This window comes from Pseudocercospora fijiensis, assembly GCF_000340215.1.
Source record: "Pseudocercospora fijiensis CIRAD86 unplaced genomic scaffold MYCFIscaffold_1, whole genome shotgun sequence".
Taxonomy (NCBI): domain Eukaryota; kingdom Fungi; phylum Ascomycota; class Dothideomycetes; order Mycosphaerellales; family Mycosphaerellaceae; genus Pseudocercospora; species Pseudocercospora fijiensis.
Window position 1 is genome coordinate 2,884,394 of NW_006921532.1, and position 69,629 is coordinate 2,954,022.

A 69,629-nucleotide genomic window follows, 5' to 3' on the forward strand; every position below is an offset into this window, starting at 1 on the left:
CTAATACCTTTATAGCGTCTCGAATATCTCTATTTATATCGACGCTATCTAGGATTAGGTATTATAGTCGCTTACCGTCGTTCTAATCGCTATACTATAAGTCGTCGCTATCGTTAGCATTTTAGTATACTAGAGAGTCGCTATCGTTATAAGCGTCGTCGTATACTAGAGAGTTGTCGCCGCCGTTAGGGTTCTCGTATACTAGGGAGTTATAGTCGATAGGGGCTAGGGCATCGTTATACTCGGTCTCCTCGTTATACGTTTGCGCGAGCGTTTCTGCCTTAGGGTCGTTCGCTACGACGTACTATTCTAGATTATACTCGTTATTAAAGTAGGTAGTTTCTATTACGCGAATTCTCGCCTCTAACCTACCTTTCGAGGTTAGAATAAACGCGTCGCCTACCTTAGTAAGGCTTATACCGACGTTAGCTTCTAGTAACTCCTACGCGCGGATGCGCGTAATAAAGGCGCGATAGGAGCTGTGCTTATATAGGAAAAAATCGGCGATCGTAATTAGGTAGATCTTAGTAGCGCGTCTACGAAGGAGAACTCGTAGAATCGGCGTATTATAGATTCGCGTCTAGATCTTAGCGCTTATAAACTCGCCGACGTAGTCGCATAGCGGCTAGTCTAGTTTGCGGTATACTAGTACTAGCACCTACTCTACTAGAATACTATAATTAAGTCTCTACGCTGCTTCTATTAGCGTAGTAGCGTAGTCGTTATATAGCTCGAATTTAGGCTCTTAGAAGGCGAAGAATAGTAGGGACTTATAGCAGCGTTTCTTTAGCTAGGTCTAGCTAGGGTCGGACAATTCGTCCTAGTAGTATACGTATAAGGCGACAGGCGGCGGGCTGTAGTCGTTATTCTAAGGGCGGTAGCGTACTATCGTAGTAATATTGCCGGGCGTACTAGCGTCGCTCGATATAATAGAGTTGCCGACGGGGTAGCGGTATATTACTAGAGGGCGTACGTAGTCGTAGGTTCGCTAGAGTAGGGGGAGGTTAGTATTGTATTAAGTTTGTTATATATATAGCAGCTAAAAATTTTTAGGGCGTTACTAGGGCGTTCTACTTTATTATAACGCAAACTTTACCTCGTCTACGCTACGCCGTTTACCTATATAGTACGGCCCGTCGGATTAGAGTAACAATAGGGGAAAAACAATAAAGTAAACTATTTGCGTTTCAAAAATAAAGTAAAGTAAGGTGCGATTTAAAATAAGGTAAAGTAGGGTGCGATTTAATTATAGATAATAATGCTATAACGTAGCGTGCCGCGATAGAGATGCCTATTATTGCGTATAGTGCTGCTTAGTTAACCTTCTAAGTAGCTATTCTTTAGGAGTTACGTAAGCTAGGCCTCCGAGAAGGCTAAGCCTGCAGTTCTCCTACTATTAACTATAGCGCGCTTAGGGACGGCGCTATCGGTATCTACTATTATAGCGCTTACTAACGTAACGCTTGCTATCGTAACGCTTATTATAGGTAGAGGCGGTCGTACTCCTAGACAAGTTCTGCTAAGTCGCGGAGGTTATCGACATCGTACTAAACGTTATATGCGTAACTATAGCTACGCTACTTAACTAGGTACTATGTTTTGCCTCTTAAGATCCTACGTCCGAGGAGCTTTTCGACCTCGTAATATAGCGCTTTTAGGTATAGATAGTCGTTATCGAAGGGTGCTTCGTCTACTAGGCCTAGCTCTAGTATCTCTTAGTCGTATAGGTTACGGCCCTTAGGGTATAGTTCTAGCTACGAAACTGAGATTATAGGATAGATACGCATTACTAGGGGGAGGTCGAGCTCGTACGCGAGGTTGCTAACTAGGCGTAGCACCTTAAATAGTCTAGTACGCTATACGGAGAGCTTGCGATTAGGGTTCCCTAATAGGCGGTATCCCTTATATAATTTAAGTAGTACCTTTTAGCCTATCTTAAAGGAAATAGGGCGATGCTTATAGTCGTATCGGTCCTTTATTATCGCTACCGCCTACGTAAGAGAGTCTACTACCTAGTCGCGTGCCTTCTGTCTTAATACTAAGTAGTCCTTAGTAGGGAGCTCGGTAAGAGGGTTTAGCGCGTCTAGGTTCGTCTTAAATCCTTAAATTAGAACATTAGGTACCTCTCCCGTCGAGGCATTTCTAGCGTTATTAAGCTTAGCCTAGATATACGGAAGTACGCCCGTTTAATTAGCGTCCGGATAATTAGAGGTAAAGAATCGTAGTGCGATTTCTACGGTCTAATTAGTTCGCTTAGACTAGCCGTTCGACTAAGGGTAGTACGCCGTCGTTACGAAGAACCTCGTACCTAACTTCTTAAAGGCTGCTTTTATAAAGTTACTAAGCTAAATAGGGTCCTAGTCGCCGATTATAATAGCCGGAAGGTTGCGCTCTATTTCGATATATCCTTAGATCTAATCGCTGCCGTACTGCTGCGCCGTCTATGTTAATTTACACTTACGTAGTATAACGCGCTTAGAGTACTTACACGTCTTAGTAAGGAAACTATCGTAGCCGTCTTTATTAGGTAGCAGGCCGTAAACCTAGTCCGTAGTAATAGCGTACTATAGAATAGGCTAGTATTTAATCGGTTGCAATTTACTATATAGAGGATAGCGTAGTATCTAGTTTAGGATGCACTCGGAGTAATAAGCGATATACTTAGAGACCTCGCGCCCGAGCCGGCGTATATAGAAGCTAGCGTATAGGCGAGCGTAAGTGCGGTAGTAACCTATATAGTAATAGTAATTATAGGCTATTTAGAAGACTTCCTTATATAGGGAGTAGGGGATATATAGCCTCTCTCTACCGTCGGTATCGTCCTTAAAATAGATAAGGTCGTCGCGTAGGAAAAAACAAAGTCCTAATAGGCTCGACTCGGCCTCGCCTATAATGTCCGCTTCCTCTTAATTAGGGTTGTCGTTAGCGTCTAGGGTCCTCTTAGCGGCGGCTCGTAGGCGGCGTTCTTCTATAGCGTTTAGCTAAGCTAGGATTGCGGACTAATGCGGGTCCTTAGTATATCCTGCCTTTAAGTCGTCCTTAAATTCGGTAGCGAGTTCTACGAGTACGGAGTAGAAAACTATAGGCTCGTTAGAGGTATACGTTCGGCCGGAGTGCTCGTCGATTATAGTAGTATAAAAGCAAATCGTACCCTCGCTTTCGTATAGGTATATATAGTACGCGTCGATTATATTATTCGCGGGCGCCGGATCGTCGTACGCTAGGGGATCTAGTATGTCGTATACTTAATCTACTGCTCGGTCGAGATCCGCTACGAGTCTACTTAAGGCGTCCGGTATTCTATAAAGGCGTCCTAGGCGGTAGTGTACCTTAAGCTTAGGGTACTAAGAGAGGTACTAACTAGCCTGTACTAGACGGAGGTTAAGCTTGTCTATAGACGTAGTCGTCGCTAGGCTCGCTACCGTAGTAATACCTAGGGCCGTAATATAGTCGGAAAAAACATATACCGGCTTGCGTGCCGCCTATAGGATTATTCGTGCCTTCTACGCTATCTAGACTAGTCCGCTAACCTTAAGCTCGGTAGCTAGGTACCGCTTTTCGACGTCCGTAAGGGCTTTGCTAAGGTATATAATAACTTGTACCTAATCTGCCGGGAAGCGTACGGCCTTGCTATTCTCGATAGTCGGCTCTAGATCTCCCTTAACGTAGTACACTACTGCTACGAATCCTCCTATATAGGCATCTAGGTCGATATATATAGGGCGATTAGGGTCCGCGTAATAGGAGAACTTAATATTACGGTACATCTGTCTAAGGATGTCGAAGGCCTTATACTCGGTTTCTAGCGATTTATCGGAGTCGAAAGCTAGGGTCCTTATAGCGTAGCGTTTGCGCTTATTTCCTTTATTAGCTAGGCTAAAGCGTAAGAGCTCCTTCTTGCGATTCTCGAATAGTATCGTAATCGTAGAGTAGTATAGAATATGCTAGCGTTGCTAGCTAGTTAGTCCTAAATAAAATTCGATGTCCTTTAGTATCGTAGGGAATTTCAAGTCTAGGATAGCCTAGACCTTTTCCTTATAAGTAGTATATCCTAGTCCTAATACTCGTTAGCCTAAAAGCTTCGTAGATAGATACGCGAGGAATAACTTATACGGTGCGATACTAATGTTCTTGCCTACTAGGTACTCGAATACGGCGTTTAGATACTATAGGTGCTCGTCGAAGGTACGGGAGTAGATAACAATATCGTCGATATAAGCATAGTAGTAGGATTTGTGTCGCTTAAGGATCTTATTAAGCTAGCGCTAGACATATTATACGCTATTCGAGAAACCTATAATAGCTATATATATCTGTTCCTAGCCGCGGTAGCTATTAATCGCGAATTTACTATAGTCCTTTTCGGCTACTACCTATTAATAGAAAAACGCGACGGCGTCTACTATTATAATATAGGTAGAGCCGCTGTTATGCATCGTGTATTATAAAGTAGATAATTATTCTAAGTCTATCTAGGCTTAGAGAAGTATATACTATAGGAGGCTAGGGCCTCCTACCTAGCCTATGCCTGTGCCTGCCTTCGTAATAGAATCCCCCGGTCCCGAAATGTCCGCGACTACGCGGACGGTAGACTTAGTATCTATATATATAATAAAAGAGATTTTAGGCTATACGCCCCTATTTTTCGTCTCGCCTAATACTTAATATCCTATTTCCTCTAGCTAGGTCGTTAACGCGCGAGAGTGTAAGAAGCACTACTATTCGCTAACTACGGGGTCTCTAGGATGCTCGTTATCGGGTTCTCCTTACTATAGAGGGCGCAGTTCTAGAAAGCGGAGGCCCTTTTTCTTATTAGTAGGATATAGACTATTAAAAGTCTCTACGGTAAGTTTTCCGAGCGCCTTATATAGGCCCTTATCGCCGCTCGGTTATGCTAATCTATAGAGCGCGGTAAGCAGTTTAAAAAGGTCGCTTTCCTCTTATCTAAGGTACTATAGTAGCGGTAGGTCTTTTATAGCCTTAATCGCATTCGTAGCGGAGTTAGGTTCTTTAGATATACGCTAGATAGAATCGATAATTAGGGGTAGACTTAGGGTCGGCTCGTCTTCGTTATCGTATTTAATAGTGCCGTCTTCTAACTAGAAATCGGCGAGTGTATTTATAAACTCTATAATGTTCTCGAGGTTAGTAGGGTCGAATTTGCCGTCCTATTTGGTACCTTCCTAGTCGAATTGGTTGCCGTAGTCTATAACCTCTCTCTAATTCTCTTCTAGTAGTTAGGCAAACGCAGTGCCGAACTTCTAATATAGCGCGATATATCTCTCGTACTATAACCTCTCGTCGGCGTCTAGTTAGGCGAGGTCTTCGTCGTCTATTACTTAATCGTAGCCGCTATCTTTAAGCGCGTCGCCGACGGCTCTTATAAGGAGGCCGACGCATTGCTTAAATTCTTATAGGTCGGTGTTCTCCTACTAATTTCCTTATAACGTAGCTAATGCCTTCTAAAAGCTATCGTCGTTCTATCTATAGTCGCGTATTGCCTCGATTAGTAAGGTACGGCTATCGTCGATAGACGTAGGCTCCGGCGGAATTTGCTAGACTGTCTTTACGGGGCGGGTATATATTAGCTCCGCGAAATATAGCTGTTTTACGGCCTCGAGCTTATCGAGAATATCCTCCCTAGGGGGCCGAAACGCGTTGTCTATAGTAGACCTAGAGTACCCGGTATCCTTAGTCGCGATTTGCTATAGCGGCCGTCCGCCGCTTCGGTCGTCGAGTTCCCGCGCAAAGTGCTTAAGCAGCTATCTAACGTCGTTATCTCCCTTATAGTAAACGATAGTCGCCTAGGGTATAGGCTAGATCTTGTTATTTCCGTCTATTAGGACGAGCGCCTTTATCTAGTGTCGAAGGACGGCGGCTTTTAATAGCAAGGGTACCGCCGATATAAGGAGCTTGCTTATTAGGTAAAGCATTAAGCAGTCGCCGTTTTATTAAATAACGTTTATTATTTACTTAGGGGCGTAACTTAGTATCTAGTTCGTCTAGTTATAGAAAGCGTTTATATCTATGTCTCTGTCGTCTCTAGATATACTAGTAACGAAATCTCGATTCGGGAAAGGGTTAGCTTTATTAATTTTCTCGATCTTATTCTAAGCGGATACTAGCATTTAGGAGACCTAGAAGTAAATGTTTCCGCACTCGTAGTTGAAATTTAATGCGACTAGTATTAGATAGTAGAGGTAGGCTTTCTATTCTTCGTCTAGGAACATTACGAGGATAAGCTAGCTAGTATCGATATTAAGTTCGTAAAAGGCTATAGAGCGGCAGATAAAATCCTTCTCCTACTCCCTTAATAGACGTAGCTTGTTACTAGGCAGCACCCGCTCTAAGTCTGCGTTACGGAAGGCTATTATAAGTCTCGGGAAGTCGAAACAGCTTATAAGGAGGCGGATCGTCGAATCTATAAGGAGTCCTTAGAGAGCTAGTCCTACGTAGATAGCGGCGTCTACGATCTCCTTATCTACGCGAGTTATAGGTTTACTTAAGTCTAAATTGCCCTTATTAGTTGCTTTCTCCGGTGCCGCGGTTTGCGCTTTAGTAGACTTAGCCTTTCCTACTATTACGGCCTTCCCGGCGGGCGCCTTTATAGATTTGCCTTTCCTAGCACCTAGGTCGGCTTTGCTATCGTCGGCTTTAGTAGACTTAGCCTTTTTAGTAGCGGTTAGTAGGTCGGCTTTAGTCGACTTAGTCTTTTTAGTAGTAGTTAGCGGGTCGGCTCTACTATTATCGGCTTTAGTAGACTTAGCCTTTTTAGTAGCAGTTAGGGCCGACGTAGGCGTATCCTTACGCTTTCTAGCTATCGAGGTAGAGGCGGCCTTCTATACTTTCGCGGCTTTCTAGGCTGCTTTCTAAGCCTTTGCGTCGGCCTGCTTCTAGGCCTTCTATTCTTAGAGTTTAGCCTTAAATTTCTTAGTCTATATAGATATCCTCTAGTCGATTACTTTCTTCTACTTTATATAGTCGGGATATAGTAGTATCGCCGGGCGTTAGTATCTGTCTTTCGTTATCGCCTTAGCCTTCTTTTCGTAGTAGGCTAAAGGAATATCCTAAAAGACTATACCTTAGGTAGCCGGTATAAGACTTAATATTAGGTCTATTAGTAGGACGCGTAGGCCTAGCGGGAAACGGCCTAATTATATCTAAAAGTTGCGGACTACGCGCTCGAAGTCCTTAGTAATATCGCTATATTCTAATTACTACTTCTCGTTGTCTATAAGTGCTACGATTAGCTATATATATATCGAGCGCTATATTTTTAGCTACTCGCCCTAAAGTACTAGCGCTAGGAAAGGTTCGGGGAAGATATCGAGGATAGACTTAAGGTCGGCGGCTATTTTCTGTCTTAGATCTGTTTTATAGCGCTCGACTACGTCGGCGATTAGTCCGGCGAAGCAACTCGCTACCTCTAGGTAACTTGCGAGGCAATACGCTCCCTTTATAACCTAGTATACTAACGCGTAGTAGGCGATAGCAATAGTCGTTATCTCGCCTTAGTAAGTTCTCTGGCGCCGTTACGTAAGTAAAACTGTCGCGCTCGTATCTCGGAATAGCGAAGTCTAGTATAGTAAAGTCCTCTAGAACCTTAGGGGCGTATATAATTAAGTTATCCGTAGAGAAGCCGTTTTCGTTAATATCGTATAGAAGCTTGTTACCGGCTGTCGCCTACTCGAGTAAGTATACGTTAGTACTATAGCGAGGGTTTCTCGGTCCGCTTTAGCCTTTCCTTATCTATCTAGGGGGGTAGATCTTGCCGGTACTCTTCTAGATCGCCTTAGGCTATTCGCCGGAGGGGGCGTATTACTAATTTGTATGCTTTTCGGAACCGTATATAGAATCCGGGTTAATAAGCGCCGTCTTGTATTCGTTAAGGCTAAAATATAATAGCTAGACCGATACGAGGTATGCTACTAGTCCGTTAGGCAAAATGCCGATAAGCTAATCTGCCTATAGTGCTACGCGCGCGCCGAGAATAGCCTTCTTTCTAGCCTAGGTAGGCTTCTCGTCGTTAGCGTCGAAATCGTACTTGTCCTTAAAAGAGGCGAGGTCTAGCTAGAGGTAGTTACTATATACGTCGCGGCCCTTATTATCCTTTTTCCTAAACTTTCTCTTATGCTAGTCGGCCTTAGCCTTTAAGGCCTTCTTAATATCGGCGAGACGCGTAGCGCGCTCGCTCTCTATCTCTAATTCGATCTATAGGGCCTTATAGTTATCGTCCCTAAGGCCCTCTTCCTTCGATTCCTTACGATAGACCTAGTGTCTAGCCTTAGTCTCTATACTATCGCGAAGCTTCTATTCGTAGAGGTCGAGGCGTTCGCGACCCTACTAATCGTAGGTATTGTAATAGTGCGGCGCGTCGGCGTTATAGCTAGTCTCTAAGGTATAATATAGGCGATTGCCTAAGGCGCTAATCGTCTTATAGACCTAAGGTGTAAGCGTATACTCGATTCGAGGAGTGCCGAAAGCTATATACCGCTCGGCGTAGATAGGAGCTGCGGGTAACTATAGTACTAAAGCCTTCTCCGGCCTACTATTCGTTATAATTTTGTATAGGAGTTTGTGTTCGCGCCGTATTATACCGTTAATAGAACGTACTAGTATGCCTAGCACGTCCGAGACGGCGTTAGCCTTATACCTAGCCCTATCGATATACGAGAGTATATTAGAAAACCTCGGTACCTTATCTAGGTACGGTATACGTAGGATTTCGCCCGGCTTAGGTAGCGCGATAATAAGACGCTTCGTCTTAGGCGCCTATCTCTTAGTAGCCTACTAACCCTACTCTTCTTCTCCGCCGTTATCGGAAACCTCTTTCTTAGCCTCGTCGTTATCCTATTCTTACTCTTCCCTATTAGTAGGTATAGCCTACCTTGCTGCTGCTCCCCTATTATTTAGAGTAGTAGATTAACTATTCTCGGGATTTCCCCTATTTCTAGTAGTATTCCTATTCTTAGTTCTAGGAATAGGCTCCCCTTCCTTATTATTAGTTTTTTTATTTTTATTTTCTTCGTTTTTATTCTCTTTATTCTTATTCTCTTTATTCTCGGGAATAGGCTCCTATCCTCTATTTCCCTTATAGTTATTATTGCTATCTTCTCTATCTATTTCTATTACCTTAGAATTCTCTCTATTCTCTACTTCGTTGCCTTATTCTATTCCCTTAGGGTCTTCGCCGCCCTATAGCGACATTATTACCTAGCTAGACGGAGGCGTTTCGGGGGTGCCGCCTAGTAGAGGCGTATACTCTAGTAGAGGCGTATCCTTCTAACCGAACATTATCGCGCCGCGCTTCTACTAAAGCTTTAACCCTTCGGCTATATCGGTAGTAGTACTTCTTTATAATGCTTGTTTAATATTGCTATAATATAGACAGCTATAGTTGTGCGCCTCGTATACTTATTACGCCTCGTAGCTATATATATTATTGCTATTATTAATTCGAGCGATAGTTAAAATGTTACTTCGGCGATATAGTCCGAGCTTCTACGTACCGCGTTTAATAACGGTCGCGCGGGTACGTAAACCTTATTCTAGCCGCGTATATCTAATAGATAGAAGGCGCTAGAATAGCTAGAAAGTAAGAGTACGGGAGAAGGATAGAGTAGCGTCTTAGGCCCGATGTCTAGGTCTATAATATATACAAGATCTGTTTAAGTAATTCTCCTAGAAACTTCTTAGATTTCTTCTAACAAGGGAAAAACCTATAGCTATAGGTCGAGGTACTAATTCGCGGTAATTAGAGGGAAACGCAGTATAGTAAAAAAAAACGGTAAGGTATCGTTACGAAGGATTCTGCGATGCGCCCCTACTTATATATTTAGTAGGGTAGGAGTATCTCTCTATCGCTAGATTTCCTCCTTAGTAAGGCGCCTTACTATTAGGATAAGCGCCCTAGCCTTTAGTTTACGCGATCTAGCGTTAGATACGGTTAGTAGACCTAAGGTCTTAGCCTGTTTCCGGGCGTCGCTGTTCTCGTCGTCGCGGGAGCGATATACGTCGGAGCTAATCAATTCGCTTAACGTAGCATTTTTACTTGCTAGCGAAGTTAGCTAGTTCGGATCTATATCGGTAGCCGACTAACCTATCTACGCTTCCCCGGCGGCGGGTTAGGTAACTGCCTTAATAGACTTAGGGTCGCTATCTTCCGCGTAGTTCGGCCTTCTACCTCCTCTTAGCGGCTAGCGTCTTATAGGCTACGTATCTCGTCGTAGTTAATCCCCTTTAGTGCCGTTAGACTAGAGTCGCTTTGCTATCGGCGCGACCTGCGTAGGCTTTCGTAATATTAGGGATAGTTTTATCTAGTTAATCTATCTATCCGTAAATTAGGAGTCCTCGAACTAGTCGATTAGGTAAGCGTTACTCTCTAGAAGGTCGTCTGCTCGGATCTATTTATTTATTATCGGCTACTCGTCCTTCTACTTAACTAGATATTCCGTTCTTCCTCTAGAACTACGCTTCTCTAAAATGCGTTCTAGAGTTATTACTAGTTACTTAGACTATAGGTCTATCGGTACGGGAATGCGGTCGTATAGCCTTACGAACGGGTCCTTTACTAGGTTTAGGGCTAGCTCTAACTGCGCTATAGATACGATTAGATAGAACTTAACTAATTGTAGTAGCTTAAGCTCGTAGGCTAATTTGCCTATTCTCCTCTTAATCTTAAAGGGACCTATAGCTTAGTTGCTATACTTGCGATAAGCCTAACCGTATACGCGATATCCGTAATATAGCCTAAGCATAGCGTAGTCTCCTAGCTCGAAGAACATATACTAATGCTTAGCGTCGTAGCGGTGTTTTATATCTACCGCTACGAAGGCTATCGATTCTTTAGCTACGTTACGAAATTGCTATCGTAGCGTTACGTAGTCCTTTAGCTACAATTCTCGAAGCCTAATAAAAGCGTCTATATTTAAATCGAATCCGAAAAGTATCTCGTCGGGCGAGATGCTAGTACTCGCGTTTTTAACGCTCCTAAGGTAGGATATAAGGGAGGGTAGGACGTCTGTCTACTACGCGTCCGGATTAGCTATAACGAAATACCGTATAGCGATTTCTACGGTCTAATTTGTGCGTTTAGACTAGCCGTCGGTCTATAGGTAGTATACTATAGAGGCGAGGATCGATGTACCTAGTAGCTTTATTATCGTAGTAAAAAATTTGGATAGCTATTTAGGGTCCCGGTCGCAAATAAACACCTTAGTAACCTGCTAAGATCGTTCTTAGATAGACGTAAGGTATTAGGCTACCTACGTTTCTATAGTCTACTAGTATTTGCCCGGGAGGAGTAAAACCCGTTTAGACTTCTTATAGGTTACTATAAGAAGCGTATTAAAACCTTCGTTAGTAGGTAGGAGCCCTATAATCTAATCCGCTATTTAGACGTCTATAGGAAGTCGATACTTCGAGTCTATTAGGTTAAGCTAGCCGTAGGGCTTATACCGAGTCGATTAGTTCGCCTTATATATATTATACTAATCGATATATCGTTCTAAATGTCGACGGCAGTTCCTAATATAGAAACTAGCGTTAACTCGATCGAGCGTACGCTAGAACCCCGCGTAGTGCCTTAGGTTATATACTATCTTAAAGATCTCGTAAGTAAGGGCGAAAGGAATATATAATCGAGAGTAATATAAAATTAGGTCGACGTAGTAGATAAGGCCGTCTTCCCGAAAGAATCTAATGCTATATAAGGACTTTAAGTCTATAGGAACGTCGTCTGGCTTTTTAAGCGCGTTCTATATACTACGAGCGGCTATATCCTCCGAAAAGCGGAGAGAAGGCGGTTTTAGGAGGTAGCTAGGCGTTACCTCTAGATAGACCTATAGTGTTTAGCTATTATCTTTCCGCTAGGCAGCTTCGAGGTACGCGGACCTTCGCTTAAGCTCTCTATCTCGCTCGCGCTTTTGCCTCCTCCTCGCTTAGCGGTTTAATATTCGATCTAGCTAAGGCTACTATTCCTATATATATACTATCTTAATAGACTAGAGGACGGAGAGTAAACGTCTCTACGGGCGGTCTTCCTAATAAGCCTATCTTAGCTAAGTCTTAAAGTCGTCGGATAGCGATATAACCGTTTTAATATAATAGCTAGGCTGCCCCCGGAGACTATAGAAAAATACGGGGATCTTATCGTAGGCCTAGTATTTATATCTATCGAGTCGCGAAAGAAAACACTTAGTATAGTCGATCCTAGATAGGGATGCTATATTAACTAACGCTATAGTAGGAAGAATAGGAACGCTTAGATAGAAGTTAGGAAGGGCTAAGGATCGCGACCTAGGATCTAGGTAAGGGGGTATAGTACCGGTCTTTAGCGTAGGCCGATTCTAGGTATCGTTCGTATCTCGTCTAGATCTTTCTATAATATATATCTTTTCTACGCTACTCCCGACATCGTCGATAGACGTAGGGTTTCGTAGCATTTCTAATATCGGCGCCCTTACTAATATTACGGGAATCTCGTCGAGGCCGCTTATATTAAGATTATATCGATTAGGAGAGCTCGCGCCTTATAATCGGGAGAGTATATCGGAAGCGATATAATTCCTACCTAGCCTATAAATAATGTCGAGGTTTGTAAACTAGGAAATATATACCGCGGCTTAGATAATTCGGCGGTTAAGGCCGGCCGTAGATACCGTCGTTGCGATCTATATCTTTTTCGCTATCGTAGTAACTATACTATAGTCGGTAACTACGATAGTCTTTAGCGTAGAATCTACTATATAAGAGGCCCTCTTAATTGCCTATACTACCCCGAACAATTCGAGTTCTATAGGCTAGTAGCGGGCTTCGGCCCCGGTAAGTATATAGCTAGCAAATCCTAAGACCTTAAGTCTATTACGCGGGAATTGCTTAGATCTCCGTAACTAGGTAGTGCTATTAACGAAATCCGAAACTATATCGTCTCTACGAGTTACTAGTTCGGGCTCCTCGTATTCTATATCTAAGTCTCCGTAGACTTAGTAGTATATTACCCCGATTCCGAATTCCTTAGATATATTAACGTTAATATAGAGGGTAGACTTAGGGTTAAAATACTAAAGAAACCCTCGGTACTCTTCCGACTATATCGACTATATAATTTCCTAAGCGGTGTTTATTTCGTTAGTCTATTAGAGGCGCGCGCCCCGTATTTAAGCGCGTCGCTTGCCTCCTTTCGTTTAGGTAGCCTAATAATCCTTTATAGCCGCGACTTTCGCCTATTATAGCGGTAGGGTAATTCTTCCGTAGTATAGCACTATAGACCTAAGGTAGCCTACTAGTCCGAGATATTACTTAAGTTGTTCGGCGTTAGTAGGTTTTTCTAATTCTCGTAGTACTACGAGTCGATCCGCCTACGTTACGAAGCCTTTTCCGTCTACTTCTCTACCTAGGATTTTTATAGAGAGGAAACCTAAGAACGCCTTTCCTAGTTCTAAACTAAACCGTATCTTATCTATTTTTTTAAATGCGCGATTAAGCAAATCTCGGTAGGACTCTAGGTCTACCGAGCCGAGAACTATATCGTTAATATACCTATTCGCTACGTCGCCGAATTCCCGTAGGGTGCGGTCGAGTAGTCTTTATACATACTATACGCTATTATAGTAACCTATAGTAGCGACTTTTAGATATTCCTATCCCCGCGTAGTATTAACGGTAAATTTCTAGCGATCCTTTTCTACGACTACGAACTAGTAGAATATAGATCTTATATCTATAATAGAAATATACTTATAGCCGCGTAATTTCGCGATAATATCGTCCTAGAGTAGTAGCGGGTAGGTGTCCTTCTAGGATATACTATTAAGGCCTCGGATATCGATTACTACGCGCGGCTTCCTATACGTAGTACTATCGTCGCGGAAAAGAGTTCTCTAAACTATAAAGACTAGCTATACTAGCGGTAATAGCTTTTTACTATAGGCTATTTTGCCTTAAGTATAAAGCTTATTAAACTGCTTATTTACCTCTATATTATCCTTATCGGATATGCGGTAGACCTTACTACTAAACTTCTCGTTTTCCTAGCCCGATTTAAGTAAGAGCTCTAGCTATCTATCTTTAAGAAGATCGATCGTCGTACTCCGATCTATCTATAGTTAGGGGTATTTCTCTGCGATAGACCTAATGTCTAAGGCTACCGCGGTATCTAGATTCGCTATATAGATCGTTACTCTAGCCGAGGTTGTAACGGTAGCTATCCCCGTATCTACTAAGATCTTCGTAGTATCGGAAGGGTAGTCTAGGTCTATTAAGTCTATCTCGTCGTTTTCGCTAAGTCCGTAAATAGTAGGTTAAGATTTACGGATCCGCCGGAATTATAGGCCTACTCTAGCCTAATCGCGATTTACGGAGTCTTTAGCTAGAGGCGGAATTAACTAAAGCTAGCCTATAGCGTCGCTTTGAAAAACTGCTAGTAACCGTAAGTCTATCGATTCGGATATATAGTAGAGCCTATTTATTAGTCGTAGATCTCGTTTAAGAGGCGCGCCGCTAATCTTACGCTCTATCGACCTAGGGTCGGTATCGAACTCGTCGATCTAGTAGAAGTTATCTAGCTATAGTTCCTATAATTCGCCTATACTTTAATATCGCTAAATAATTAAGTTGTTATCGTAGCTAAGGTTATAGACCTATACCGCTAGCATCTCTAGTCCGGCTATATAGGCGTATACTACCGCTATATTAGGGAGGCCTAGCAGATTTAGCGCGAAGAGGAAGTCCCTATTTACGTCCTTTAGGGCGTCGGCTTTGTCGATTTGTACCTTAGCTATAACGGCTATACGTAGTAGCACTCTTAGTCTATCTATAGACTTAATATTAGCGCGTAGGAAACGATTAGATTTTAGCGAATAGGCGATTAGTATAAGCGCGCCGTCGTTTCCTATTATCTCGATATATCTAGCGCCCGTATAGATAATAAATTCTACGAGCGTTATAATATCTATCCCGAGGAGTATATTATAGGGTAAGTTTAGTATTACCCTTACTAGCTATTTAATATAGGCTAGAGCGGGTAACTAAGAATACCTAGCGAAGATAGGAAAGTATATCGACAAATTAATCTATTACTCGCACTATATGCTTCTAGCTAAACTACGGAATTCTAGAGGTTGCTTAAGATACTAAATATCGTCCTACCCTAGTTATATAGTTAGCTACCCCCGGTCTATTATAGATGCTTTAGTACTAGTATCGAGGCAAATACGCTTAAAATCCCCTTCCGAAGAAAGGGCGTAGTTCGCTTCGACGATATCGTAATATCTAAAGGTATAAGCTAGGTCTCCCGGAGGGAGTTTTGCTAAGTAGGGTATAATTTGCAATTCCTATTAAGGGCGTTCTCGTATATAATAGACCTGTAGTGTAAGGTTATTAATAGTACCGAAGGAGCGCTTCCCTATATAAGCCTTCCTATCGTCGATAGGGAAAGAAATCTTCGAGGTACTCGATAAAATCGTATAGTGCTACGCCTCTCCCGCTAAGGGCGTAGCCTTAGCCGTTTTAGCGATATAGTAGACTTAGGGCTACTCCGTAACTAATGTTATAGTATTCTAAGCATTTAGCGCGTCTAGATTAATCGGGGACCTCCCGATAGTAGTCGCTACGCCTACTAGGATATCTAGTAGCAAATCTAATATATAGATAGAGCTAGGCGTAGTCTACTATAGAGCGATCGTAGCGGAAGAATCTTCTATAGGAAAAGCTATGCCCGCTAGCGTAGGCGTATAATCCGCTATAAGGGGGCGCGATACCGATATAGACTAGAATATTTAGGCTTAGACATCTATTAATAGACTAGAGGTTGCGGGCTATAGTGCTAGAAGTGTAGGTATCGATGTTTAGCTAGGCTATCCTACTATAATCGTTATTGCTAGATATAAAGATGTTTGCTTATCTAGTAGTAAGCGACCCGGCGACTTCGGGAGTTCCGCTACCGCTAGGGATTCTAGAATTTCCGGTAGACTTGCGGTTTTATACTAGCTAGTAGTAACTAGTTTTACTTCTAGCTCGAGGAGTTTCTCGGAGCTAGCTCGTAAAGAATATTCGTACGCTTCCTAGTAGCGTCCTTAGGGTACGTATAATCGAGGTAGCTATTAAAAAACTCGTTAGCCGAGCGGAAAACCTCTCCGTATATATTGTAACGCGTCTACCGACCTTCGGGCCGCGTCTTATCGCGTTAAGGCTAGGCATTTACCTTAGGTCTACGAACCTAGGCTAGGCGTAGTATACTAGAGTTAACTATAGATTTGTAGGAGGAAGAGCTTAGTCCTCTTCTACCTCGATACCGCCGACATCCTCGCCGGCTACGTACTAATCCTCGGCCTACTCTCCGCCCTCGGCTTAGGTAGCATTATCGTATTCTAGTTCTTAATAGTTAGTCTCCTACCCTAGGTCTACTAAATCGTAGAAGAACGTAGCTTCTCTACGAGCCTAGGAATTTACGGGAATGCCTTAGCCTCTTATATTTCCGAAATTCGTCTACTATCTCTAAGGATTCGGATACTACGGGAGACCGCGGGCGTCTACTATTTTCTCGTTTACGCTTACGTTTACGCCCTATAGTCTCTAGCGGCTATAGACCTATAATCTAGGCTAACGGCGTTGCTAGAATGTATTAGGTTGCTACCGATTATAGGGATTGTTGTTTCTAAGAAAAGACGAGCGTCTAGTATTAAAATAAGACCTAGACGCGAACCTAGGGTCTACGAACCTACCCTATACCGAATCGCTACGTCGAAGGTTTAACTTACTATTATAGTAGCCGGCAGTAGTACTACCTAGAGGATATAACTCTACCTATATCGTATAATAGGCTTGTATTATATCGATAAGCGTCTAATGCGTCTATAATAGCGTAGGCGTATTAAGATCGCTACGTAGCTCTAGTGCGATCTTCCGGAAGGTATAGTTAATTTGCCCTACTAGAGACTCCGTACCGCTTTGCTACGCTAAACGTATAACGTTAATAACGAATTCGCTAACGCTCTTTCGGGCCGCGACTTCCTTAATACGATATTGTTCCGATTCTAATTCGCGCGCCGCGACTAAGGAATCTAATCGGAACTACTCGCGTAAGGCCTCCTTCTATCGCTCGATACCCGGGCCGGTTTAAAGGAGCGTACGTCTATCGTTAGTAAGGCCGTAAAGGTACTAAGCTAAGGCGGAGCCCTAAAGGTATCTATATAGTAATAGACGTAGGGTTACTACTAGATACTCGCCTACTTAAATAGCTATATCGAGGCGAGTAATAAAAGCAAAAACGTCTCGATAATAGGCCGTATTACTAATATATATAACTAGGCCTTTGCCCTTACTCTCCGGAAGGTCCTTATTGAAATACCTAACTTACTTAGGCTTAAACTTATAGGGCGCGACCTCCTAGCTAAAGTCCGTAACTAGAGTGTAAGGAGGACTAGCGTATAGTAGAGCATATACGTCGGTAGGCTCGAACCTCGGGTCTATAAAGCCGGCCCTATCTTAGGTAGGCCTAGGATTGCCTTTAGCGCTAAGGCCTCTATAGGCGTAGCGTTCCGAGCTAATCTCTAGTATAATGCTAGCTCGAGCATTCCGATTCTAATTAGCTAGCTACTTAGCTCTAGTCGTACCTTAGCTAGTTCGGCTACGTATCGCGTAAAGATTTCTATATCGCTACTGCCTCGGTAGCCTAGAATAGTTATTATTCGGTCGTAGGGCCGCTAAGACGGCGCTATTAGACTATATTACCTCTACTAGTTTTCCTACTAATGCCTCTAGCTTATCGTATCTAGTATTGTCGTTATTAGCGCTAGCGGAGGTGTTGTTATTCCTATTATTCCTAGTATTAGTATTAGTAGTAGCGTTGTTATTAGCGGTAACCTCGTCGTTAAAGTGCCTAGTAGACTTAGCATTCCTCCTTCGACGTCGCTATTCGTCGGTAAGGAACAATTTAGGGATACTATTCGTATCGATAGTATAGCGCTATTCTAAGGCTATCGGAGGTAGTGCTCTACTAGCTTCTACACCCTTATCTCTACTCTTATTCTTAGCTCTTATAGCCTCCTTATAGCCTTCGTTAAACGCTTATTAGATTTAGGCCTATATCTCGATCTCGTAAGCCTCGCGCTACTTATCTAGTACCCTCTATAGACGTATACGATCCGTAGCTCGATTATTATCTACCTTAGTGCGTTGCTCGGCTAGCTACTAAGCTACCTAGGACTTTATTTGTCTAATTTTATCTCGCTATTTAGCGCCGGCTATACCGTTCGCTGGTACTATAGATCCTAGAGCCTACTTACCTGATATATCTTCTCCCTCTAGCTAGGAATCCGGTAGTAAGCTAAGTATCGAACTGCTAGACACCGAGATTAATAAGCTCTCGCGAGGCTTAGGAGGCGGGTCGTCTTTATAAAAGGCACCGAAATTCTTAAAAACGTTACCTATTAGCGGGTTGATTTTAAAAGACTCCCTACGTCTATTAGGCTTAGCTTAGCCTAAGTTCTCGTCCTTAATTAAGCGACAGACGCCCTACTTCTCTAGTCGTAGAGGGATGTAAACCTTGCGGCGACGTAGCTAATTCTCGCCTACGGCCGGATTCTCGTTAGTAGACTTGAGGTGTTCTACTAGCTACTAAGCGAAGTATAGGCTATCCGACTAGTACGAAGTTAGGCGATGCACTTATCGTATAGCGGAAAGCGATAGGGAGTTGTCGTTAACCTACGAACTAATAATCTTAGCGTATATCTAAGGTTTAGGAGTCGCGTTTTTGTTTGTATCCGGAATACAGGACTATAACCTTAGGCGATATAGAGGTTTAGCCTCCTCCGGATCCTTGTACTACTCGGTAATAGCGATAACTCTATACCTAAGATCCTTCTCGAATAGCTTGTTTAGACACTGCCTTAGTTTCGAGAAGGCTAATAGTATATATACTATATAAACTAGGTAGTATCTATCTTCCTTTAATTCGGGAAGAGTATAATCTTCCTAGGCTATAGGCGGCGGGTCGTTCGGAGATTCCTAGTCCTTTAATACTATAAGCTCCCTTATTAAGGCGTAGATATTGCTACTAAGAGACGGAATAGGGTACCGTCTTAATATTAACCGTAGGTATAGACGTAGTAGCTACTATAAGAGTAATCGGAACCTTCTATATACTTATACCGTAAAGGGAAGTTAGGAGGGTTAGGTGCCCGGCTCTTACTAACTAGAACTAACGCTCCTGCCCTTAGTAAGTAAGGTATTAATAGAGGGAGCGTAAAGCGCGCTATAGCGCTAGGCTAGGTCTATCGTCGATCTCCGAGTCGATTCGCCTATAGATCTCGTATGTTCTATACTAAATTACAGCCTCTTTCTTTATAGCGTAGCTGCGGCGTTCTATAGTGCGGAAAGTAGTATTAGAGTAGTTCGTTAGGATTCTCCTTCGGCGCGGAGGACTTTTCGCCTTAGAGAGGGGAATAGTAAACCGTAGTTCGGATAGTCCGTTTAGAGACGGTTAGTGCGTGTTTTTACGCTAGTGCTCGAAGCGAAGCTACTATTTTATTATACATCGTGTATTATAAAGTGGATAATTATTCTAAGTCTATCTAGGCTTAGAGAAGTATATACTATAGGAGGCTAGGGCCTCCTACCTAGCCTATGCCTGTGCCTGCCTTCGTAATAGCCGCGTAGTGCCTTAATAATATCCTCTTATCTAGGGAGCAGATAAGAATCCTTAACTATGATTTTGTTTAGGCCTCTAATGTCTACGACTATACGTCCTTTACGAACTAGCTTGCCGTCTACTATCGTTATTTTCTAGACTACGAAGACTAGGAACCTAAATTAGGTAGGCTTAGTAGTAAAGGACATCTTTTCTTATACGTATAGCGGGTCGAACGTCTTGTTTACGACTTCTTTATCGGGGGCGTAGAGTAGGTACGCTACTATAGGAACTTTATCGTTCTTATAGCCTAGCTTTAGCGTAACTTCTAGGTAGTTAGACTTAGGAATGTCTACCGTAGTGCCCTTATCCTTCTATAGGTCCTCGTACTTCTTTACTACGGCCTCGATAAGTTGCACCTACTCTTTAGTACTATAGGCTATTACGCTATTAAAAAGCTAGGTCTCTTTTATAGGGTTTAGTAGGTCCGGTAGCGGAAGGCCGGCTACGCCGTAATCTTTAGGCGCGATATAGTAGTAGCCGTAGTAGTTACACTCGCGTATATACCCTATCTTTATATATCGTAGTAGAGTCTATAGCTAATCCGTATTGTTACAAACCTATACGAAATTTACTACAGCGTCTACGACGGCGGCGTAGATAGTTAGGGCTTTGTTCTTAAGCTCCTAGTTTTGCGGGTAGAAGGCTACGTCTCGATCCGTAGGAAGGTCTATTCTAAACTAGATAGGTACCGAAGTTACCGTCTATAGTACTAGAATAACGTTCTTATCGCCGGAGTGTATAACCGTGCGAAACTTAACGTAATCTTTGCGGCTTACTAGTAGGGGAATCTTCGCTTTTTTATAAGAATTAATCGTCGTAGTACAGTATAGCATATCGATTTTAATGCCCTCTAGGCCGATAATATCTATCGCTATAAGGAACTTAGCGCTAAGCTCCTTAACGATATGTACCTTATAACGCATATAGGCGATAACCTTAGAGCCCTTAACAATTCCCGGTACCTAAAAATCGAGATCTACGTACTCGCTAATATCCGTCGAACCTACGCTCTTAACCTTTAATAGAGCTACTAAGCGCTTGCGCTCGATATCCGGGCGTATCTAGCGTAGGAAAGCTTTATTAATAAGTAACACTATCGCGCCTATGTCTAGGTAGACCGCGTATTCGGTACTGTCCTTCTATAGGCGTACGACCGTACGCAAATAATAATAGCCTCGGAACGCATATCCTCCCTTAACCTTTAGCAATATAGCGGACTTAATAAGCCTAGCGTTCTCCTCTACGCTATCCTTCTTAGGCGTTAGCTCCGTAGCGTGCTTAGTACGCCTATAGTCCTATAAGAGATTATTACTATCGAACTTCGCGCTACAATTTAAGTATAAGAACTTTAAAGGCTGTATCGTAGCGAAGGGTTCTATAGCTAGAGGAAGGTGCTTGCCGATATATAGGGAAAAGGGGGATAGTAGCGGCACTTCGCTATAGTATACTAATATAGAGTCCTATAAAGAGGCGTTATTATCTACGTCGTCTAATCTATAGTAGATATCTACCTAGTCGTTAAAGTACGCCGGTACGGAGTGCGGGCTTACTAGCCTCGCTAAGTAGCGTAAGCTAGATCGTAGGCGTAAGTGTAAACGCGGCTATAGGATAGATATAGGCTCTTCGACTAGAGGCTCCGGTGCCTACTTATTAGCGTAATAGTTGCGCGGGGCCTTATTGCCTTAGCGGCCGCGTTCTTACTAACCCTAGGTATCGCGTACGTCGTTTCGCGTACTTCTATCTTGTCGTCGTCTATAATTAGCATTCTTGCTACCGTATACTTCGTAGCCCCGATTATTGTTATATAGCTCTGCCCGATTGTTACAGTTAGAAGCGTACTCTTTTTAGCGTCCCTCCCCCGCTAGGGCTTGCCTATCGTTTCCTTAATCTCGGCGCTAATACTAGTTTTAATTAGTATAGCTACTATTTCTAGGGCGCTTATTGCCGTAGCCGCCGGCGTAACCGCGACCTAAATTGTCGCAATATCCGCGTACTACTACGGCGTACCGATCGTCGAACCTACTAGTATAACCGCGACCTAAAGTATCGCGATACGCGCCCGAAGAATTGGCGTACTAGTCGCTATTGTAAGCGTTTCGGTATTGTAACTTACCGTTATACCTATTGCGGCCTCGTGCTATACTATAGCTATCGGACTGTATATACCTACGGCACTATGCTTTATACTTGTCTTCTACGGCTCGCGTAAAAGTGTAAATCGTATTACTTAGTAAAGGCTTGTCGAGCTTGTCTTATAGGCGAGGCTCGAATCGCAACTATGCCTAGTAGAGAAGAGCGTACGGCCTATTAGGGTCTGTCTCGAGACCTGCCTCGCGTACGTAGCGGATATAGTTTATAATAAACTGCTAGGGTGCTCTACGGTTGCGTACGTCCTATACTATATACGATTCGGTATATAGCTTATCCTAGGCGTCGATAATAGATCTGCTAAACTTGTCCCTTAGGGCTTTATACTAGCGCTCGATACCCTCTCCTCCGCGAATCGTATTACGATTATTGCTTATAAGCTCGTAAATAAACTATTGTTATACGGCTCTACGGAGGCACTTCGTAAGCTAAGTATATACTATACGGGCGTAATTAACCGCCGCGTAGTCGTAAGCTGCGTCTAAGAATAGGTATACTAAGGTAAATATAACCTTGTTACCGTACGTATAGATGTCCTAGCTATCTAAGTCCGCGTATAGGGCGTCGGGGTAGAAGTACCCGATATCTATCGGGTTAAACCTCTCTAAGCGCTAAGAACGCTACGGGCTATAATAGGGTAAGCGGCTAAATTGAAAGTTGTCGATATAGTATAGGTTAAAGTTGTATCCTCGGGGGCTATAGTTCCCGCCCTAGGTACTAGAATTACCTAGGCTTAGGCTCGGAGGCCCTCCGCTAGCCGCACCGCCTTAACTATAGCGGCGCTATCTAGCCTCGGCGTTGCGTTAGACGTTACGGCGTAACTAATGCAGCTAAGCCTTAACTAGGTTAGGCAGTAGGGCTAATAGGACTTGTTCCTATAGGACCTGTTTATTTAAACCTGTACGCGCGAGGCGTTTAGCTCTCCCGGTGTCGAGCCTGTCTTATACTAAGCTTAAAGGGATGCTCTAGCGTAACTAGTCGATCTCGTCTCTAATTTTATCCCTAAGTTACTATATCTAGATAACTTGTTAATTTAATAGTTATCTAAACAGCTAGCGTATCTTATTACGTAGAACGGCTAGGTTAGCGGCGTTTAGGATTTCGCCGTTAGCGTCTTTAGCGGCCGCGTTAGCGCTAGCGGCATTCTAGTTCTCCTGTACTAGAACTTCGCGTAGCGCGCCTTCTCGTAGGCATTAAGGCTAGGGATTGTCGTAAGCTAGCTGCTTACCGTTTTGCTAGTTTTAGGAGGATAGTCCCGCGCTAGTATTACGTATACGCTAGCGGTCCGCGACTAGACGTCTAGCCTCCGTGCCTAGGAAAGCGTCGACTAACCTATTATAGCGCTATGTCTACTATCGAGAAGGTAGGTCTCGCTCGATACTAGGTTCTACGTATACTAAGTCCGTGCGCTAGAATTCTAGGTCTATATTTTAGGACATGTCGGCTATGTCTTTAGTAGAAGCGGGTAGGATTAACGGCTCTTATTGTCGGGGTCCTTACTACTATATCTCGGGACCTCGATACTAAAGCTTAGAATCTAATAGAGAGGACTCTTAGTAAGGCTTAGTACCTAATAAAAGGGACTCTAGACTACTTGTAGCCGGAAGCTCCTACTGCTCGGGCTTAGGGCTCTACTACTCCGGAGCTTACTAATTAGGACTCCGCTACTCCGTATCCTAGTACTCGGGCTTAGGACCGTATTGCTTAGGACCTTGCTATTTAGGACTCTACTGTTTAGGGCCGACTGAAACCGGTAAGGATAGATTAGGACTGCTCGGGACTAATAGCTCTAAGGCACTAAGTTCTCGTAGGCCTAGGGGAAACACAATCGGTAAGGACCTATAACGTATATATATAACTCGTCGTATACTAGCTACTAAAATAGTCCGACGGCGACGTAGCTATAGGCTAGTGTCCGGACTTAGACTTGCAGGCACTACCGTATCTAGTAACGGCGGTGCTAGTTCTAGAGTAGGGGCCGCTAAGTCGTTAGGTCCTATCGTATCTAAAACTACAAGTTCGTTACGGAGAGCAAGCAGCGTCTTCGCTGCTACTGTAACTAAAGAGCGGTTAACTGCCTAATCCTAAGGGAAACCGAGGGTAGTACCGCCTCTAGCATCCGAGAGTTTTCGTAGTATATATTCTTCTAGGGGCTAATAATATATAGTAATTTTCGTAACGACTACTATAAGCGGGTCTCTTTGCTTCTAGTATACTAACTTAGCGTAACCGGCGTTAGCTAAGAACTCTTTAAAGCAAAAAGCGATGTTTAACGAGTAGGCGTCTAAATCGGGGCATACGGAAGCTAGCGTATTTGTAGAATAAGCGTAGGCTCGGTAATCTTGTAAAAATATAGGATAAGTATAGAGTTAAGGAACTAGACTAGAGTCGGGAAACCATTAGGGTGCTTACAGGCTCTTGCCTCGACCGGTGCCCGCTTAGGCAGGTGCTAGCATAGAGTAAACAAACCTAGATAAGGAAGGCGGGCCGCCTAGTCTAGCGATTCGAGGGCTATAGGGCGCCGTCGATTAGAGGGCTATCGGTATATAGCTATATATATGCGGAAGATAATATGCGGAATTTAGAGGACTATCGTAATCGTCTCGGTATCGAGCGTAGGTAGTTGTTATAGTTAGGTAGATAGGTCGGTGCCGCTAGTACGGGACCTCGCGGTCGCGTCTTTTTAGTTTTTTAAGGTGCCCGTTCGTCTAGTACTCGGGTACTATTCGAACGGATCTAGATCTAACTAAAGCGAAGCTACTAATTGTTATATAAGGGACGATTAGTAGGTTAGCTATAGTATAGTATTAGGGTAAGTATCTACGGTTCTACGGAAAGTATATACCGGGCTTAGCTAGCGTACCGTCCCTGCTATAATACTTAGGCTTATAGTATAGGTAAGGTTGTGTCCGTAGGCGTAGTAACAATAGCAAGTAATATTAACAATAGCGGCGCTAGTCGTCTTAGCGCTAACTTTACCTTCTTCTAATTTCCTTCTTTAACTAATAACAACTCGGCAACACTGTTACTAATATAGCCGCGCCGGCCGTATCGCCCTTTAGTATAAGCGTAACGCCGTCGTTACTATTATTATTACTAATACTATTCGCCTACGCGTACGCGCCGCCTCTATCGACCGCCTAGGCCTTAGGCCTTAATAGAATAAGGGAATAAGAGGGGGACCTAAATACTAGGAGAAGGGCCTTATAGGGCGCATTAGTAAAGAGGTAAAGCCCTTAAAAGAGTATGCGATTAATTAATTAACGCGTCGTAGCGCGCCTAGTATAGTCTTATTGTCCTAGTTTGCCGGCCTCTAATTAGTTAGCTAATAGCACCCTAGGGGTAGCATTATTCCTAGGCCTAGATAGTAACATTATAAGCTTTTAGCCTTCTTCTTGTTCTTTACGCTAGTCTAATACTTATCTAATAACTCGGTTATATCTTTAAAGGAACCTTTAGCTTCCTATAAGTCCTATTCTAGTAAATAGCCCTGCTATCTTAGTAGGTACTCCTTCTTGCCCTTCCTAGTCCGATGCTTTAGTATACGCTCTACGGACTACAGCTCTTTACTATTAGCCAAGACTTCTTCTAACTTAGCAGGCGCTTTATCGCCTTTACGCTAGTAGTATAGTTTAAGGAGAGATACGTAGAAGGTATTATAGATAGTATAATAAGGTAGAAGCTACAACTAATAGGCCTATACGGAGGAGCCCTTAACTTCTCGAATACGGAATAGGCTAATATATCTTAGTACGAGCTTAGGCCTTGTTTTACTATTAGGTAATAGGTATTTGCGGATGCGGAGGTTCTTAGTACTTAGCATAACTATGTCGCCTTGTTTAAAGGTTATTAGCGTATAGTGCTTGTCGTAGTAGGTCTTTTAGTACTCTTAAGTCTTTGTTAACTTCTCGGCTATCTTAGTATAGATTTCTCGTATCTTCTAAACCCTCTTAATAGCCGCTAGTGTTTCGGGTACTTAACGCGCTTCCCTTTCCTTGCGCTCGGCCTCGAGCGATAGTAGGTCTTGTAGTATAGCAGCATTCTAGCCTATTATAGCTATATATAGTAACACCTTAGTCGATAAGTAGACACTGTTATTATATACGAATTTAGCTAGTTGTAGGAGGTTAACCTAGTCGTTAGGGTTCTTATTAATATAACTGCGTAGGTACTGCTATAGGATAGCATTCTGCCTCTCTATTTGACCGTTAGTCTATAGATAGAAGGCTATTAATAGCCGATGCTTCAGTCTTAGCTGCAAGCAAATCTCGCTCTAATAGTAAGATGTTAGTGTCGATCTACGATCGGATACGATCCCCTTAGGGGTTCCCTAATAGGTACAGAAGATGTTAGTCTATAGCGCCTCTACTATATTAATAGTAGTCCAATCTTTGCGCGCCGGGATATATCGAGCGCCTTTAGTAAATCGATCTACTATAACAAGGATAGCATTATACACGTCCTTGCTACCCCTACGCCTAGCAGATAGAAGGCCTATAATAAAGTCTATTATTAGCTTAGCAAACAGCTTCTTTAGAATAGGGAGCGAAGACAACTCGCCGAACGGCAAGTACTTCGGTACTTTAACTCGCTAGCATACTATATAGGTCTATATATACTCCTTTATATGCCGCTTACTATTTAGCTAGTAGTATGTACGCGATAGTAACTCGTGCAACCTCTCTATACTATAGTAACTAGCGAGCTTACTATTATAGTGCCTCTTTAAAAGCTCTTGTCTAATCGATTATTTAGCGGGGATATAATATCTACTCTTAAACTTTAAGTAACCTTTATCGTCGATCGACTAATTATTGTTACTCTTACTAGATCGAGTCGCCCGTCTACTTACAAGCCTATTAATACGCTCGACAGCAAAGGCGTCCCTCTGCTAAGTACGTAATAGCTTATCTATAAACGATTAACTATCCCTATTTACAAGGTTATTTAATAGTACCCGTGCTATCGAACGAGGTACGTATTATATGTATCTAATAGCACTAGTAGCCGGAACTACTGCAACCTCTTCTATAGCACTATCGCTATATAGGCTATTACTATAGATAGCAATGTCTTTAATCGAGTTATTATAGCTCGAGCGATCTACGTCCTTTCTTTTAACGTATACTAGAAGAACGATAACTCCGCTATAGTATTTGTTGCCGCCGCAGGGTCCGGAAGTCCGCTTATCCTACGCTTACTTATTAATAATACGGGCTATAGCAATCTTATGCTATAGGGTTAGAAACAAAGAATTAATATATTAGGTCTCGCTATCGTAATTAGGTCGCCTCGATAGGCTATCGGCAGGGTTACTTACGCCTAGCCGGTATAATATATTAAAATCAAACCTAGCGAGGTAGACGGCCTATCTAGCCTATCGACCTATAACCCTAGTAACCTTAGTAATGCTACGGAGGTTGTTATAGTCTATATAGACCTAAATAGTATACTATATACTATCGAGATAGTGCCTCTAATGCTTAAAGGCCTCGATAATAGCTAGGAGCTCTTGCTCGTAGGTCTCGTAGCGACGCTCTATATCGATTATCTTTCGTAAAAAGAAGGCAATTAGGTGCTAGTAATAGTCCTTATCTAATTACTATAATATAATAGCCGATATAGCGAACTATAAAGCGTTAGTCTTAATACGGATCTGCTTACTTAGTACAAAATAGTATAGTAAGGGGACTTTAGTAAATCGCTTCTTTAGACTGTTAAAAGCGGCTTGTATCTTGTTAGTCTATTTGAATTCTCTAGACGGGTTAGCCTTAGTTTTAGTAAGCTTAGTTAGGGGCATTATATGCCGTAAATAGCCCTTAATAAAGCAGCGGTAGAAATTAGCGAAGCCGAGGAACGATTAAAGTTCCTTAATAGACGTAGGAACAGGCTATTTAGTAATAGTTTTAATCCGATTAGGATTAGCCTTAATACCCTTAGTTAATACGAGGAAGCTAAGGAACAATACCTCTTTAGTAGCAAAGGTGCATTTAGAAGGCTTATAATACAAGCTATAGGCTCGTAGGCGATCGAGTACCTTACGGACTATAGCCTAGTACTCCGCAATATTAGGTAAGTATATATAAACTAGGATGTTATCTAGGTAAACTATATAGAGGTAGTCTAGTAGGCCTAATAGGGCCCGATTAATATAGGACTAGAATGTTATAGGGGCATTAGCTAAGCCGAATAGCATAACTAAGTACTCGAAATAGCTATAGCGAGTACGGAAGGCTGTTTTCTATTCGTCGCCCTTACGAATACAGATACGATAGTACGCATCCTTAATGTCTAGTATAGTATAGAAGTAAGCACTAGAAAGGCGATCGAGGGTCTTGTTAATAAGCGGAAGTAGACAGCGGTCTTTAATAGTAATAGCATTAAGTCTACGGTAATTAATATATAAATATAGGCCGCTATCCTTCTTTAGCACAAACAGGATAGGTGCACTAGCAGGGCTGTTACTATACCGAATTCGACTATTAGCTAGGTTTTCCTCTAGGTACTTATATAGTATAGCAAGCTCTCGTTTACTAAGGTTGTAGAGGGGGCTAAAAGGAACCTCCTTACCCTCTATAATATTAATCTTATAATCCGTCTCTTTAAATATAGGCAATGTCGATGCTAGGTAGTGTTTGAATACATTAATATAGGTTTCTCGAATAGGCACTAGTATACGAGAGAGCTAATTAGGGTCTATACTATTAGGGGGTATAGGTTTATCGTTATCTCTACCGAGAAGATTAGCTATCGGATTAGCTAAGGCAGGTATTAGGTTGCTAATAAATAGGACCCTAATATCGTTAGGGCACTCGCTAATATTAATGTGTTTAATGTCCTCTTTCCTAGCGATTCTAAATCGCTACTTCTAGAGGCCTAGGTCTATAGCTATAGCGTAGTACTTAAGAACAGGGTTGCTAATAACAATAGTAGCTCCCCTATATAGGTTGTCTATATCTACTACGTAGGCAGTAAAGTCTAGTAGGCGTTTATTTCCGAGGTCGTCCTTTAGAACTATAGGAATATAGTAGGCCCTATAGGTTAAGTGCCGAGCGTTATTAAACTAAGTAAGGGTTAGTAGGTTAGTCTTCGGCAGTTGTCGAAGGTCTAATTGCTTAGCTAGGCGATAGCCGATAAGGGCACTAACTGAATTTCCTAGATCTAGTATAACCTTGGTTTAATAGGTAGTGCCCTTCGTGTCCTATATAAGGCAGGGGCGTATTATAGCTAGTACAATGTCGATAGTCTTACGCCGTACGAGGCTAATAGTTAGTACGGCGCTTACTCTTTTTTCAAAGGTTAGCCTATAGGGATAGCGTTAGCCGCTAAGAGGTGCTTTCGGTATTTAGCGGAAGCACGATTAATTCGGGCCTAGTCCTTAGGTTTATCGCATTAGCCTAGTAGATAGCTAGTGCTATTACAATTAAAGCACTTCAATCCGGTTAGTAGACTGCCGTAGCTATTGTTGCTGTTGTTAGCTAAGCGGTTAGCATTATAGGGATACGAGCCCCTTCTACGGCCCCTATCGCGGCCTCCTCTATATAGCCGCCGGCTACGGCCTCTTCTACGATCGTTACTATTCCTATTATTAGTATTGTTGTCCTAGTAGGAACCTTAGTTTCCTCCGCGGCTACTACGGTTACTACGGTTAGTACTAGCTAGTCGGATTCTTAATTCTAGTCGCTATTAGAGCTAAACAGCCCGTTCGGCTATTTCTACTTCGACTATAAATTAAATACGTATTAGATTAGCTTGTTCGAACACGCGGCGACGGTCTAATTCGAGGATAAGCTCCTACCTAAGTTTTAGGCGTATCTCGGAGATCTATATAGAATTAGTCTTAAGCAGAAGGTTATCCTCGAGGGTCTTTAAATAGGCCTCGAATAAGCGAGCCGATTAATTAGTCTTCTATTTAGCTCGAAGATATAGGTCCTAAGCATGTTATTGCCTTAGTATAGGGTTTCAAAGGGTATCTAGTATAATAGTTTTATAGGTCTACTACTAAATAGCGGTCTAATCGTTAAGGGAGTCAAAATAGTTATCCTATATACGCTTTAGGTCGCTATTAATGTACTATATAGCGTATACGACTAAGGAATAGTCGTCTAGTAGCGCTCTTAGTGCGTTACGCTAGTTAAGTTTACAGTTACGAATATAGTCGTTATACTGCTTCCGACTAGAGCTATTAAATATAGTATAGTCCTTAAGTTTAGCATCCTTCTTTTAGATAGGTAGTAAAGAAGGTCCTGCTATTAGCTTAGTAGTAGTTGTTAGAGATTCCTAGAGGCGGCGAATCTCGAGAAGATTATCCTTTAGCTATTATTCTTAACGCAAGGTAGTAAGCCTGTTTTAGGTAGCTTCTTAAAGTCTCGCTACTAGTTAGGGACTAAAGGCTAGCTAGCTATATCGACGGTTAATAATATTATTAAGAATGTCGTCGATAGGCAATTCTAGGTCGTTACCTAGAATTGTAGGTTCTTCTTTAGTAGGTCCTATAGTAGGCTCTTTAGTAGGAGGCACTTTATTAGTAGGTGCTTTAGTAGGCACTTTAGTAGTAGGCACTGTGCTACTAGCGTTGTCGTTACTAGCGCTGCTAGCGGTAGTATAGTTGTTGTTGCTTCGTAATAAGCTAGCTATTATAATAGGGGGTAATACTAATAATATATTATTAGCCCCTAAGATACGGATATAGCGGAATTAGTAGATATTAGTCTAGTACGATTAACTTAGTGTAATAGGCCGTATAGAAGGCCTTGCTTAATAATTGGTACGGTTGTTTCGATAGAATAGTACGTATAGGTCCCGTTCTTCGGGCGCAATATAGTTAGATTAGTCTTGTTCGTAGCTATACCGCTAAAAGCTTAAAATAAGAACTATCTAGCTGCTGCCCTTAAAGGGTAGATCGAATACTGTATAAGAAGGGTATATTAGCAGGTAGATAGGGTAGTAGTAGGTATAGGTAGTATTCGATAAGGAGCTAGAAGGAGAGGGAGGAAGGTAGGCAAGTTAGCCTATTACTAAGCGCCAAGCCCTGCCTAAGGCATTAAGACCCTAGCTTTACTCGAGCCCGGTTACATACTAATTACGTATAACCTCTTTAGTCCTAACAATCTATCGCTATAACGGTAATTAGCGGCACCGGTAAGAATATACCTATTTTATCCCTTTTTCGATAATAATCTACTAGCGCTATCTCTTAAGACTCGTCTAATTTAGTGTTAGTTAATAGACGACTAAATAGCGACCTACGGCTCTTAACCGCTAGTAGATGCGAGAATATAGGCGAGTTACTTTCTTACTCTTATAGAGCGCTCGAATACTAACTTTCTTATTATCCGATTTAGCTACTAATTCGTATAGAATCGTAGTACCTCGAAACAACGCGTTCTACTACCCTCTCCGCCCTCTCCGCCTTAGTTAACCGCTTAGCTCGCGCCCTTTTTACCTTTTTGCCCTTATTACGCCCTATACTAAGTTTTATATATAATCTATAGAGTAGAATATAAGAAATAGGAGGAGTACGAGGAATATACGCTTTAGAATAAGGTAGACGCGCCTGCTAAGGATTATATAAGAAATAGCGATAGTAAGGTCCTATAGCTACTATATACTCGGATAAACTAGCTAATATAATATTTAGACTCGCGGTTTAATACTATATACACCTAGATATCTATATAGGACTGGAACCTACTACTATATCGAATTTTACGTGTGGCCTACTAGGAAAAGGCGATTTTACGTATAGCTAGAAACCCCGCGAACAGCGGGGGGGAGTGTCTGACGGAACCCTGGATACATGTATTCTCGTCGCGGGTTCGATGACGATGACGGTCCACGACGGTAATCGAACACCGCCCGTCGGCGCCAACAGCCCAGCCCACCACACAAGATTTGCGTCAAGGTCAGAAGCCGACGAGAACGCGTGCTTGGCCGTGGGGCATCATGCATGCCATGCACGGCGGCAACAATAATTCCTCCATGCCTGTTGCCATCAGGTGTTTGTTCACCGACAGTGATGAAACTTTATTCTCGCCCGCACTCCTGAATATATCATCAATCCCCTCAAGATGGCTCAAACAACGTACACCCTCAACACGGGCGCAAAGATCCCTGCTGTCGGCCTGGGCACCTGGCAATCGCCAGCTGGTGAGTCTCATGAAGAATGCTTCTGAAGAAATACGTGTTGACACAGCTGCTCGTGAACAGGTCAAGTCAAGGCCGCTGTTGCCCATGCTCTCAAGTCGGGTTACCGCCACATCGATGCAGCATTTGTGTACGGCAACGAGAACGAGGTTGGTGAGGGGTTGAAGGAGGCCTTCGATTCTGGGATCAAGAGAGAGGATGTATTTGTTACAAGCAAGCTTTGGTGCACATACCACAGGACTCCAGAGAAATGCCTCGACGAGGGGCTCAAGAAGCTCGGCCTTGATTACGTCGACCTGTACCTTATACACTGGCCTGGTAAGATGCTGGGAGACATTGATACGTGTGTGACCCCCACTGACAACAACAGTCCCCATGAACCCCAATGGAAATGATCCCATGTTCCCCAAGCATCCCGATGGTTCGCGGGACCTGGACACCGAATGGTCGCATGTCCAGACATGGAAGGAAATGGAGAAGCTCCTGAAGACCGGCAAGGCAAAGGCCATTGGCGTCTCGAATTATTCGGTCCCATACTTGAAGGAGCTCCTCGAGGTGGCTGACGTTGTTCCTGCAGCTAACCAGGTAAGAGCGGCGGGTCGTAAGAATTCGAAGACAGTGCGCTGACGTGAACCAGATTGAGAATCACCCATACCTCCCACAGCAGGAGATTGCAGATTTCTGCAAGGAGAAAGGCATTCTTATCGAAGCTTATTCGCCGCTTGGCAGTACAGGCAGCCCATTGTTCCAGGAAGAGGGCGTGCAAGAAGTCGCAAAGAAGCACAACGTTGGTCCAGGCACAATCTTGATCAGCTATCAAGGTAAGAGTTCCGTCAAGCCTGGTCCGGTTCCGTGCTAACATGGAACAGTGAACAAGGGTCACGTCGTCCTTCCAAAGTCCGTCACCCCATCTCGTATCGAAGAGAACCTCAAGGTCGTGAAGCTCGACAATTCCGACCTGGAAGCATTAGAAGGCATTCACAAGAAGAAGGGGCTCACGCGCTATGTTTACCCAGCATTTGGTGTCAAGCTCGGATTCCAGGACAAGGAGTCATAGAGGACTGCGGTGGAGGCGTAAATGATACCATTTCTTCCTCTGGAATGCATAGATGTAGAGTATACAGCGACATAAGCCTCTCTAGAAATCTCATCTCGCGGTCGACTTGTCGCGCTTTCGCACTGTCTCAGCCTTGTCCTGGAGGATTTCCTGAAGTGCTTCGTTGTGGCGAGCTAACAGAATGACATCCTTGGTATGCACGGTGGAACGTCCAGCATGCTTTGCAAAAGCCTCCATGTCTGTTGAAGCCTGTGCAATCTTTGCAGCTACCATTTCCGTGAGAGCTCCAATGAAAGCGGGCGCCGCATTGATGTTCGAGTCGATAGCGATGGAGTCGACTGTCTTGCCAAGAGAGTACCACAGGGCAGCTTTGAGGCGCTCGTCGCCCGCAGCAGCCTCGTCTGAGTGTGAGTGTGGCATGATGGCGGGGAGGTATGGGATATGGGATTGCAGAACACGACGCGCTGGAGACGACGCGTTTCTTGGGAAAGCTCGGCTCGGCAGAGTTTGCGCCACAAAGTCAAACGCAAGTCTTCTCTGCCAGCACCAGCATGACCCGATGGCTCGCGACTCCTCCTGCCACATATTCTACACTCCTGAGAAATCCATCTCTATCCACCATCGTCCTGCGGAGACACACATTCCCAGCGCCGATTTCAAGCCCCCGACGGTCACGGATATCATGATCACATCGCCTGGCCTCTGAACGTTGCTTCTCCGAGCCCCCTCGACCCTTCATGAAGATCGCATGTTTCGCTAGCCACTGTCCTCTGGTCAATGCCTCGAGTGTGCGCGAACATTGGCAAAAATGATAGGCAGAACGTCGAGCATGGCCAGCGGTGGAATGCGGCTCCGCTGCAGGTACACGTTCGGCGGCTAAGGAATGCTTCTCGCACCTCATGCCTTGCTCGACCAGCACTGCTGAACAGTCTAGCCACGAATCGTGAGTATGAATGCTGCAGAAAGATGGCCAGTAAGTCCCATGCACGATATATGGTAGGCGCTGCGCCCTTTTCACCACCACACCCCGACCCTTCCTTTCCTTAGCCCATATCCACAATGCCTTCAAGAAGGCAGCCAAGACTTTCTGTTACTTTACGCACTCTACTGCTATGCATACCCCCCAGCTTTGCGCATATGGAAATGCGCTGGCCATATCCACTACATAGCAAGTACAACCCAGACGCTGTCTCGGCCAACGTCGATTATAGCATGACATCGCCTCTATCCGCAGACGGCTCCAATTTTCCCTGCAAAGGCTATCAAAATGATCGACCCAAGCAGATCGTTGCGACGTACAATGCTGGCTCATCATACAACATCTCCTTGGCTGGCACTGCGACTCACAAAGGAGGTTCATGTCAAATATCCCTTTCATACGACAATGGCGCAACTTTCCGAGTCATCAAGAGCATGATCGGCGGTTGTCCATTGAAGACGACATACGACTTCAGCGTACCTTCTTACGCTCCCAATGGAAACGCGTTGCTCGCATGGACATGGCAAAATGAGGTCGGAAACAGAGAGTTCTACATGGACTGTGCAGAAGTCAACGTTGTGTCTGCGTCACAAAAGCGGCGGCGAAGACGAGACGTGCAGTCTTTCGATCAATTACCCTTCATCTGGAAGGCGAATCTCAAAGGAATCAATGATTGCACAACGACTGAAGGTGACGACCCTGTGTATCCCAATCCGGGTCCAGATGTTGAATACGGCAATGGATACAGCAGTTCCAGCACGTCGTCACCAGGGACATGTGATTCTGCAACTCCTTTTGGGCAAACATATGAAGATCTTGGCGACAGCACACTTTCACCTCCCACCGACACGGACTCGCCATCTTCGAATGGATCGGCAGTTAGCTATTCTGCGAATGCTTCTTCAATCACTACATCAGCCGCGCCGAAAACCACACCTGCCGAGTACAACTCTGATGACAGCATGACTGAAAGTTGGAATCATGGGAAAGGCGGATACAGAAACGGACATGGTTCTCACGACAGCGCGACCGAAAGCTACGATCGCGGCGATTCTGGACGACCCGGCTTTATGACCGAGTCTGGCTCCGACGACAGTGCCACCGAAGCTTGGAATAGAGGCGGAGGAGCTAGACCGACTGATTCTCCTCGTGCGCGCCCTGCCTCGACAGATAGCAGGTCAACAGTCACAGTCACCGCAGATTGTGAAAGCACCGTCATCGTCACCGTGTATCCAAGCGCAACTACACCGTCTACCCCTTCGACAATGACCACATCCACGACAAATCGAGCCTCGTCAACTGGCAGCGTCAATCCAGCTCCAACGAACTCTCGACCACCGTATGCCACAGGCAGCATTGAGTCCGTCAACGCCAAGTATCTCTCTTGCGTCCCAGGTACATTCCTCTGCACAAGCAAAACCACTTTCCTGACTTGCAACTACAACGATGGCACAGTCAAGTCAGACGAAACATGGGTCTACTCGAGTAGATCTGAGAGAACAGCTGCGGCTGGCATGGAATGTCTACCGGTCCTCGCTCCCTGCTCTAGCTCAACAGATCAGTACGATCAGCAAAGTGGCGTGAAGACTGGAAGCTACAGAGACGATCGATATATTCGAGAACGACCAGAGGGCGACTGCGATGTTGATGGAAGCTTCAAATGCACCGCTGATGGCACACAATTCTCGATATGCGACCATGGCGGCTGGGTAGCAATGGGAGCTGTGGCAGCAGGAACGACATGTTCGAATGGCGAGATTATTGCTTCTAGCTAGTATCAGCATGGACTTTGCACAGAGCGCGGCGTTCGAAGGCCTTTCTGCTTTTGATTTTTATGAAGTTATGATCTTGCCCATCTTCAGTGGGGGCTGCATAGTGATATGACCTTGATGGGCCACGAGGAACAACGGAACGCTTTAAACTCCTTCCCTAAATGCTTACATCTGCCACCACGAACATCCCATATATTCCAATTCTTCCCTTCTCGTCTTATTCTACAACCTCGCTTTCGACAACCCACCTGCTATGCACAAAACGTCAAATTCGTCCTCATAATCTCGCATCATCTTTCGCACCTGCAATGCTATCAATAATGACTTTCAGCACAAGCTTTCCATCGGCATCTTTCGTTTTACCCGCCATCTCAAAAGCCTTGACAGCTTCATCCAAGCCGGCGAAACGATGCGTGATCAATTTCGAGAAGTCCGGACCATCTGCTGACTTGGTGGCTTGAAGGACGAGATCGATGCTTTCTTGATAAGTATTGGCGTATCGGAAGACGCCTACGATGTCGACTTCTCTTAATGCTGCAGCTCCTAGGGGAAGAGTCTGGATGGGATGGCCCATTCCTACGAGCATTATTCGACCACCTGGTCGTGTTGACTACGAGGCATGTGAGCTACTGCCTGCAACATCAGACGATTGAATACTCACGTAAATCCCAGCTTGGACACATGACGGAACACCGGTACACTCGAACACGACATCCACTTCTCCAACATCATCCACCTTTCCGATCTCAGCAGCGGTTTCCTTCGCAATTGCAAGATTCTCGTCGATATCTTTCCCTCTCTTCATCGGAACGGTATAACTGTGATGCGCGAAACCATTTTCTACAGCAAATCCCACTCTCCCAGCATCGATGTCAGCGATGATAATCTTCTTCGCGCCCTTCAGTTTCGCAACAGCCGCACACAACAATCCCACGGCTCCCGCTCCAAATACCACAACGGTAGCATCCTTCGGCATAAGACTCCTCCGAAACGCATGCAACGCAACACCAAGCGGTTCTAGCAATGCCCCGACATCCAAACTCAAGTCTTCCGGCAATTTATACACCCATTTCGCCGGGTGATTAATCCTCTCCTGTAGTGTTCCTTGGAAATGCGGAAACGCCTTCCCACTACTTCTGAACTTGATATCTTTGCAGATGTTATATCTCCCTTCCCTGCATCTTTGACACTTTTCGCAAGGCAGACCGACTTCGAGCGCGACTTTGTCGCCAGCCTTGAAGTTTTCTACGTTGGATCCGACGGATGAGATTATGCCGGCGGATTCGTGGCCGAGACTGAGAGGTTCGCGAACGAGAATGTCGCCGTTGCGGAAGTGGGAGTAGTAATGTAGATCGCTGCCGCAGAGACCTGTGGAAGCGATTCGTACTTGGACTTCGTCTGCTGCTGGAGGTGAGAGGGTCCGAGATTCCTGGTTGCGGTTAGTTTTATCTTCTGCTTCGATTGTCTGAGTGAGTGAATGTCTGGCTCACCACGCGGAGGTCTTTCGCAGCGTGTAGAACTGAGGCCTGTACTTGGGCAGACATTGTGGGAGAAGATGACGGGCAATGCTTGTGCTCGAGAACTATTATGAGAGAATACTTTTACCACTCAAGAGACGGTCTTACTTGGGCCGGCCCTGTCGGCCTTTTGTGTGTACGAATATGTCTCCAGACATTCGCGTGGTCGGTCGTTGGAAACCCCCACCAGTTCGTTCCTTGAGTTGCCGATCGGACAATTCCTTTACCGTTGTACCGCAAATTACTCGAATGGCTGTATGTCTTTAAAGATATCCACACATTTATACCAAGTTCTCCGAAATTTCTTTACTATGTTCAATCTACTTATACCTAGCTAGCTTAGTAGAGATTAGAATACTATTAGTATTTTATAATATAAAATGAAAATTTAGCTAGATATTTTAACTTTAGATATCTTAGGTATAAAAGCTATTTATTTACATTATAGAAACTTTATACTAGGAATATTATAATATAGAAATTACTATTTATTTAAAATTTTAGTATAGATATAGAATATCTTTTAAATTGTATGCTACTAGTAGTTTCTATATTATAACTAGTAAGAAATAGATTTCTATGTCCCTATTATTTACTAAAGTAACTAATAAAGGATAGATAACTAACTAGAAGAAGATAATATTTCTATAAATCTGTCTTTTAATATTATACTATTAATATCTTAAATAATATACTCTAGTATTCTAAGCTAAACTTTCTAAGACGTATTGGGAATTCAGGTATCTATCTACCGACAAATAGTGTATGGAGCCATCGTCCTGTTGCCGATCCGCTGGTCGGCATTTGCTCGAGACCATATTGCTCAGGTACCGCCAGGACTCTTTTCCGCCCATGATTTTGCGCTCCTTTGAGAGGTGCTTCAGTAAATGGTAGAAACCTGCGATTTGAGGAGACTGCAAAGATGAGCTCCGTGCAATCGCTATTCAGCCTTGAGGGCAAGACTGCTCTTGTTACTGGCGGAACGCGAGGCATTGGCCAGGCCATGGCCATTGCTTTAGCAGAAGCAGGAGCAGATATTCTGCTTGTCCAGGTATGCAGAAAGAGGTGCGGAGATACCTTCTAAAGCTCACAGCATATAGAGGGATGAATCAAACCAAGCCACCAAAGAAGCGATTGAGAAACTCGGGCGGAAATCGCAAATCTACACAGCTGACCTCGCGAGTCACGAATCAGTGTCAGCTCTTGTACCAGAAGTGCTCAGTGATGGCCACCACATAGACATTCTCCTCAACTGCGGCGGCATTCAGAGGCGGCATCCTGCGCACCAGTTTCCAGACAACGAGTGGAACGAGGTCCTGCAGGTCAATTTGAATGCTGTGTTCACCCTATGCAGAGACGTCGGTGCTCACATGCTCGCAAGAGATGCGGATCAGTATGGCAGAAGAGGCAGCATCATAAATATTGGCAGTCTGCTGTCATTCCAAGGAGGCATAAATGTGCCTGCTTACGCGGCGTCCAAGGGAGGAGTTGCACAATTGACGAAGGCGTTGTCAAACCAATGGGCAGACAAGGGCATCACGGTCAATGGAATCGCTCCTGGATACATTGCGACAGAAATGAATACCGCGTTGATTAATGATGCGAAGAGGGCAGCATCGATCTTGGAACGGATCCCAGCAGGTCGATGGGGCAGCCCGGAGGACTTCAAGGGCAGTGTTGTCTATCTTGCGAGTCGAGCAAGCGCCTATGTGAGCGGCGAGATCCTGACTGTAGATGGAGGCTGGATGGGTCGATAGTTAGACGCACGTGCTGGCGTGTTGATGCGTGTATATACAATTCGTGGTTGTTTGTCTGAGCAGGAAGCTCAAGGGTGAAAGCCTTGGCACGAATCTCCGTCAGATGCCGCCTCTTTGCAGGCGAGCACAAACCATCTCTTCCCCAAATTTCATTGCCGAAAGACTTCATGAATCAGCCACAAACCGGACCACACACCACGGTCGACACGTGCCAGCGCCAGCTACAGTACAACTGACGGAACTCCCAATTTGGACTCACCGTGCCGCTCCGAGACTCGCGACTTCTGCCGGCTCGCTCTGGTTGTGCTACCTAGTACTGCCGGAATGCTCATGACACCACGGCAGTCGCTAGGTTGCTGCCTGCGACAGCAAGCTCGTTCCAGCAACTGCATGGACCCTGAAGAAGACCCTTCAGCTGTCCGGTCCCGTGGAGCCAACGGTGGGAAACGACCTCATCGTCGCCAGCACACCAGCTGGGGTCTGGGGTCAGAGCCGGCCCTGAAATCCACGTCTCGGTATCCCGGCAATTGGAGGCCAGCGGATCATTGTCGCGCCTATTCTGACCTCAAGACCTCTCCACATGCAGCGGGCTAGCCTTACGGGGTAAAAAGAACTACACTAAGGAAAAAGGAATCGCCGAAGTCACTGATCAGGAAGTGTATTCCACGGCCAAGCTCGGCGTAGCTGGTTCCAGTGGGACCTTTTACGCCATCCGATGCGGCCTGAAGCCTATCAGAGTCTGTATGACTACTCCAACACATGCATCGGAACATCATAGACCCAGGAGTGGGGGAGGGGAACGTTGAGACAATTTTCCTGCCTCCGACGGAAACGCTAACACGAAAGATTCTCCGGTCCTGGCCTATGGTTCCTCGCACGCAGGCGCTATCTCATGCGTGCGAATTGCGGCCTACGAGATCTGGTTTGGCGAAGGCGGATCCTGCGACATGTGACCCTGCATAGCATCGTATATGTGGACGCCAGGTGGGATCTGTGTGTCAGCCTAGACTGGGGAGCGCTCGCCCAACAACGCCTGCTTCGTACGTCTTCTTGCCTCCTCAGTGTTTGCGAGGTAAGAATCAGCATGTGGAGTCTCTTGGGCTTGCTGACCCAGGCGACGGCTGTGAGAGCCTTTTAAGTAGGTTTCCTTCTCGCCCAACGTACCTCGTCACTATATCTCCCAGCACTTGCAACTCTCTCATCACCAACGACCAGATTGTGTCCGACGTCACTTCTTTGATTCTTTGACTTTTGTTCTGTGATACCCCAAAGAGTTTCTTTCCTTTTGCACAATCTTCACCATGGCACCAATCGCCATCGAGACTCCAAATGTCAACGAGAACTTCAACGACCACAGAGATGGTCTCGCCTTGGAGGCAACATCAGACGCAATTGATGAAGTCAACGTGCTCAAGGCAGCTATACGGGTCAAGAATGGCACCGCAACGCAAGAAGAAGTCGACATGTACGAGAAGTCTAAATTCGATGAGGAGAAGGATAAGACGCAGTTCCGTCAATATGAAGAAGCCTGCGACCGTGTCAAGACCTTCTACCGCGAACAGCACGAGAAGCAGACCGTCGCATACAACCTCAAGGCACGCAACGATTTCCACTCCAAGACTCGTGCCGAGATGACCATCTGGCAAGCCATGGAGAAGCTCGACACCCTCATCGATGAATCAGACCCAGACACCTCCCTCACACAGATTGATCATCTCCTCCAAACTGCCGAAGCTATGCGTCGTGACGGCAAGCCTAGGTGGATGCAACTCACCGGCCTCATCCACGATCTCGGTAAACTCCTCTTCTTCTACGGCGCTCGAGGGCAATGGGACGTCGTCGGCGACACCTTCCCAGTAGGCTGCCGCTTCGACGAATCCATCATCTACCCAGGCACGTTCGTCGACAACCCCGACTCCAAAGACCCAATCTACAGCACAGAATACGGAATCTACACTCCGGGCTGTGGCCTCGACAACGTCATGCTCAGCTGGGGTCATGACGAATACCTTTACCACATCTGCAAAGATCAGTCGACACTCCCTGCCGAGGCCCTCGCCATGATCCGGTACCACTCTTTCTACCCATGGCACTCCGCCGGTGGATACAAGTGGATGATGGACGAGAAGGACCAGCAGATGTTCAAGGCGGTCAAGGCTTTTAATCCTTACGACCTGTACTCCAAGTCAGATGATATGCCATCTGCTGCGGAGCTAAAGCCTTACTATATGGAGCTTATCAATACCTACTTCCCACCTCGAGAGCGTGAGACTGAGCGTGTGATCAAGTGGTGATTGGTCATGGATGGAGACATGTGATATGCATTTGCGACGGCGTTTTATTTCATTAGCGACTTGATATAAGCTCCCGGTTCTTTAAAAAAAAAAGGGGTCGAGCCGTTAGGATGTGACGAAGATGATAGTTTTAACAAAAATCGATCATGACTGCATATGATTTTTTGACCCCTTCACTGCTCTTGAAATGAAGCGAGCGAGAAACACTCAATCTCAATGCTTAAGTTGCTTCTCTATCGAAGCCAAATCGACTTAAGACTCTCGAGTCCCTATTCCCGCTTCTCTACTTCGAATAGTCACAAATTACCCGTCCTGGTGTAAGACAGGACCGAGAGAGAGAAAAAATATATACGTCAAAGAGACAGCACAGCACAAAGATGAAATCGGGGACGCACCATCCGATTCAAATGCCGATTTACTCAGCAAGGCAAAATTCAAATTCAACCAAGCGAGGAACGCAACCTTGAAGGGCTCGTGCTCCACACACACCTTACCTTATTAGGTACCTTGCCATGAAGTTGACTGTGCCTTCTCGCCTCACTCGCACCTCCACCAAAATCAAAAAAAGATATCGCGCGCGCGACAATGACAGCAAGATCAGATTCCCCGGCGCCAACGCACTCCCGCAGTGTCTCACCAGAGTCGCCGCTCATCTGGCGAGACATCCGACATCCGGCCACATGATACGATCATCTACACCACAACTCTGCTCGCGCGGAGACGCGGGGGCGCAATTTGAAAAGGAGAGAATAAGGAAATCAAGGTCGTATGTCTGCTCATCGTCGCCATGACAGACGCGGCATCTCGTGTTTCAATTCGTCCTCTGATCTCATGCTACTACTTGCAAATCTTCTGCAAGCCAGGAATATCCTACTGATTGAGGTGCTGGAGGAAGCGAGAGGGGTAATTATACACCATCAACAAGAGCAGCCTCATTCTGTGAGTACAAGCAACGACCAAAGGCCGCGAGGAATCTGCCTCGCCATCTACTCCTCCTCAGACTCCTCGCTCTCGTCGTCGCCGCTGGTATCTGCATCCTGGGCTGGATATGCGTTCATGGGACTACCACTGCCGCTCATGCCCGGATTCTGGAATTGCGCCAGTTGCTTCTGGATGTTACTGATGGCGGCCTGCTGCTCCTGCTTACCCATCGGCTTATGCTTCTTACGCTTACCGCCGCCACCGCCGCGACCGCCCCGAGCAGATGGCGCGAAGTCGTCGTCATCCTCTGCAGCGAGGTCGTCTGGCGATGGCTGACGAGCGCGCTTATTCGGGTTGCCAAAGATGCTGCGCACGTATGTGAGAAGCATCGCCTGGACGTCGTTGGGCAAGTCGTCGATCTCGAGCTCCATCTCCTCTTGATCGGCGTACTTCTTACAGTTCGATGTGATGATGCGTGTGAGCTCCTCGACTTGACCGGCATCCATGTTGCCCACGGCCTCTGAGATCTCCTGCTTCTCCTCGTACGTCACTTGCTTTGGCTTCTTTGCCTTGGACTTTGCTGCTGCAGGCTTTGCCGCCTTTGCAGCTGGAGCGCCGCCCTTCTTGCTAGACGCCTTTGGTGCCTTGGCTTTCTTCGGCTTGGTCTGGTTGCCACCGCCGAGGCCAGCGAGTGCGCTCTGCATATCAGCGAGTTGCTTCTGCAGCGCTGCGATCGTGGCAGCTGGGTCGGCTGTGGCCGGATCTTCCTCCTCTTCCTCCTCCTCAGCGCTCTCCTCATCTGCGGAAACGCTCGCTTGTCGGACGCTCTGGGCCTTGCGGCGCTTCTCCCACTGCTCCTTCGTGCGCCACAGATCTTCGAACTCGCGCTGGAATGAGATGCCAAGATCACGGATGGCATTTCCTGGTGGGTTAAATGCAAGACAGTTCTGAACCATCAGCTCGAAGTCCTTCTTGAACTCCGCCGCACGTCCATATTGACCCTGGTTGAGCTTCTGCGTCATGGTGCTGAGATCCATGGGATGCTTCACGATCTGACGGTACTGCGGAATATTCAGAGCAACTGGATCCACTGGCGTCTGGAAGACATGGTTGACTGTGGCGTACTTGGGTCCCTTGAGTTGGTTCAAGACGTACTCGACGAATTTGAGCTCGGTCTGGTGCTCCTTTCGCTTGGGCTTGGCGTAGGCAAGCTCCTTAGCAGGAGGAGGCTTGATGGTGCGAGCTGGTCGATTCGTGGTCGATTCGCGACGGATCTGTGGTGTGCCATCTGGTTGCAGTGCGAAGGGTTCTGAGCTTGCGCCAGTCGATGCTGCAGTTGAGAGTGCTGGAGCAGGTGCTGCGGTCACCGCGGCGCTTCGTGACTCTCGTCGCGGAGGAGCAGGCGGCTTCGGCGAACCCTTCTTAGCTTGTGCCTTGGCCTGTTGATCTGCGCTGGGCACAGTCTCCATCATCTTCCGAAAGTAGGCCTCCATCGCCATACCAGCCTGTGTCACGGCATGGTTCGGTCCGTTGAAGGTCAAGGAGTTGTTGATGATTAGCGCGAAATCGTCTGCAAATTCTTGCACCGTCTTATAATGGCTCGATTTCAGCTTCTGCTCCATCGTACTCAGGTCCATGGGATTCTTGATGATCTCTGGATATGTGGGAATTGCCATGGCTACGGGATCAACAGGCTTCAAGAAGTAGATCGAATTCTTCGTCTTCTTCAGGTTCTTCATCTTCTCAATCAGAAATTTAAGCTGGCCTGTGGTCATAGGCTCTTTGCTGTACTGATGGCTCTTAGCCGCCGGTGCTTGGGGAGCCTCTGATACAGGTGCAGCGGCGGCTTCCACCGATGGCTTCACCTCACTCTCTGCAGTCTTGGCCTCCGGCGCAGAAGCCTCGGTTGATGCTGCCGGAATAGCGTCTCCATTCGTCAGGGGCGCATCCGACTGCTGCTGAGATGTTGTAGCATCTGCAGGAGCCTCTGCTGGTGGAGTTTCCATAGCTACATCGTCGGCGGACTCGGTCTTAGGAATTGCTGGAGCTGCCTGTTCCCCACCTGACTCAGTAGTCGGAGCCTCTGGAGCCGGCGCATCCTCCTGTGCCACCACGGGAAGGCTCTCGACAGCAGGCGCATCTTGCATGGGCACGTCCTCCGTCCGACTGCGCTTGGCTGCACGTTCCGCATTCTCCTCGTCCTCCTCGTCGTCCTCCCGTGGTCGCACCAAGCTGGACTCATTCGATGCCACAGCTGGGGCAATGACGGGTTCCGGTGCAGGCGCTGGTACAGGAGTTGGTTCCTTTGGTGGCGCAGTCATTTCGGTGTCGATATTGGCCTCCGATGCGACCAAGGGCTCATCAGGCGGCGGAGTGGGATGGGATGTCGTCGGTGCCTCCTTAGGGACGAATTCTGCGACGGGCGCAATACCTGGCGCGACATTCTCAATCGGTGTTGGTGCAGCGGGATTTGGATGTGCGGGTGCTACACTCGCGACACCGAGGCTCGGATCGGTCTTGGAGACTGCAGCATTCTCGCCGAATGCTTCGGCATTCCGGTTCTCATCGATCGCCATGGGTTGTTCGTGATCGCTGATGTGACGGGTTAGCATGTGGGGCGGTAGTGATGCGCGACGGCGATGCGATGCCTATTTGTGCGAGATTGCGAAGTAACGTTGATGTCGGTGAGGCGAAATGAAAGTGGCAAGAAAGAAATATTGAATACGTACCCATTAGTGAGTGGCGCATCGGCAGGCAACGACGAAGTGACTAGCTCGTGCTGCGCGACGTCCGACGCCATGCTCGTGAATCGATTATAAAGGTTGCAAGTGTAAGTGAATCCCAGATCAATAAACTCGCGGCACGTGATCTCGCGGCGGCTATGTTGATTTGATGCGGGCGAACAACGCGACGCTACTTTGATGGTCGCGGCGACGCGGGAGAGGTGCGCAATTATTAGTGACACGTAAACAAAGGCGCGTGTCGATGATGGAATCAAAGAGCCAGATCAGGTGAGGAGCGGAGGGCGGCGGCGGTTGATGTTTCGCTTTGAAGATGGATGAGGCTCTGTGCGCATGTGGATTGAGAAGAGGATCGTGGGATTGCAGAGGTCGAAATAAATGGCAAGACAGCCGGCTAACGCTCGGGCCTGCCCGCTTCTTGCCAGCCTGCAGCGAAAGTCTTGGTTGGAAATTCGCGGAGAAGGCACGACCGCAGAGATGACGCGCGGGATTCAGCAAGCCGCCAGCGAGGGCGAGAAAAAGCGGACGCTCTCGCGCGCAACGGCCGCAGAAGGGTTAGAGATTATTGTAGATGGAACCCGCAAGTGCGATGCTGCTAGCTCAAGCGAAAATGCTTGTGCTTATGCAGCGCCGCAAGAGATATGCAGGCAGGCAGGCAGGCAGGCAAGCTGGCGGGTGGCGCGGGCGATGCTTGCGACGGCGAAAGGCTCGAGACCTTGTGGGTGCCAGCGCCGTGAAATATCGCGCAACGCAGGCGACTGTTCTGGTGCAGCCGGGTAGCTTCCAGCGACAAGCACGCCAGAAAAGTTGCAGGTGGCGGAAGGGCGGCCAGGCAGCGGGGTCAGAGGGCGGAAAGAAGCGCGTGGTGAGAGCAGCAGCAGGAGAGAAGAGAGCAAATGTTCGAGGGAGTGGAAGGGAGCGTGCCAGTACTTAAGAACTTGACGCGGCGCCGGCGAGCACGCTGATTGGCGCTGACAGGGAGAGAGGGGTGTGCAAATTTCACGCTGCAGCGCGGCCTCACGAACATGCCGTCGCCAGCGTCGCGTTGGGAGGCCGTCGCTCGTCTGTTATGCCTTCTGTCCGTCACTCGCTGTTTGATGCAATCGCCGCTGGTGTGCGTGTGCGAGTGCGTGTGCGAGTGCGTGTGCGTGTGCGTGGTCTGTCAGTGACGGGCGTGTAGATGCAAGGTGTTGTCCTCGTCTGCCTGCCCACTTCTCAGATCTCGTCAGCCACGGTCATAGCACTAGTCCCCTTACGTCCTAGCTTCCAAAATCTCGACACTCACATTCTGGCGTCCAAGCAGAAATAGAGCTTGCTGCAAGTGAAGACACCACTATTCTAGCACCACTCCACACTGGCAATGCTGTCGCTATGAGCGCCGCACAGCGCTTACGACAGCGACAGGCGGAGGCGCAAGCCACATCGCCCGCCCCAGCCAGCAAGCGTTTCAAATCCTCTCACGTCCCCTCCAAACCCAACGGCCTGCACTTCCTTGTGGACGAAGAAGCAAGAGCCGGTAAGCAATTGAGTGCGAAGCTCACAAATGGCGTGGCGAGATCGAAGACGACCAGGGTGGATGAGTCTCATGCCGCGGTAGCGCAGGATGAAGAGTCGGAGGACGAAGAGGAGACGGATGAGGAGGAAAAGAAGCAGCAGCCGAGTGAGGTAATTGAGATCTCGAGTGCCGACGATTCAAGCTCGCTTCCGGATGACGAGGAGGACGAAGTCAACGCTGCACCAGCGAGACAGGATGAAACATTGGTCAATGGCCATGAAGTGCACGCTGAACAGCTCCAAGTTGTCGAAGGCGCGGAAGATCTGGAGATGGAGGACGGAGAACCCGAGGAAGAACCCACGTTTGGAGAACAGCTACAAGCACGACACCCAGACACGATCGATCTACAGAAGACCCAGGGAGGCGTAGACGGCAATGGTGCACTAGTCCCTGGTGGAGATCGACGAGTAGTAGAGGCACCAACAGCTGGATCGCTCGGTGTGGTACTGGCCCAAGCGTTGAAGACGAACGACAAAGATCTCCTGGAAAGCTGTTTTGCCATGACCGATGTGAACGCTATCCGAGCCACCATTCAGCGCCAACAATCCCAGCAAATCGCAATATTGTTGAAGAGATTGGCGGAGCGTATACACAAGCGGCCAGGCCGCGTCGGAAAACTCATGATATGGATTCAGTGGTCATTGGTCACGCACGGTGCTTACCTCGCCAATCAGCCTGCGTTGATGAAGGAGCTGAAAGCTCTGGCTCAAGTGACTCGAGCAAGAGCCAATGGCTTACAGCCTTTATTGCATCTGAAGGGAAAGTTGGATCTTCTCAGCGCACAACTCGAGGCAAGGAGAAATATGCAAGCCGCATCAAGAGCAGCAAATGATGAGGACGACGAAGATGGTGTGCTGTACATCGAAGGACAGGAGCGAGCATGGTCAAGTGACGAGGAAGCGGAAGCCCAACCTTCGGGCAAGCCTGGCAAGCAACCTGCTGCCACTTTAGCAAAGGCCATTGATGGCGGTGATAGCGATGAGTCTGCCGATGAAGACGAGGTACCGAATGGCTTCATCAACGGCATCGAAGACGACAGCTCGGCGGATGAAGATGAGGACGAAGAACGAAATGAACTGCTCGATGACGAAGCAGAAGAGGCCTCTGAAGACGAGAGCTCCAACGACGATGCCGATAGCGCCGCTTCGTCAATAGACGAAGATGAAAGCTCAGATGGCGAGGAGAGTGAGGCTGAAGCGATCAAGCAACCCAAGCCACAAACGCTGAATCGCAAACGATAATGGAGGTGAAACTTTTTGGCAGCAAGTATGCATGGCGTTACTGGCGTTCAGGTAACATGGCAAGCAAGTGGGTAGGGGACTGTGCATATGACCACAACTGTGCACAATAAGATGCCCATTGCCCACACACAATCCTGTACTTACTTTACATACTTTGCTGCGCAGCGCTGCACTCAGCACTGCCTTTGGAAAATGGCTTGCATAGCGGTCGGCGTTCGATAGAAGCGCTGTCAAACAAGATAGCTTCAATGCAGCAGGAGAGGCGATGCGCTTCTCGTCATCTCCAGCATCCCGTCAGCATCAGTCATTGCCACGCGAGAAAGGAGTTGTCAATTCAAGCAGGAGCAAGTCGCACTTGCCACGTGCCTTATGCAACATCAACATCAGGTCGAAGGAGGAGAAGGAACAAATGATGCACACAGCTATACATGAAAGCCAGCCTCTCACGAAAACGCATCGCCATCGCCATCGCCATGGCCGTATATCATGCATGCATCGGTGAAGCAAAGCAAGAACTCTCCTCCCTCGTTAGATCAAATCATCCATCCCACTGCAAGCAGCTGCACAAATGCACAAATTCTTCATTCATCATCTCCATCGTCAAACATGAACACGCTCATCACCACCACCCCTTCTAACCCCCCAACTCCCCACCACACTCACTCATGCCCACCCGTCCCCGTCCCCGTCAACCTCAAAACCCTCCCAACCTTCTCCTTCAACCCATCTCTCGCACTCCCCTTCTTCCTCCCAATACTCTTCTCAACCGGTCCGTTTTTAGGAGGCCATTCCCCATCGTCTTTCCAACCTTGGACCAAAGCTTTGATCAACGTCAAAAGATTTATAGGAATGGAGGGGGTGCGGGATTGGAGGATGATTTTCGTGTAGATTTCGGGGTACATGTTGTGGTTGATTCTTCGGCGGATGGGGTGGTTGGGGAGGAGAGGGGGTGCGATGGGGACGAGGACTTCTATCATGGGTGGGGATGTGATGGGAGGTGGGACGGGTGGAGTGCTGGCGGTCATGTCTGGTGTTGTTGAGGGTGTGGACTCGGGGGTGTCTGGCGTTTCGTCGTTTTCTGGATCTGCTGGATTGCCGTCCTCTTCTACGGATGAGGAGGTTGAGGCGCGAGGGCTGGATGTGCTGGCTGAGTCTGAGTCGGCATCTTCTTCGCCTTCTTGTGCGTCTTCCTCAACGGGATTCTCATGCGATTGTACTTCAGCCACGGTTCTGGCGGAACACCATATATCTCTTCTCCGCATCCAATGCGCCAGCCCATCGTTCCACTCCATCTCCTCTTGTAACCTGACTTGCCTCCTGCGTTTCCTCGCATGCCTTCGCTCCCTCAATTGCGAGCCCACACTATCCGGTCCCTCAAATTTGTACTCACTCTGCTTACTTTTTGCAGAAACAGAGGACCCCTTCACTAGACTCGCCTCTCCCTCAGCATCCGAGGCATCCAAATCTGAACACTCCCGTTCCCTCCATTCCGTAGGGTTGAAACTCAGGCCTAGTGCTCCATTGCTCGCATTAGGGCCTTCTCTATCATGATTGCTCGGAGTGTGAAATCTGAAGCCCGCGATCCCATCCTCAATATCTTCTTCTGTAGCCGGTTCCTTTTTACCACTCGATCTCCATGCCGGTAGCGTGGGGTATTCCCAGTCATCTTTTATGCGTTCGCGCAAAAGTCGCCGAGCATCTCGCAATTCCTGCTGTTGCTCACTGCTCCGATGATGAGAGCCTGGTAAATGCATTGTCGTTACTGCATCCGTGGTGCCACTCGTTCTCCGTTTCTCGTTGGTGAAGCGTTTCCAGAATCGCGAGTCTTACTGTTGCTGCCGCGTGCTACGGATGCTATGCGGGAATACAAATGGTATCTCAACGGCTTCGCTCGCTTTCTACCGTTTTAGGATGCTGAAATGCGCTGTTTGTGCCTGGAAATAGAGGCAGGCTGTACAAATGGCTTGCTGCGCTTTCGTGGTATTGAATAGGGAGAGACGTAGTTGCAGCATGTCACGCAGCAAGCAGACGTCATGTTAAAGGCACAGGAAGGTTGGCGATTACGCGCGCAGATCAAGATCGAGACTTTGTGGGATTGTTCGGCTCAGCGCGCTGCGGAGCAACTCACTCCTCTTGGAAGCTCTTTGCTGCCCTCCAAGAAAGCGTCATCGACCAACGCAGGCCATCCTGGCCATTATTTTGCCACATCATCCGCTTTGGGCATACGCCGCTCTGTCACAATCCTCATTTCTGCTATTCCTGATATACTCGCTTCATTGGTGTGCATCGAATATCGGAGCACAGAGATCTTCGCAGACCAGCAACGGTAGTTGTGCGCCACGTTGCAAGGTTTACAGATCTGGAAAGCTTCGGTTCCTTTGCATCTACGTGGCTAAGAATATCAACTTCTGCCAAGCGAATTTTCATTATGGATTGAGGATTCACTCTGATGTGGAGGCATTCATCAGGGGCGAGCAAGCACCTGTGTCGAGCTGAACGAGCCCGCGACCATGGCGGATGGCAGACTCTACAGGGGGCAGTCGCTGGAGATATCGCTTCGGCACATGTGATTTGAAAGCGACGGAGAATGATCAAAAGAAAGAGAGTGAGAAAAGATTTATGTTTGATCCAACTTACCATGATTGTTACTGACCTACCCAGAAACCGATCCAAGAACGAAGACACGATCCTCAAGAGAGAGAGGGAGAAAGCTCTCAACTTACCTTTTAAGCCTGCAAAAAATAGTAATCAAGCAGCTCCTCCCAAGTACAGGCTCCAGTACAATACGCCGCCATACCAGCAGCCTTGTGACGAGAAACCCCTCCTCGTTCCGCACGATCGACGGGATCGAGAACCTGCATCTCATAACTCGGTCCGGCCGTAGTAGTATGTACAGATTCAGGTCTCGCGGGGAGTGGCAAGGGGCCATTGACGCTCTGATGAATAAAATCAGCAGCCTCCTGTTCGGATTCCAATTCTTTGGCTTGGTTGAGAACGAAATCGTAGGAATTGATTCGGGTTATTTGGTGCTCGGGTTCCATGATGAGGTCTTCTTCGTCTTCGTCTTCGAATTCTTCTTCGACCGGCGAAGGGAATGCGTTGGAAGGACCTGCTGCGAATGGATGAGTGTCGTTGTTGAGTGATACCTCCTCGAATCCCATGACCTGCTCTGCCGCTATGCTGAAGGGTCGAGAGGCGTGGTAGTAATCCTCTCGTGAGAAAGATGAGTGGGCTTCAGACATGGCTGGAAGAATTTGGGTGAGGGGATTTTGTTGCTGATGCTTGATAGACCGCTGGTGCAAATTCTTCTGGGTCGAAGGGTTCGTGGGAGGAGGAATGAGGAGAAGAACGGAATTGTGTTCGTTGGATTCGATATCTTTATACTTTGTACGGGGCTTGCGAAGAACAATGGTGAAAGAATTGCGGTTTGAACAAGTAAACAAATGGAGACAAGGGAATTTCTACATTGCCATTGTTCCTTCTTTGTACGTAACAAAGCTACGGCGATTCGCGGCAGTGGGCAGTGCCTGCACTGACGGATTTCGAACTCCAGATTCACAGAGGGTCAGCAGGACGTTGAGAAAGAGAAAGTGACCTGTATATGGGAAAGGCAATAAAATATTGCATTCTCCCCCAATCAATCCATCCTTGACATTCTCGACAAACATCGCGAAAGCTCGAGTGACATCCTCCCAGAAATCCTATTTATACAAATTCCAAGCTACGAATCGAGCTTTCAGATCAGATCTCGTTCATTACATTCATGACAAAAACAGTTTTTGGCTTCATGCTAGGTGATATGATACAGGGGTGATCCCCAGCCAAGGATCGATCGCCGGTCGTTTTGATACATCGGCAGAGACACTATGAAACAGCCAGGGCGGCACTTCGTAATTTGTAGAGTTCGAGAAGGTCGTCCTGATCGTGATCAAGATAGACCTGTATGGTGTGAGCAGACTTTTGTGAAAGCGGTCGTTTGGTGTTGCTTCCGACGCTGTAATTCTGCTGCTGAAAGTCCAAGGAAGAGTCGTGACGGCGTCTACGCATTTGTTGCTGTTCGCTGTGTGTGTTGCTGTATTTCGGTGGTGGAGGTGGTGGCATCGAAGGTGGCGGAGGTAAGCTCCTGCTGTTGTCCTTTGGCGGTACCGATGGAGCTGGTTTAGGGAAGTTCCCGAGCTGGACATCGAGATCTTGCAAAGATGGCGAATCTAGGTCATCATGTCCTGAGAAGGGGCTTTTCAGAGGCGCATCAAGGTCTTTGAGCGGACTCATGGTAGGCGGGTCTGCAGCTCTGGCTCTTGGCTTGTAGGAATATGAGTCAAGTTCGATCTCAACTTCGGTCTCCGTTTGCTGTCCTGGACTCGGTTTGGCGATGCCATCTGGCAATTTGATCAGAGGAGACCTTTGTCCGTCCTGAGACATCATGCCAAGAATCTTCGCAGCTTTGGCGCCATCAACACGAATTTGCTTTAGCGGTTCGAAAAGCTCGTCAACTGTCGAAGTATTTGAGCTGGACGGCCGCGATATGCCGTCCGTATGGGACATTTGATCGATGAAAGATTCTCGCGACAGAGGACTAACTACTCCCGTAGGTGGCTCGTTGAGTGAGTCACTCTCCTCTTTCAGCTGCTCAAGTGCTTCAGAGGGCTCATGAAGCGGCGTGCGTCGCTTGGCTTGTGGACTTTCGCCTATCTTGAGGCTATTGTCAGATGAGTGGACATCCGCAACGTCTGATCTAGAGGTTCCGGAAAGCCTGTAGTCGTAACTGTCGGCATCACTGGCGTAAGACGCTGTTCTCGGGAAGCTCGAGCAGGTCGATCGATTCGCAGAGAAGCCATCGACAAGGACGTCAGGCGTAGAACGGCCGGTCGGGATGAAGCGGCTTCCCGAATCCATCGAAGGTGCGAAAGAAGTTTTGCGAGAAATGGCCATGGATGCAATCATTGCCGCAATGTTGTCGGTAGGCGATGTCTTATTCTGCGATGTCTGTGCAATGAGTGCTGCTATTGTGTCCTCCCTACGACATTCCAAGGACTTGAGTTTCGCAATGCATATATCCATAGATGAGCTTGTCGCCGCCAGTGACAGTTGCTCGTCCAGAAGCATGTTGCAGTACTCCAGGTCAGGCTTCTGATCCTTCAGCTTTGCGATGATGCTGTTTGACACCTTCTGCCTCTCTACCCTCAGGCTGGCATATTTTTCGTGCAAGGCCTCCCGTTGCTCTGATATGCTTCTCAAGGTTTCAACTGGGTCGCTTTGTTGCGGCGCTGAAGGTTGCCGGGACAGCAATTCGGTCATCAGCGAGCGACTGATGCTGCCAGATTCCGAGCTTGGAGATACTCCATAGGTCATGATACGGGGGCTTGCAGGTGGTGATTCGATAATTTGAAGTGCGGCAACATTTGTTGCTCCAGCAGCAGCAACTGCTGCGAGAGCGGCATTGGGAGCGCGCTTCATTGGAGATTCTGATTCAGCAGAAGGAGCGGCGGTTGGTTCGGCGCTCTGGAGCGCGGCCACTCTCGCTCTCGCTGCTGCGACAGCCGCCAGTGCTGCATTCGGTGACCGTCTTGGATTCGAATCTGGTTCTCCCATATCTTTGGCCGCATTCTGGCCGCAGGTCGACCCAATTGATTGAGGCTGACTAGCTGCATGCTTTCGAATGACTTCTGCTATGCTTCCAGGAGAGGGGCTCTGTTGCTGGTTCGCATTGGCGGGGCGCTGGTCTTGCGTCGGAGTCGAAGGCGCATGATCGATCGACATCTGATTGCGGCTCGATGGTCTGGGCTCACTTGCAAACACACTAGGCACAAATGCAGGACTGTGCAGTGGTCGCGATATGTTCACTGTCGAAAGGTTGTTGTGTTGCAGGTTCACCAAAGATCTCTTCGGTGGCAGTGAACTGGTTCGCGTACTGCTACATGGTACAGGACCGTTTGAAGTGTTCGGCCTTGAGATGGTCGGGAAAGCACTGAATTTACTTGCCGGGGCTTGGAGCGTCGTTGAGGCAGCATCGCACATTTTTGGCGATTGCTCTGACGCAGTTCGCGGACGAGCCGATATCGATGATACCGTGAGCTCGCGATCCTTCACGCCTCCACTGAGAGGTACGAGGGGCGGCTGCTGGGCGAGTTTGGGTGGATTATGCGGCGTCTGAGGCAGATCGAGATAGGATTGTAGCGTTGCAGGTGAGATAGGCGAATGCGAGTCTCTTTTGGGGAGATTCTCCGACTTGGTGTCGTTCTTCCAGTGTCTTGGTGACTTGGATGGTGGCGGTGGTGGTGGGGGGCTCTCGTCTTTCTCAGTCTTGGCAATGGCAATGCGAAGATTAGGCTTCGGTTTCGCCCTGTGACGCTGAGCGTGAACCTGGTCCTGGCGGATGTCGTGTGGCACAGGGGTGGAAGGTTGACGTCGGGAAGATTGTTGTGCGGCGTGTTGGTTGACATGGGACTGCACGACGTCGTTGGCCATTATTATTTTGGCGTTTGATTTAGAGGATTCGCCCGGTGCGCTATTGGAACGAGTGTGGGCGTTTTCATCGGCCTGGGCACGGACGTCTGAAGCGGCTTTCAGCGCTCGTCCTGCCGGAGGGTGCGAGGCATATTGGTCGCGATCTCGAAGGGGGTGAAGAGGGCGCAAGTCAGGCAGGCTGCCTTTGCGAGCCGCAGGGGAGGTGGTCGCTGGGAGTGTTGTCTGCCTCGAGGCAGGGAGACATGGCCTCGCTCCATGGTCCAAAGATGAGGATCGGCGACGGCTGAATCCGGCGGAGGCTCTGCTGAGAGTGGTTCTTTGCAGCGTCACGGGCGCGGGCGAGGGCGGCGGCGTTGGCTCGACAATGGGGAAGAGTCGATAGGATGCGACGCCGCGTCGTGGTCGTCCAAGGTCGTGGGCGTGGGCGCGGGCGTGGTGAGCGGTGGTGGTGGTGGTTGAGGGGCTCGGGGAGGGAGAGACACCTCGGTCCATGCTGTGTGTGACCACGGCTCACGCGGAGGGCATGGCGGATCTGGCTCCAGTGTCGTCCGGGAGCAGAGAACCGGTCGAGCTCGAGGACATGTAGGCCTTTGTAGCAGGCAGTGCAGCAGCAGCAGCAGCGGCAGCAACGGCAGACAGCAGGGCAATAATAATGCAGATACGACGTCGTGGGAGCTCCGAAACGGGCGTCTGTCGAGTGCATGATAGATCTTCTCCGCCGAGGCCCGATCCCCTTCAACGGCGTGCACTACGGTAGACGGTAGTAACGGTACTGTATGTATGAGACAGGCCTGGGAGTCGCTAGCGCCCGCTCAGAGCCTCACAGCAGAGCAGGGGTGCCTAATGATCGACTACTGCGACAGGCCTCTATCTACGGTATTGAACATTCCCACCGCAACAGGCATCAGCACTGCAACTTCGCCAGCATGTCCGCCATCTGACATACACTACTCCGGAGTCCGTGCACTCGATCTTGCTCTGCCGCGCCGACGCCTGTCTGTCTTCCGCTTTCCACCACAACGCTGGCGCTTGGGAGCCTCGCAAAATGCCTTGTCAGAACACTCGGCTTTTCCAAATGCCGTGAGCAGTCGTGTTGGCCGACTTGGCGAACCGCGATCTTCTTGCACGTTGCATGTTGCATTGAGCCACTCACACCGTCACTGTGGCCGTCGCAGTAGTTGCAGCAGCAGCGAGTCGTGCTATAGCATGTCCACTGTCAAGGTCAGGGTTAGCCCTGCTGCCCACTGTCGCCGTCATTATAGGGACCTTCAGAAGCCGCCAATTTGCAGGGGCCTCTCGAGGTGGGTCAATAAGGTAGATACGAAGGTTACTACCCCATCCTTCGAAGGCTAGTTTTCCATCCCTACGAGTTATTAACTCGTACACCTAGACCGTGCTTGTAAACGACTCCGTTTAAAAGTATATAATACGCTATATCGATAACTTATAGGGATAGTAATCCTACCTTAGCTAGAAGTAGAAGGAGGCTTAAATCCTATCTAGCTTAGCCTACTAGAGGCAGAGATTATCGACCTAGGCTCCGGCTCTTCTATACTAGTATTTACTACTCTAGTCTATCTACTATAGGTACCGCCTATATCTATCTAAGTAGCTCTTTATAGTAAGTTAGATAACCCTCTTTATATAGATATCTCTATAGTCTTACTAGCGCTATAGTATTTAATCGAAAGTCTATTACCTATAATTTAGTTAGTTAAGTAGCTACTATATAGCCGCTCTATATCTATAGTAGGCTTTAAGTTATTAAGTTAGCCTATATTAGGACTAAAGAGGTTATGTATAATTAGTATATAACTAGGCTCGAGTAAAGCTAGGGTCTTAATGCCTTAGGTAGGGCTTAGCGCTTAGCAATAGGCTAACTCTCCTACCTTCCTTCCTCTCCTCCTAGATCCTTATCGAATACTACTTATACCTACTACTACCCTATCTACCTACTAATATAACCCTTCTTATATAGTATTCGATCTACCCTTTAAAGGTAGTAGCTAGATAGTCCTTATTTTAAGCTTTTAGCGGTATAGCTACGAAAACTGTTAATCTAACTATATTGCGCCCGAGGTAGGATCTATATATACTATTCTATTAGAATAACTATACTAATTATTAAGCAAGGTCTTCTATACGGCCTATTATACTAAGTTAACCGTACTAGACCGATACTCGCTAATTTCGCTATATCCGTACTAAAGGGGCTAATAATATATTATTAGTATCGCCTCTTATAATAGCCGGTTTATTACGAAATAACAACCGCGGCGCCGCTAGTAGCGCTAGCAATAACAATACTAGTAGTATAGAGCCTATTAATAAAGAACCTATAATTCTAGGTAATAACCTAGAATTGCCTATTAACGATATTCTTAATAATATTGTTAATCGACGATATAGCTAACTAGCCTTTAGCCCTTAAATAGTAGGGAGACTTTAAGAAGCTACCTAAAACAGGTTTACTGCCCTACGCTAAGAATAATAGCTAAAGGACGACCTCCTCGAACTTCGCCGCCTTTAGGAAGCCCCGATAACTAAGCTAATAGTAGGACCTTCTTTATTATCTATTTAGAAGAGGAAGGATACTAAACTTAAGGACTATACTATATTTAACAGCTCTAGCCGCAAGCAATATAATAATTATATACGTAATTGTAAGCTTAACTAGCGAAATATACCGAGGGCTCTTCTAGACGACTATTTACTAGTTGTCTACGCTATATAGTACATTAATAGCGACCTAAAGCGTATATAGGATAACTATTTCGACTCCCTTAATAACTAGACTGCTATTTAGTAGCAAACCTATAAAACTATTATACTAGACACCCTTAGAAACCCTATACTAAGGCAACAATATACCTAGGACTAATACCTTCGAGCTAAACAAAAGACTAACTAGTCGGCTCGCTTATTTAAGGCCTATTTAAAGACCCTCGAGGATAACCTTCCGGCTAAGACTAATTCTATATAGATCTCTAAAATACGCCCTAAGCTTAGGTAGGAGCTTATTCTCGAATTGGACCGCCGCCGTATATTTAAATAGGCTAACCTAATACGTATTTAATTTATAGTCGAAGTAGAAATAGCCGAGCGAGCTGTTTAGCTTTAGTAACGGCTAGAGTCGAGGATTCGACTAACTAGTACTAACCGTAGTAACCGTAGTAGCTACGGAGGAAACTAAGGTTCCTACTAAGACAATAATACTAATAGTAGGAATAGTAATAACGACCGTAGGAGAGGCCGTAGCCGGCGGCTATATAGAGGGGGCCGTAATAGGGGCCGTAGAAGGGGCTTATATCCCTATAATACTAATCGCTCGACTAATAATAGCAACAATAGCTATAGTAGCCCTCTAACCGGATTAAAGTGCTTTAACTATAATAGCCCTAGCTATTTACTAGGCTAATACGATAAACCTAAGGAGTAGGCCCGAATCGACCGTACTACCGCTAAATACCGAAAGCACCTCTTAGCCGCTATAAGAAGGGTTATATTAGCAGGTAGATAGGGTAGTAGCAGGTATAAGTAGTATTCGATAAGGAGCTAGAAGGAGAGGGAGGAAGGCAGGCAAGTTAGCCTATTGCTAAGCGCTAAGCCCTACCTAAGGTACTAAGATCCTAGCTTTACTTAGCCTAGTTATATACTAATTACATATAGCCTCTTTAGCCCTAATATACGCTTCCCTTCTAAAGGCCGCGCCCTTGTAGCCGGTCTTTATTCTAATCTCAACCTCTATTACTACTAACTTAGTAGGTCTAATAAGCCGCTTAGTCCGCGCTAAATTGAATATATAACTACCTATTATATAACTATATTAAACCTTACCTCCAATACAATATAATATATAACTCTAACTGCGCTATTCTTGTATATAATAAAGTAATATATATCTACGAGAATTAAGGGCCTTCGACTAATTATAATACGAGCGCGTCTTCTCTACTATAATAGGTAGACGTACGAGGTATTGTAGCCCTGCCTCCGCTCTAAGTAATATCGTACCGAGTTCTTTGCGTCTACTCTTAAAAGACCTAGAAATGTCCGCTCCGAGGGTTTGTCTATTCTAAGGGTTGTTCTTATTATTACGAGGACTATTATTTACTATCGTAGTTTTACTAGCCCTAATTAGTTAGGTTTAGCAGCCTTTAAGTGTTAACTAATTATATCTTTTTAAAAAACTCAGTTCTTTTAGTTTCTATAGGTAAAGGCTATTATAAGTGTAATAGTTAAGGTTCGCCTCGCTTAAAGGGTCGGAAAGATCGAGGAGTAACCTATTGTCCGTAAGATCGACCCCGGCTAGCTTAGCTCTATAGTTTTTGCCCTTAGTTAGTTAGTCTATTAGTCTACTTAATCTTTTAAGCGGCTTAAAGTTTTAACTTAGCCTTAAAGTTTTAATTAAACCTTTAATATAGCTATTTCTTTAACTTAACTAGTATAGTGCGCTCTAGCTCGTAGTATAGGTAAGGTTGTACCTATAGGCGTAGCGACAATAGCAAGTAATGTTAATAATAGCGGCGCTAGTCGTCTTAGCGCTAACTTTACCTCGCTTCTAATCTTCTCCTTTAACTAACAATATACTCCGTAACACTATTACTAATATAGCCGCGCCGGCCGCGCCGTTGTTATTATTATTATTACTATCCGCGCGCGCTATCCCCGCCGACCGCCTAGGCCTCGAGATCTCGATAGAATAAAGGGGCGCTAAGAGAAGGGTCTTATAGAGTACGCTAATAAAGAGGTAGTTCCCTAAAAGAGTAGCAAATAGTTAATACATTATAGCGCGCCTAGTATAGTCTTATTGTCCTAGTTTGCCGGCCTCTAATTAGTTAGCTAATAGCACCCCGGGGGTAGCATTATCCTAGGCCTTAATAGTAATATTATAAGCTTTTAGCCTTCTTCTTGTTCTTTACGCTAGTCTAATACTTATCTAATAACTCGGTTATATCCTTAAAGGAACCTTTAGCTTCCTACGAGTCCTATTTAGATAAATAGCCTTACTATCTTAATAGGTACTCCTTCTTGCCTTTCCTAGTCCGGTAATGTAGGATACGTTCTATAGACTATAGCTCTTTACTATTAGCTAGTATATCCTCGGATTTAGCAGGCGTCTTATCCCCTTTACGTAGGTAGTACGGCTTAAGGAGGGATATATAGAAGGTATTATAGATAGTATAATAAGGAGGAAGCTACAACTAGTAAGCCTATATACCCTTAGCTTCTCGAATGCGGAATAGGCTAATATATCTTAGTACGAGCTTAGGCCTTGTTTTACTATTAGGCGATAGGTGTTTGCGGATACGGAGGTTCTTAGTACTTAGCATAACTATATCGCCTTGCTTAAAGGTTATTAGCGTATAGTGTTTGTTATAATAGGCCTTCTAATAGGCCTAGGCCTTTGCTAGTTTGTTAGCTGTCTTAGCGTAAATTTCTCGCATCTTTTAAACCCTCTTAATAGCCGCTAGTGTCTTAGGTATTAGTACTTAATACGCTTCCCTTTCCTTACGCTCGGCCTCGAGCGATAAGGGGTCTTATAGTATAGCAGCGTTCTAGCCTATTATAGCGAAATAAGGTAACACCTTAGTAGATAAGTAGACACTGTTATTATATACGAATTCTATAGGCTATAGGAGATTAACTTAATCCTTAGGGTTCTCGTTAATGTAACTACGTAGGTACTACTATAGGGTAGTATTCTGTCTCTCTGTTTAACCGTTATCCGTAGTACCTACCCGCGCGCTCGGTTACGTTATATCCTCGTGCCTCGGCTATAACTACCTGCGTAGCGGGTAGTCGACAGGTTAATAATAATTGCGGCTTAGTAATAATATTATTCGACTGTCGACACTATATCTATAATATCGTCTATAACCTAAAGCTATAGGTAAATAATCTTCTTCCTATAAGTAATATAAGTAGGCCTAGCAGGTATTCCCTTTACGTACTTATTAATAGCTACTATCCGTTGTCTTATATCGGCTTCTTTAGTACGTACAAGCGCTCTACGTGCTTTTATAAGATTACTCTCTTATCGCTCTTAGACAATAGTACGCGCGTTCTTTGTATATAAGACACCTCCTTTCTATAGACTAGACCTCTTCTATAGATTACGAGCCCTTCTAGCCTCTATTGTAATAGTAGTATTGTTTAGTTTATCGATCGCTTCTATACCTTCGAGAAGCCTAATTTCTATAGCTTTAAGTAGCTTAGTTAATAGCTTACGTATAGAGTCTAGCATGTTCTGTTTAAGCAGCGCTAAAGTAAAGCGATTATAAGACCTTATACTACGTAGTATATTAAGCACATTCGGTACCGCTCTCGATTAAGGTTCTAGAGTAATCTGCCTCTCTCGAGAGCGAAGAGACTCGATCTAAGTACGAACCTTAATAAGAAAGACCTCCGGATTGAATAGATATAGTCCTATCTTCTTAAATAACGATATAATAGTGCCCTTCTTTAATGCCTATAATCGGAAGTGCTTAAAGTCTGCTATAAACTCGAGCTTATTATAATCCGTATAGCTAGTCCGAATAGCTAAATCTACGGCTTCGGAGTGCTAGTGTTTGTAAGGCTAGAATATAACTATATCTAGAGGCTATAGGATAGTAGAAGTATATAAAGGTAGTGCGAATAGTATAATATTATTAGCGTCGTAATATTCAATAAATTCCTTAGTTGTATACGATCCGTAGCCGTCGAGAAGCAGAAGCCGGAAGCTACTAGTTTAGGTAACCTTCGAGAACCTATCGAAGTACTATACCTACTCTAGCGATAGAACGTCGTTTGTATAACCTGAATCGCTTACTCTAACTAGTGTATTATCTTCCAAGTATTGAAACTATGTATTTAGGTATGTTTTGCCTTATAGAATAAGCATTAGAGGCACTATAGACCTAGTAGCGCTAATAGCTTTAACAACCGTTAGAGACTCGCGATTGTTAGCTATAGGTAGGAAGTTACGCCTCTTCGGATACTAAGTAAGTACCTACTAGCCTCTCGCTATACTAATACGGAAGCCTGTCTCGTCTATATTCTATATATCCGATAGCAATATACCGTATTCTATACAGACCTAGTAGTACCGAGTAAACTACTACTATATGTCTCCTTCCTTATAAGCAGCGGCTCTAGCCGCATCTAACGGTATAGTCTTTACTCTCTACTACTAAGGGTTCCTCTCTTTCTATCGATATGCCTACGCGGAAGACACTATTAGTAGCGGTAAGGTCGGATCGTTATAGTATCGAGCGAGAATCGAGTTAGCGGTAACTAATAACTAGCGTAGGCGCGTAGATATACCGATTTTATCGCAGCGCTTTAAATACTAGACTATCGCGGCCTCCTAGACCTTATTAAGCTTGCGATAACTCAACTTCCGCGTAGATTTAGAAGGGAGGCCTTAAATACAATGTCGTAGTCGTTAGTATAGTACCTCGAAGAATTCGGCTACTTTAGTTAACTTTAGAGCTACCTCCTATTTAGCAAGCTACTCTATTGCTTCTATAATACGATCTTCTTCCTTAAGATAAGACGATATAATATAGCGCGTAAAAGAGCTTAGAAATACGAGGAAACACGTCGATAATATAATAGTCTACGGATATTATTACTAAGCCGCAATTATTATTAACCTATCGACTACCCGCTACGCGGGTAGAGCTACCTAAGGAACGAGGGTAGGCTCGGACTAAGTAGCGGGTAGGTACTACAGATAGTCTATAGATAGAAGGCTATTAATAGCCGATACTTTAGTCTTAGCTATAGGTATATTTCGCTCTAATAGTGCGATATAAATGTCGAGCCCCTATCGGAGACTATCCCCTTAGGGGTTCCCTAATAGGTATAGAAGATTTTAGTCTATAGCGCCTCTACTATATTAATAGCAGTCTAATCCTTACGCGCCGGGATATATCGAGCGCCTTTAGTAAATCGGTCTACTATAATAAGGATAGTATTATATACGTCCTTACTATCCCTACGCTTAGTAGGCGGAAGGCCTATAATAAAGTCTATTATAAGCTCTATAAATAGCTTGTAAGGGATTAGTAAAGAGGACAACTCGCTAAAAGGCTAATGCTTTAGTGCCTTAATACGTTAGTATACGGTATATATATTAACGTATTCCTTTATATCCTACTTACTATTTAGCTAGTAGTATATACGCGATAGTAGCTCGTACGACCTCTCTATACTATAGTAACCGGCAAGCTTACTATTATAGTATCGCTTAAGAAGTTCTTATCGGATCGAATGTTTAGCGGGGACATAGTATCTGCCCTTGAACTTTAAATAACCTTTATTATCGATCGACTAATTGTTACTCTTACTAGATCGAGTCTTTCGTCTACTTATAAGCTTATCGATACGTTTAGTAGTAAAGGCGTCCCTCTACTAAGCCCGTAATAGCTTATCTATAAAGTAGTATAAACGATTAACTATCCCTATTTATAAGGTTATTTAATAGCACCCTCGCTATTAAACGAGGTACGTATTATATACATCTAATAGCACTAGTAGCCGGATTAACTATATTAGTGCTTTAATCGCTATTACTATATATAGCGATATCGACTAGGGAGTTATTATAACTTCTCCTATCTATGTCCTTAGCCCTTGCCTTAATACGCACTATTAATATAGTAAGAGTATTAATATGCTTTAAGCCGTCGCGGAGTCCGGTAAGCCGCTTATCCTACGCTTACTTATTAATAATACGGGCTATAGCAATCTTATACTATAGGGTTAGAAACAATGAATTAATAGATTGCTAAGTCCCGCTATCGTAATTAGGTCGCCTCGATAGGCTATTAGTAGGGTTACTTACGCCTAGCCGATATAATATATTAAAATCGAACCTAGCGAGGTAGACGGCCTATCTAGCCTATCGACCTATAACCCTAGTAACCTTCGTAATTCTATAGAGGTTATTATAGTCCGTATAGACCTAAATAGGGTACTAAGTACTATCGAGATAATAGCGCTAGTACTTAAAGGCTTCTACGATTGCTAAGAGCTCTTATTCGTAGGTCTCGTAGCGACGCTTAGTATCGATTATCTTCCTTAAGAAGAAAGCAATCGGGTACTAGTAATAGTTATTATCTAATTGCTATAATATAATAGCCGATATAGCGAACTGTAAAGCGTTAGTCTTAATGCGGATTAGTTTGCTTAGTACTAAGTAGTATAATAAGGGGACTTTAGTAAAGCGCTTCTTTAAACCGTTAAAAGCGGCTTATACTCTGTTAGTCTATTTAAACTCTCTAGATAGATTAGCCTTAGTTTTAGTAAGCTTAGTTAGTAGCATTACGTACCGCGAGTAACCTTCGATAAATCGACGGTAGAAGTTAGCAAAACCTAGGAATAATTAAAGCTCTTTAATACTAGTAGGTGTTAGCTATTTAGTAATAGTCTTAATTCGATTAGGATTAGCCTTAACACCCTCGGTTAATACGAGGAAGCTAAGGAAGGACACCTCTTTAGCAGTAAAGGTGCATTTAGAAGGCTTATAATATAGGCTATAGGCCTATAGGCGGTCGAGCACCCTACGTACTATAGCCTAGTACTTTGCGATATTAGGTAAATAGGTATAAACTAGGATATCGTCTAGGTAAACTATATAGAGGTAATCTAATAGGCCTAATAGGGCCCGATTAATATAGGACTAGAATATTATAGGGGCGTTAGCTAGCCTAAATAGTATAACTAAGTACTTAAAATAGCTATAACGAGTGCGAAAGGCTATCTTCTATTTATCGCCCTTGCGAATACAAATGCGGTAATAGGCGTCCTTAATAACTAATATAGTATAGTAGTAGGCACTAGAAAGGCGATCGAGGGTCTTATTAATAAGCGGAAGTAGATAGCGGTCCTTAATAGTAACAGTATTAAGCCTACGGTAATTAACATATAGGCGTAGGCTACTATCCTTCTTTAGTACGAATAGGATAGGGGCGCTAGTAGGGCTATTGCTATACCGTATCCGGCTATTAGCTAGGTTTTCCTCTAGATACTTACGTAATATAGCAAGCTCTCGTTTACTAAGGTTGTAGAGAGGCCTAAAAGGAACCTCCTTACTCTCTATAATATTAATCTTATAATCCGTCTTTTTAAATATAGGCAATATCGATGCTAGGTAGTGTTTAAATATATTAATATAGGTCTCTCGGATAGGCTCTAGTATACGAGCAAGCTAATTAGGATTATTAGGGGGCATAGGTTTATCGTTATTACTACCGAGTAGATCGGTAGTTAGATTAGCTAAGGCGGAGGCTAGTATTAGGTTGCTAATAAACAGGACCCTAATATCGTTAGGGCACTCGCTAACATTAATGTATTTAATGTCCTCTTTCCTAGCGATTCTAAATCGCTACTTCTAGATACCTAAGTCTATAGCTATAGCGTAGTACTTAAGAACAGGGTTGCTAATAACAATGTCGGATAGAAGGCTATCTATGTCTACCGCGTAGGTAGTAAAGTCTAGTAGGCGCTTATTGCCGAGGTTATCTCTTAGGACTATATAAATATAGTAGGCTCTATAGGTTAAGTGCCGAGCGTTATTAAACTAAGCAAGGGTTAGTAGGTTAGTCCTAGGCAGTTATCGAAGGTCTAATTGCTTAGCTAGGCGATAGCTAATAAGGGCGCTAACTGAGTTTCCTAGATCTAGTATAACCTTAGCTTTATAGTTAGCGTCGTGCCTAGATATAAGACAGGTACGTATAATAGCTAGTATAATATCGATAGTCTTACGCCGTATAAGGCTAACAGTTAGTGCGGCGCTTATTCTTTTTTCGAAGGTTAGCCTATAGGGGTAGCGTTAGCTACTAAAAGGTGCTTCCGGTACTTAGTAGTAGTACGGTTAATTCGGGCCTAGTCCTTAGGTTTGTCGCATTAGCCTAGTAGATAGCTAGTACTATTACAATTAAAGCACTTTAATCTAGTTAGGGGGTTACTATAGCCGCTATTACTACTATTGTTAGTTAAGCGATTAGTACTATAGGAATACGAGCCCCTTCTACGGCCCCTATTACGGCCTCCTCTATATAGCCGCCGGCTACGGCTTCTTCTACGGTCGTTGTTACTATTCCTATTATTAGCATTATTATTCTAGTAGGAACCTTAGTTTCCTCCGCGGCTACTACGGTTACTACGGTTAGTACTAGTTAGTCGGATCCTCGATTCTAGCCGTTACTAAAGCTAAACAGCTCGTTTAGCTATTTCTACTTCGACTATAAATTAAATGCGTATTAGATTAGCCTATTCGAATATATAGCGGCGGTCTAGTTTAAGGACTAATTCCTATCTCAATTTAGGGCGTATTTCGGAGATCTATATAGAATTAGTTTTAGCCGGAAGGTTATCCTCGAGAGTCTTTAAATAGGCCTTAAATAAACGAGCCGATTAATTAGTCTTTTGTTTAGCTCGAAGGTATTAGTCCTAAGCGTGTTATTGCCTTAGTATAGGGTTTCTAAGGGTGTCTAGCATAATAGTCTTATAGTCTTGCTACTAAATAGCGGTCTAATTAGTAAGAGAGTCGAAATAGTTATCCTAGGTGCGCTTTAGGTCTCTATTAATATACTATATAGCATAGACGACTAGCGAATAGTCGTCTAGCAGGGCCCTTAGTACATTCCGCTAGTTCAATTTACAATCGCGTATATAATTATTATACTGCTTACAGCTAGAACTATTAAACACAGTACAGTCCTTAAGCTTAGTATCCTTCTTTTAAATAGAAGGTCCTACTACTAGTTCTAGTCTATTAGTAGTTATTAGGGCTTCCTATAGGCGGCGAATCTCGAGGAGATTATCCTTTAGCTATTGTTCTTAACGTAGGGCAGTAAGCCTGTTTTAAGTAGCTTCTTAAAGTCTCCCTACTAGTTAAGGGCTAAAGGCTAGCTAGCTATATCGTCGATTAATAATATTGTTAATAATGTCGTTAATAGGCAATTCTAGATTATTACCTAGAATTATAGGTTCTTCTTTAATAGGCCTAGTAGTAGGCTCTCTAGTAGTAGGCTCTTTAGTAGGTACTTTAGTAGGTACTTTAGTAGGCACTGTGCTACTAGCGTTGTCGTTGCTAGCGCTACTAGCGGCAGCACGGTTGTTGTTTCGTAATAAACTAGCTATTATAAGGGGCGATACTAATAATATATTGTTAGCCCCTAAGATACGGATATAGCGGAATTAGTAGATATCGGCCTAGTATACTTAACTTAGTGTAATAGGCCGTATAGAAGGCCTTACTTAATAATTAGTACGGTTGTTTCGATAGAATAGTACGTATAGGTCCCGTTCTTTAGGCGTAATATAGTTAGATTAGTCTTATTCGTAGCTATACCGCTAAAAGCTTGAAATAAGGACTATCTAGCTACTACCCTTAAAGGGTAGATCGAATACTATATAAGAAGGGTTATATTAGCAGGTAGATAGGGTAGTAGTAGGTATAAGTAGTATTCGATAAGGAGCTAGGAGGAGAGGGAGGAAGGTAGGCAAGTTAGCCTATTACTAAGCGCCAAGCCCTGCCTAAGGCACTAAGATCCTAGCTTCACTTAGCCTAGTTATATACTAATTACGTATAGCCTCTTTAGCCCTAACAATTAGTCGCTTAATCTTTTAAGCGGCTTAAAGTTTTAATTAAACCCTTAGTAGGTTTAATCTTTTAACTTAGTTAGTATAGTGCTTTAGGCTCGTAGTATAGGTAAGGTTAGTAATAGTAGCGAGCAGGTAATATTAACAATAGCGGCGCTAGCCGTCTTAGCGCTAACTTTACCTTGCTTCTAATTTCCTTCTTTAACTAATAACAACTCGGCAATACCGTTACTAATATAGCTATGCCTTTCCTTCTTTAAGGAGCAACTTACTCCGTAATACCGTTACTAATATAGCCGCGCCGGCCGCCGGCATACTACTAACTCGTAGCGCGATACTATTATCTTTATTACCGTTATTCGTATGTACGCGCGTATCGCCCTTATCGATCGCTTAGGCCTTAGGGCCTCGGCAGAATAAAGGAATAAGAGGGGGCGCTAAGAGAAGGGTCTTATAGGGTACGCTAGTAAAGAGGGGGATTCTATAGTAGTATAGTATTATTGTCCCTTATTGCTAACAATTACTTGCCTCTAATTAGTTAGCTAATAGCACCCTAGGGGTAGTATTAATCCTAGGCCTTTCTAGTAATATTATAGGCCCTTAGTCTTCTTCTTGTTCTTTACGCTAGTCTAATACTTATCTAACAACTTAGCTATATCCTCGAAGGAGTCTTTAGCCTCCTACGAGTCCTATTTAGGTAAATAGCCTTACTATCTTAATAGGTATTCCTTCTTGCCTTACCTAGTCCGGTACTTTAGAATGCGTTCTATAGACTATAGCTCTTCCCTATCGGCTAAGACTTCTTCTAACTTAGCAGGCGCTTTATCGCCTTCGCGCTAGTAGTATAGTTTAAGGAGGGAGATATAGAAGGTGTTATAGATAGTATAATAAGATAGAAGCTATAACTAGTAGGCCTATATACCCTTAGCCTCTCGAATGCAGAATAGGCTAATATATCTTAGTACGAGCTTAGGCCTTGTTTTGCTATTAGGTAATAGGTGCTTGCGGATACGGAGGTTCTTCGTACTAAGTATAACTATATCGCCTTGTTTAAAGGTTATTAGTATATAGCGCTTATCGTAGTAGGTCTTTTAGTACTCTTAAGCCTTTGTTAGTTTCTTAGCTATCTTAGTATAGATTTCTCGCATCTTTTAAACCCTCTTAATAGCCGCTAGTATCTTAGGTGTTAGTACTTAACGCGCTTCCCTTTCCTTACGCTCGGCCTCGAGCGAGGTAAACAGGTCTTATAGTAAGGTAGCGTTTTGGCCTATTATAGCTATATAGGGTAAGACCTTAGTTAATAAGTGCAGACTATTGTTATATACGAATTCTATAGGTTAGAGGAGGTTAACCTAATCCTCGGGGTTCTCGTTAATATAACTGCGTAGGTACTACTATAGGGTAGCGTTCTGCCTCTCTGTTTAACCGTTAGTCTGCGGATAGGAGGCTATTAATAGCCGATACTTTAGTCTTAGCTATAAGCAAATCTCGCTCTAATAGTGCGATATAAATATCGAGCCCCTATCGGAGACTATCCCCTTAGGGGTCCCCTAGTAGCTATAGAAGATGTTGTTCTATAGTGCTTTAGCTATATTAATAGCCGTCTAATCCTTCCGGGTAGGAATATAACGAGCGCCCTTAGTAAACCAGTCTACGACAACTAGGATAGCATTATATATATCCTTGCTGCCTCTACGCTTAGTAGGCGGAAGGCCTATAATAAAGTCTATTATAAGCTTAGCAAATAGCTTATAAGGGATTAGTAGTAAGGACAACTCGCTAAAAGGCTAATGCTTTAGTGCCTTAATACGTTAATATACGGCATACGTGTTTATATAGTCCTTTATATCCCGCTTACTATTTAGCTAGTAGTATATACGCGATAGTAGCTCGTGCGACCTCTCTATACTATAGTAACCGGCAAGCTTACTATTATAGTATCGCTTAAGAAGCTCTTATCGGATCGAATGCTCGGTAGGGATGTAGAGCCTACCCTTATAGCGCAAATAGCTATTAGCATTAATCGACTAATTCTTACTGGATCTAGTCTTGCGGCTACTTCTAAGCTAGTCTATATAAGCCGTAGTAAAGGCGTCCCTTTACTAAGCACGTAATAGCTTATCTATAAATGCTCGGCTATCCCTATCTGCAAGTTCGCTTAATAGCACCCTCGCTATCTTACGTAGTACGCACTATATGCATCTAGTAGTGCTAGTAGCCGGATTAGCTGTATTAGTGCTTTAATTACTATTACTATATGTAGCGATATCGACTAGGGAGTTATTATAACTTCTCCTATCTATATCCTTAGCCCTTACCTTAATACGCACTATTAATATAGTAAGAGTATTAATATGCTTTAAGCCGTCGCGGAGTCTAGTAAGCCGCTTATCCTACGCTTACTTATTAATAATACGGGCTATAGCAATCTTATGCTATAGGGTTAGAAACAAAGAATTAATATACTAAGTCTCGCTATTGTAATTAGGTCGCCTCGATAGGCTATTAGTAGGGTTACTTACGCCTAGCCGATATAGTATATTAAAATCGAACCCGGCGAGGTAGACGGCCTATCTAGCCTATCGACCTATAACTCTAGTAACCTTCGTAATTCTACAGAGGTTATTATAGTCCGTATAGACCTAAATAGCGTGCTATACACTATCGAGATAGTAGCGCTAGTACTTAAAGGCTTTAACGATTGCTAAGAGCTCTTACTCGTAGGTTTCGTAGCGACGCTCTATAT

General features: G+C 45.3%; 11 protein-coding genes across 11 annotated transcripts; 5 read left to right on the top strand and 6 right to left on the bottom strand.

Moving 5' to 3' along the window:
* The first annotated feature begins 31,861 nt into the window (after positions 1-31,861).
* Positions 31,862-33,153, top strand: MYCFIDRAFT_85826 (uncharacterized protein). Its single transcript, XM_007922431.1, has 5 exons — positions 31,862-31,987; positions 32,048-32,302; positions 32,355-32,569; positions 32,622-32,805; positions 32,854-33,153. Exons 1-5 carry the CDS (start codon positions 31,909-31,911, stop codon positions 33,039-33,041), a joined length of 921 nt encoding a protein of 306 aa, XP_007920622.1. The 5' UTR covers positions 31,862-31,908; the 3' UTR covers positions 33,042-33,153.
* Positions 33,132-33,461, bottom strand: MYCFIDRAFT_192114 (uncharacterized protein; the record flags this gene model as incomplete). Its single annotated transcript, XM_007922907.1, has 1 exon — positions 33,132-33,461. One exon carries the CDS (start codon positions 33,459-33,461, stop codon positions 33,132-33,134), a length of 330 nt encoding a protein of 109 aa, XP_007921098.1.
* A 639-nt stretch (positions 33,462-34,100) lies between these two features.
* Positions 34,101-34,763, top strand: MYCFIDRAFT_129503 (uncharacterized protein; the record flags this gene model as incomplete). The annotated part of the gene is made up of 1 exon (XM_007922908.1): positions 34,101-34,763. A coding segment is annotated over one exon (663 nt), but the record flags the coding sequence as incomplete, so codon positions are not given.
* Positions 34,764-36,069: 1,306 nt separating this feature from the next.
* On the bottom strand, positions 36,070-37,336 carry MYCFIDRAFT_75620 (uncharacterized protein; the record flags this gene model as incomplete). Its single annotated transcript, XM_007922205.1, has 3 exons — positions 36,070-36,402; positions 36,454-37,221; positions 37,283-37,336. 3 exons carry the CDS (start codon positions 37,334-37,336, stop codon positions 36,070-36,072), a joined length of 1,155 nt encoding a protein of 384 aa, XP_007920396.1.
* An 895-nt stretch (positions 37,337-38,231) lies between these two features.
* On the top strand, positions 38,232-39,066 carry MYCFIDRAFT_28145 (uncharacterized protein; the record flags this gene model as incomplete). The annotated part of the gene is made up of 2 exons (XM_007921662.1): positions 38,232-38,360; positions 38,410-39,066. The coding sequence occupies 2 exons, from the start codon at positions 38,232-38,234 to the stop codon at positions 39,064-39,066; spliced, it is 786 nt and encodes a 261-aa protein (XP_007919853.1).
* A 1,081-nt stretch (positions 39,067-40,147) lies between these two features.
* On the top strand, positions 40,148-41,527 carry MYCFIDRAFT_209610 (uncharacterized protein). The gene has a single exon (XM_007922909.1). The coding sequence runs from the start codon at positions 40,368-40,370 to the stop codon at positions 41,358-41,360; it is 993 nt and encodes a 330-aa protein (XP_007921100.1). The 5' UTR covers positions 40,148-40,367; the 3' UTR covers positions 41,361-41,527.
* A 598-nt stretch (positions 41,528-42,125) lies between these two features.
* MYCFIDRAFT_85828 (uncharacterized protein) lies at positions 42,126-45,184 on the bottom strand. Its single transcript, XM_007922432.1, has 2 exons — positions 45,011-45,184; positions 42,126-44,873 (listed from the first exon to the last, which is right to left on the bottom strand). Exons 1-2 carry the CDS (start codon positions 45,079-45,081, stop codon positions 42,347-42,349), a joined length of 2,598 nt encoding a protein of 865 aa, XP_007920623.1. The 5' UTR covers positions 45,082-45,184; the 3' UTR covers positions 42,126-42,346.
* Positions 45,185-46,047: 863 nt separating this feature from the next.
* MYCFIDRAFT_213018 (uncharacterized protein) lies at positions 46,048-48,103 on the top strand (the record flags this gene model as incomplete). Its single annotated transcript, XM_007922910.1, has 2 exons — positions 46,048-46,183; positions 46,365-48,103. 2 exons carry the CDS (start codon positions 46,048-46,050, stop codon positions 47,816-47,818), a joined length of 1,590 nt encoding a protein of 529 aa, XP_007921101.1. The 3' UTR covers positions 47,819-48,103.
* Positions 48,104-48,214: 111 nt separating this feature from the next.
* MYCFIDRAFT_209611 (uncharacterized protein) lies at positions 48,215-49,755 on the bottom strand. The gene has a single exon (XM_007922911.1). The coding sequence runs from the start codon at positions 49,570-49,572 to the stop codon at positions 48,478-48,480; it is 1,095 nt and encodes a 364-aa protein (XP_007921102.1). The 5' UTR covers positions 49,573-49,755; the 3' UTR covers positions 48,215-48,477.
* A 410-nt stretch (positions 49,756-50,165) lies between these two features.
* Positions 50,166-51,549, bottom strand: MYCFIDRAFT_181052 (uncharacterized protein). Its single transcript, XM_007922912.1, has 2 exons — positions 50,480-51,549; positions 50,166-50,423 (listed from the first exon to the last, which is right to left on the bottom strand). Exon 1 carries the CDS (start codon positions 51,058-51,060, stop codon positions 50,545-50,547), a length of 516 nt encoding a protein of 171 aa, XP_007921103.1. The 5' UTR covers positions 51,061-51,549; the 3' UTR covers positions 50,166-50,423; positions 50,480-50,544.
* A 133-nt stretch (positions 51,550-51,682) lies between these two features.
* Positions 51,683-55,030, bottom strand: MYCFIDRAFT_213020 (uncharacterized protein; the record flags this gene model as incomplete). The annotated part of the gene is made up of 1 exon (XM_007922913.1): positions 51,683-55,030. Exon 1 carries the CDS (start codon positions 54,776-54,778, stop codon positions 51,683-51,685), a length of 3,096 nt encoding a protein of 1,031 aa, XP_007921104.1. The 5' UTR covers positions 54,779-55,030.
* Positions 55,031-69,629: the final 14,599 nt, after the last annotated feature.

Coding starts and splice junctions, on each gene's coding strand:
- MYCFIDRAFT_85826 (XM_007922431.1), top strand. CDS start 31,909: ATGGCTCAAACAACGTACACCCTCAACACGGGCGCAAAGATCCCTGCT. Junction 32,570..32,621: donor TTGTTCCTGCAGCTAACCAG/GTAAGAGCGGCG, acceptor GACGTGAACCAG/ATTGAGAATCACCCATACCT. Junction 32,806..32,853: donor AATCTTGATCAGCTATCAAG/GTAAGAGTTCCG, acceptor AACATGGAACAG/TGAACAAGGGTCACGTCGTC.
- MYCFIDRAFT_209610 (XM_007922909.1), top strand. CDS start 40,368: ATGGCACCAATCGCCATCGAGACTCCAAATGTCAACGAGAACTTCAAC.
- MYCFIDRAFT_85828 (XM_007922432.1), bottom strand. CDS start 45,081: ATGGCGTCGGACGTCGCGCAGCACGAGCTAGTCACTTCGTCGTTGCCT. Junction 44,874..45,010: donor GATGCGCCACTCACTAATGG/GTACGTATTCAA, acceptor CCGTCACATCAG/CGATCACGAACAACCCATGG.
- MYCFIDRAFT_209611 (XM_007922911.1), bottom strand. CDS start 49,572: ATGCATTTACCAGGCTCTCATCATCGGAGCAGTGAGCAACAGCAGGAA.
- MYCFIDRAFT_181052 (XM_007922912.1), bottom strand. CDS start 51,060: ATGTCTGAAGCCCACTCATCTTTCTCACGAGAGGATTACTACCACGCC.